The sequence below is a fragment of the Homalodisca vitripennis genome, chromosome 6 (assembly GCF_021130785.1).
Source record: "Homalodisca vitripennis isolate AUS2020 chromosome 6, UT_GWSS_2.1, whole genome shotgun sequence".
Classification (NCBI taxonomy): domain Eukaryota; kingdom Metazoa; phylum Arthropoda; class Insecta; order Hemiptera; family Cicadellidae; genus Homalodisca; species Homalodisca vitripennis.
Window position 1 is genome coordinate 138175823 of NC_060212.1, and position 72089 is coordinate 138247911.

A 72089-nucleotide genomic window follows, 5' to 3' on the forward strand; every position below is an offset into this window, starting at 1 on the left:
CCGGCAAGTGAGAGATCCGGGTTCGAACTCCCGGCGGAGCAAGTACTTTTTGCGATTCAATGTTTATTGAAATTAAATAAGGCTATTGCCATTTATACAATTTAATGCAAATAAAAGTCGTTTGACAGGTATTTGGTCTTCCGATCATATGTTAGTTTGCTTATTTAAACACATATGTGACAGATACGGCCAAATACAAAATAATTGAATCGGAAAAAGTAAGCGCTCTGTGGTGTAATGGTAGCACATTCACCCGGCCAAGTGAGAGATCCGGGTTCGACTCCCGGCGGAGCAAGTACTTTTTGCGATTCAATGTTTATTGAAATTGGTATATATATATATATATATATATATATATATATATATATATATATATATATATATATATACATATATATATATACATTTATTTATTTATATACTAACAGTACACAATTACTGACAAAAGAAACGAATTTTTTACACCGTTTCGACATTAGTGACACCTAACTACAAACCCAGATGAAGTGATGTTATCAATATCTTATCAACTAAGCACCTGATAATATATTTGCACCTGAATTCATGTGTAATTGCTTATACAGGGTGTCCCATGAAGAAAAGGAGAAACTGTCAGGACTTGTTCTTACTTCAAGTGATTCAACATATTCATCGTAGCCCGGGCACTAGTACGAGGCGAATTGCGTATCGCACTGGTTTATCGAGAAACAAAGTGTGGCGCATCTTGCGGAAAGAGAGACTTCATCCTTTTCACCTGCAAAAGGTACAACATTTGCTGCTGACAGATTACCCTTTAAGGTTAAACTTTCCTCATTGGCTTTTAGACAATGCTGATAGGGTGAATTCAATTATATTTACTGATGAAGCAACTTTCACGAGAAACAGGTCCTTCAATTGTAGAAATAGTCATTTATGGAGCAAAGAAAATCCACATGGTACCTTAGAAACCTTTTTCCAACACAGATTTCACATTAATGTTTGGTGTGCCGTTATTGATGACAAAATTCTAGGACCATTCGTTTTTGAAGGAAGCCTTACAGGAAATATGTACGAACAATTTCTAAAAAATGATTTACCGGCTCTTTTGGAAGATATCCCTTTTCAAAAAAGATTAAAAATGATTTTCCAACACGATGGTGCAACTCCTCATTTTTATTTAGTAGCTATAAATCATTTAAATGCTAATTTCTTGAACTGGATTGGGCGTGGTGGACCAATCAACTGGCCACCACGATCGCCTGACTTATCGCCTCTTGACTACTTTCTGATGGGGACATATCAAAGCGATGGTGTATAAACTTAAATTTGATACCAAGGAAGAATTACTCGTTAGAATTCGCAACGCATTTGACAGTATAAGAAACAATCCAGACATAATTCGCAGAGCCACTACAAATATTTTACGTCGAGCAGAGTGTTGTGTGCATTGTGAAGGAGGGAATTTCGAACAGTTACTAAACTAAGGTTAGTTATTTTGTTAGCATTTTTTTTTGCAATAGGAAGTGAAAATAAAAGTTTATAAAAACATGTACGTTCAGTAAGAAAAAAAGTGTAACCGATTTTGTCTATTCTTTGTACGTTATTTATTTAATTCAAAATTGATTTTCTTAACGTTTACGTACAATTTTTACTGGCTTATTTTACATAATTATCTTAAGAAAGTAATTCTTTACAAGTTTTGATAAGAATTTTACGTGTTTGTTACACATTTAAAAAAGTTAATCTACTTGAAACCTAAATGAAACTTGTTTTTGGACACCAAATTTTGCGTATTTCTTCAGATATCTTAAAAATTACTGCAGCTAGAGGTCTGGTACCAATTTTTATTCAATTTTTCAGTTCAATTTGCATAATATACATTAAATTTTACGTCCTGGGTAACGCCCAAAATAATTTAATAGGGCTCCCTTTTAACGGTGGCACTGAAATCTGGGCGAAATCTTTCACCGTGTATAGCTCGCTAACTAAGCATTTCTGGACCTATGTGTATATGAACTTTTTTTCGTTATTTTCACAGTAAGAACAAGTCCTGACAGTTTCTCCGTTTCTTAATGGGACGCCCATGTATTATACAACGCAGAAGCACGCTGATGTAGCACGGAATATTTAAGTCTATAGCTCATTTAATATATTTTAGAGATTTCAAGCGGAAAGAACCAGAATAAAGACAGGAATCATACAGAAACGAAATCCCATGGTTGGATATCCAACATCATAAAATTCATTCCGTTTTATGCAAAAGCAAAATGTCTTTCAACATATATCTTCACATTTTTTGTTCATTTTGTTGAATTTCACAGCACTGCTTAAACCTAATGATGTGGACATGCGAGCTAGGTATGCCTAAAAATAGAAGGCTACACCAAAATATAATATTGTATACAGTAGTTAGGCTATAAGAATTGTTATGTCACGTGTTAAAATTTCATACGATAGTACTCAGTTTGTATAAAAACTTATATATTTTACTATTTTCTGCTTGCCATTATTTTTACCAATACACGCACTATCATCACATTCAGTTTACATGCATAAAATTGAGGGTACATGTTAAATATAAACTTCATGGCCTGTTAATTTTCGAGACATCGTGTGGACAGACGTACAAATAAACAGAGAGACAGAAATGACATTTTACTACCCCCTCAAGTGATAGGCTTAATAAAACTGGGCCAATAACTTATGACACATAATATAAAAAATTGCAGTACATCATCGTCAATGGCATGACCTTTGAGAGAAAACCAAGGCGTGATAGGTAGCGTAACCTTAGATAAACCAGCAAGCTATATTCTTCTTGAGGCAAAATATGATGTTTATGAACCGCTGCAAACTGCATCATACTCAAATTGAATAAATGTATGATGTCTTCAAATTCTAAATCACTGCATTTAAAACTAAATTAAATCACACCTTTGACGGTGACCCATAGTATCTAAGTGATTAATATATTTCCAGTTCATGAATATAGTAAAATTAAACCTACAAAAGCCTCATGAGCAACAATAGCCCCATCTTCAGCACAATTCACGGATTTTTGAAATAAATTCAATCCTTTTGACGGAAGGCATCAAATTTTATCCTTTTTATAAGCTTGTAATAGATCTTCCTACTTTTAAAATCTTGAAAAACAATAATTTAGGCCTACATCAAACACTAGATAATATAGTTTAGCTCTAGTTCAACTTCTTCTTACGTATTTTGTAATACATGGAATTAATATAGTAAGAAACTTTGTTATAGCTTTCCACACCTATTTAGCTTTATTTTTAAACATGCGAGAATAGATATTACATTGCGACCTTTATAAATTTGCTTTAATTAGGCTAATTTCAACTGAATTACTAACTTAATTTTGTGGGTTTTTTTCATTTATTTTGAAATATTTTACTTACCTGAACTCATGAAATATAATATTTAGCAACAATTTGTTTTGATTGTGTCACTTTTACTGGGAATTTTATTGCGTCTAAAGCATAAGTAAAATGTTTTCAATGGGAATTTGTGTGCATCTAATACGCCTATTGTTACTATAAAACTAATAAGATTGGAAAAACAGCAGTAATTCACTCTCCTTCGCTCTGTATCAGTTTGATTGCGTAATTTGTGAACATTTATTCTGCATCTCATTCATGTAAATTATTTCCAAACAACAGCTGGTTATTGCTCGCCTCTTGTTTACATTTAAATATTGTCTACATCAAGGAAGCAATTATTGTTTTAGATTAGACTCGAACGTAAATAGCGATTTGTTTTTTGAATTAAAACATGCAAATTATGATATTTAACTCATGGTAACATTTTTTGTTTACCATAACTTTAACTAACAATAATAGAACAAAATTTTTAATTTCCTTATAAAAGTTGTAAATGGCAGGCCGCCTCCTGTCGATATCCATTGTAACATCCATAGGATTAGGGGGCACTACTCTCCAGTCATTCCAACATGCCAGTAGTGCTAGTCATGCTGGAAGGGAGGGCTAGCTGTCTTCCAGGAAAAGCGGGCAGGGGAGGTGCTGCTAAAACCTTTAAAATTATAGGAGCAAGTCCAATGTTATCATCCGCAGCAAAACTGACCTATCGAAATTTGCGACTAGTGTTGTTCTAGTCCTTGACATGGGTTTTTCCAGATATTAGTAACACATTGTTTCATATTTTTAACCAGTGTACGTTCAACTGGAAAATATAAACCTGGTAGATTAAACTCTTCTGAGGAAAAATATATGTTGCAGAATATAACAATCAAAATTAAAGAGTAGATATAGTGAAATAAATATATGACTTCCTATATTTGACATTAACATTTACCATTATGACTGAAATTGACTTAATTATAATTCAGTAAACAGAAACGTAGTCTACATTCTATAATATTTAAAACACTTGTCACTATTATCTTAACGCGTACGTGAACGTAACTGTTTTATTTAAGTACACTTGTTGTTGATTACTTTGAAGGATAAATGACTGACCCTTTACACCACCTCCATCAAATTGATTGCCGAAGTTTCAATGGCATTTGTTGGGAACTGCTTTGAAGAACGAAGTCCGGGATAAGTCATGATAGGGATTGTTTTAGAAGTGAGGTAATCACTTATAACTTTTATAAACATACTCAAGTTCCAAGACGTCCAGAGTTCTCGTGTATCGACGCTATTGTACTCTAATTAAAACCTAACCTTGAACTAATCTGGAGGTTACATAATTTATGCTGCGCGTATCGTTTATCTGACAGGCAGAACCTTATTAAGATACTTCTCAGAAAGTAAAAATTTCTTGCATAAATAAAATAATTTTTAAAAAACTTCGATGAGATTTCTGTAGTTCATTATAATATTACATTTATATATTATTTATACTACAGGGTGCCAATTATATCCAGGTACAACTTAATGTTTTTTTACCTATACAAATAGGACTAAAAAATGTTACATTTTGTTAGTGCATGTCAATACAATTTTAAGCCGTAATAGTGGACCACTACGCTTCCACAAGGAGAGAGGAAATTATTTAATTGGAGCAGAGATCAAGCAGTACATAAAATTAAAGTTCTATTTGAGTAAAATCAAATAACAAAAAACCGACCTCAAAAGTTCAAAGCCAAAATAGCCGGTTTATTTGAATTTGTAAACATTCTTAGTATCAGCTTATGTATTATTGTTATACTATCTGAAAGAGCAAGTAAAACGATGATACATTTGTTAAACCCAAATTAAAGCTTTTTTTACTAAAACACATTTTAGGTTTATTTTAGGATTTTATAGTAGAAAACTCAAATAGAAGTGCTATATGTGAACTACCGACGAACAGTCTGCCCTCCCTTCATTAGCCGTTATCATTACGGGCCCATTTTAATCTGTTACGATCTTGTACCTTTTTGCTTATAGACCATTCGTAAACTAATTTAAACATATAATCATTTAGACTAACACTACCAAATTGAATCCACACAAATTTTATCTCCCTAATTGTATTTTAAATTTTATAAATGTTGAGTATTCAGTTTGTTATTTATTTGACAAAAGCTACTCGAATCTACGCAAAGACATCATAGTCCAGACTCGCTCGTTTTCAAAAGATAATTATTTTAATTATGGTTTTTGTTCCTTCCTATAATTTAAAGGTAATTCCTTTAATTTAAAAATTACTTTTAATTATAAGTGTTTAATTTAAAGATTTCAATAATGTACATTTATTTTGGAATAAAAATATTCATTCATTCACTTAGTTCGTTCATCACTCCTCTACATCCGCAGTCGACATAATAAAAATATTTTTCTTTTCTCAATACCAAAAAATGTTATTATGAAAGAAAACTTAGAAGACCTCACAAGACATATGTGTACGCTATCCTAAATTCATTCAAGATAATTACGCAACCACAGCTTTATTTGCTACAAACCAAAGTGCTCAACTGGCAACGTTAACTCAGCATTTCACTGTTCCCGGATGACACTCATTTACATCTCATTAAACAGAACATTCGCATAACAACAGTTGGACTTATAACTTCCTGTGTGTTACGTCTCATTTTGCACACATCATTGCTGATTGAAACTGTCGTTATAGAAAATAAATTGATGCTAAAATATATAAACTACAACTACAATTTTATTTTTTACATACTACACACAATATTTTCACCGTTCTACAATTTTCGAAGAAGTTTGATACGTCAGTAATAGAATTTTAGTCGTTTAGGTTTTTCGTGCTTTAATTTATATTTTTATAAAAATATGTGTCAAACATATATGTTTATACCACTTTAACTCGATAAAAAATTTTATTTGTAGTTTTTAAAATGCTAAATAAAACGTGTTATAATATTTTAAATGGTTTACTCGGTTCATCATTGTTAAAATCATAAATTTGTAAGAACCTAAACTCATAATTTTCCGGATTATATTATTAAATTAGATTGAAATACTGAGTTACATCAAACTCAGACTATCCGAGCGTAGCCTATAATTCATTTTTAACTACATTTTCATTTTTATGATACTATTTTATAATAGAACACGAAAAAATTAATTTCTTCATCCACTGAAACGTTATATCTGAAATATTCAAATAGATTTCTACTCTTATAACGTAAGGGTATTATTTCTAATATTACTCCAAACACGGGGAATACTATGTATAGATTTGATGTTCAAAACTGCAGACCAACCATATATGGGTGAATACTTACACTTAATACGTCACACATTTATAGCATTTATAAGTTTTGCTTATAAAGAAAAGCAAACTTATCCAGTTCATTGTGAGTAAAAGATTTATTTCATACTGTTTCATAATATCGTTAAAATAAGTTAGATTGTTCTACTTTTAATTACATGGTAGGTTTCTTGCTGTCAGTTAATAGCTTAATAAAAATTAAAAGAACAAACTATAAAAATTCTGTATATGAAGTTGTTTAAAAGAGCCTACCAAACGTCTGAGCGACGAGTACCTCGGTAAAAATTATTATTTAGCATTTGAAATTCTGAATGAGAAATTCTCGCGCTTCCATTCACAGAATTCAACAGGTAGTTTCAGAATTGCATAATGAATAAAGTTTTCTTAAAAAAAAAGTACTCCCTGCCATATAATAAGGAAAGATTAATAACAGTTGTATTAATTGTAACGTCTGTTGCGCGGATGTCAATAAAAGACGGACAGCTTACACAGTGTTTAGTTTTAAAGATATAACATAAATATATATAGAAGAACATTAACCAAATGGATGTTATTAGTAAGCAAATCAAAATATATGTATAATAAATGTGTGCAAAGTTTCTAAATTTAAGACTAACGCTTTTGTTATTAAATTTTTTTTCTTAATAATTTGAACGTAATAATTTGTTAAATATATAACAATATCTTCAGAAGAACAAGTGAAATGTGCGATTCGCTTATTATTTGGGCTATAATAAGTCTAACAACATTTCTGTAGCGAAATATAGTTCAATTAGTCGAAAGTTCTCAAATTTCAGTGATTGCTAACTAAATTTATTAGAACTAATTTGATCTATACTACTGATCTGTACTTTATTTTCTGAAATTTTCAACAAATAACACATTTTAATGATAAGGAACAGTAAATTCAATAAAAATATACGAATAGAGACATGATTTATAGTCGCAAATAGGTCAAAATGTATTACCTTAAGTTAACGTTACAAAAAGTTATACGTCAAACGATAGTCTAAATATAGCACATTGAAACATTGAATGATGTAGGAAGCATTAACAAGGGTAACTAACTCCACCTACGCTGTACAGAGTTCCCAAGTGATTCTTGCCCTTTTGTTATCAAATGAATACAAAACCATGTTCAAGTGCCCTTAGCTAAGGACTCTTCACTACGTGCAAACTTGTTGAAGGTGACACCTAAGTGCACGGTGCACACTTGTAACGTTTAAAAAGTTCATGAAAGCCAGTTTTATTGAATAATAAAAAGTATTAAAATTACTTAGTAAAAATCATTTTGAAAATATTTATTTACACCTTTTTTTAAAGTAAAAGTTGTAACCAGCGTAATATTTCCGTGGTTAAAAGTAAGCGATTACAGTTAAAAAAAGAAATTAATCCCATTTTTTTAAGGCATAAGCTAAGCCACACATATACCTTTCAAACGTGTATTAGGTAAAGTGACACGTAATAGGTGCCATTACTTATGATTAAGAATAAATTTTCTAATCAACAGTTTTTTTATGGTCGAATTGGAACCTATTTTACAAGAATCTTGTCTTAAACTAAGGGACTTCGCCTGGAATTGTCTTGCTTTATACTAATTTTAAGATTAGAGAAGTATCTGACTAGAACATTTTCTTTCAAAGCTTTACATATTAAGAAGCGTTTAAGAGAAACAAGAAGAATGCGGAGATGCCGGAATTTTCCTATCATTACCACAAGTTACCTCAAAATAACCAGGTAACATCGATATTTGAAAATGTCGTCTATATTTAGGGACACTATATATTTACTACAGCGATGGCTAACGATTGAGTTTTAGTGAATTTTATAAATTACTATAAAATACATTGAAACTGCAGTGGTAAGATCTTTGATACACGACATGGAACAAAAAGACGGAGTAAGATGCAGATATTTAGTTTTCTTCCAATAACTAGAACTTACCAAATAGATTCTTGGCAACATTTGTTGGAAATGGACCGAGTGACGCCATTATTTGAGGCAATATTAGATATCCATCCTAAAGTAACAGGTCACGAATACAGAAAATTAGAGTTCTCTGAATCACTAAATTTTTAAGAAAAACAAAATTGCTTTTGGAAATTTAAAAAAGAAAAATTTAAAAAAATTTGTTTTCATAAAAAAAAATCCTTAATTTAAAATTAAATTTAATGCCAATTTTAATTAAATTTTCTTTAAAAGGGTTTTTTTTCCCATTAATTTTGGGAAAATAAACAAAAACCCCTTGTTTAAAAGGTAAAAAAAATTTTTATTTCCCAATTTTCCATGTTTTTTTAAAAAAATTAAAAATTTTTTTTTTTCCCAAAAATTTAATTGCATTTTAAGAATGGAACCTTTAAAAATTTTTTCCCTTGGTTTATTTAATTTTTTTAAAATTAAATTAAATTAAAAATTTTTTTGGAAATTTGGTTTTTAAAAAAAATTTTTGGAAGGTTTCAAAATTTTTTAAAAAAAAATTTTAAAAAGGGGTTTTTTTTTCAAATTTTTCTGGCAAAGGTAAAAAAAAAATTTTGGGTTTTAAAAATTTTTTTTATTTAAATTTTTAAAAATGGAAAAAAAAGGGTTTCATTTTATTTTTTCCAATAAAAAATTAAATATGATATTATTTTAAAATTTTTGGAAATTTTTGTTCCCAAAGGGGGGATTACAGGTTTAAAAAATTTTAAATTTTATTTTAGGGGGATAAAAAATTTTTTTTTAAAATTTTAGAAAAAATTCTAAATAAGGGGGGAAAAATAAAAATTTATTAATTTTAAAAAAAAATTTAATTTAATGTTAAAAAAAAATTTAAAATTTTTTTAAAAATTTTAAAAAATTTTTAATTTTTTAAAAGGTCCTTAAACACAAAAAAATTAAAGGGAAATTTAAAAACAATTTTTGACCCTTAAAAAAACAGTTAAAATTTACCGCCCTCCCCCTAAAACAAAGGAAAGAAATTAAATTTTCTGATTTTGTTTTAAAGGTCATTTTTAAAATTATTGAATTTACTTGGTAATTTTAAATTTTTTCCTTAAGAAACTTAATTGTCTTTTTTTTACTTGCGGCTAATTTATTTTTTTTTAAAAATTTTTGTTCCAAAATAAAAAAAAATTACCCTTTTTAAATTCTTTTAAATTTATTGAATACAAAATTTTTTAATTTAAGGGATTTTAAATAAAAAACTAAAAATTTTTTTAAAAGTTTTTTAAAATTTTTAAAATAAAGGTTTTTAAAAAATTTTTTAATTGAACAAAAAATGGAAAAATTCAAAAGGGAAAATGATTATTTTAAATATTTTTTTGAAATTCTTTAGGGCTTTTGCTTTAAAGGGAATTATTTTTTAAAAGGTTTTTAACTTTTTAAAAAAAATAAAAAAAAAAAATTAAAAAAAAAAATATTTATTTTATTTTTTTTTAACTTTTATTTAAAAAAGTTAAAAAATTTAAAAAAATAATTAAAATAAATTTTTTTTAAAATTTAATTTAAAGAAAATTAAAAAAATTAATTTTTTTTAAATTTAATACAATTAACGTTTAAATCAAAAACAAAAAAAAATTTTAATCTTTTTAAAATAAAAAAAATATTTCCCGAAAATTTCAAAAAAATTTTAAATAATGAATTTTAAGAAAAATTTTTCCAAAAAACAAAATTTCTGTTTAAATTAAAAATTTTTGAAAAAAATTAAAAAAATTTAATTTAAAAACTTTTAGGTTTCTTTTAAATTTGTTTTTTTCCTTTTTTTTTAAAGGGGCTTTTAAAAAAAAAGTTTTTTAAAATTTTTAAAAAATAAAAAATTTTAAAAATTAAAACCCTAAAGTATTTTAAAAGAAATTTTTTTGAAAATATTTTTTTATTTCTTTTCAATTTTTTATTTTGTGTAAAATTTTCTTTTGATTATCAGAATATTAATTAAGAATTTTTACTGAAACCTTTTCCTTTAACCAAACTAAAAATTTTTTCAATTTTTAAATTTTTTAAAATAAAATTTAAAATCAAAATATATTTTTAAAATTTTTTAAAATGATATAAAAAAAAAATTTTTTTTCCGAAAAAAACAAAATTTCAAAACAAAAAAATTTTTAATAAATTTTTAAAAATTTAAACAATTTTAATTTTTAAAAAATTTATATTTAAAATAAAAAATTTTTAATATTGGTTTGATCCGTTGATACCAGTGCATTTTTTCAAGTTTATTAGGAAAAAGTTTTAATTTATAAATTAACGCAAATTTTTTTTCTATATTTTAAATTTTTTAAAATTTTCACACTTTTAAAATATTGAAAATAAAACCCCCGTTCAAAAAATGAACCTTTTTTTGAAAACGTGGTTAATAATTAAAGGCATTTTTAAAGAAAATATTATGTTTTTTTTTAAAATATTTTTTAATCATTTATAAAGTTTGCCGTTTAAAGGGTTTCCCCTGCAATACCATTAAATTTTTTATTTTTTTTTATTTTTTTGTCCCTTTAATTCACAAACTATTATTTTAACCTTTTAAAATTTTAAAAAAATCTAAAATTGAATTTTACTTATTTTTTTTCTAATCCAACCTTTTAAAATTTTTAAAAAATTAATTGTGACTTTTTAAATTTTTAAATAAGATTTCCAAATTATTTAATATTGAAATTTGAATTAATAATAAATCAGGTTTTATGTTGCCTGTTAAATTTTTTTTGGGTACATTTTTTTTAACTAAAAATATTTAATTTTTTTTTAAAATTTATTTAAAAAAACCTTTTTGTATAAAGAAAGAAAAATTTTTTGGTCAATTATTATTTTTTTTTTTTTTATTTAAAATTTTAAAAATAAAAAACTTTCTTTTTTGAAATTCTTCTGTTTAAAAACGGGGCTTTTTACTAAGATAATAAAAAAAAAAGAGATTTTTTGGTTTCTCAAAAATTAACTTTTTGTTAAAAATAGTTTTTGTAAAACCGGAAAGGGTAAGTAAAAAAATTTTTTTTATTTTAAAATAACTTGATTAAAATTTTTTGGGCCCATTTTATATAAGTTTAAACCCCTTTTTGGGGGTTTTTTTTGAGGTTTTGCTTTTTTTAAGGGAGGTATTTTTAATCCCCAACATTTATTAATTGAAAACCATTTTTAAAACCCTAAATTAACTTTTTTTTTAAAATTGAAGGGCTTAATGACTTAAATTTAAGAGTGGTTTTCTAAAAAAATTTTTTGGGATTTGAAAATCAATTTTCACATAAAATTTATTTTAATAAAAAAATCTCATTTACACTTTTAAAGTAGATTTGATCTCATTAAAAATTACTTAGTAGGAATTGATTCCAATGATCATAATTTTTTAAATTTACCTATTTTTTTTTTTTTACCCAAAAACCCCCCTAGAGGCAAAACCGTTACTGTTTCTTCTTAATGACAGGTAAAGAATCACCGAACCTTTTTTGGATCTTTTTTTAATTACGAGAATTTCCAAACCATAGTAATTTTGAAATTTTTATTTATTGCAGCAAAATTTTAGTCCCCCGGCTGATAGTTTACCATGTAAAATTGTTTTATCTTAGGTTTTAAAATTTTATGAACCCGTTACCATCCTTTCTGAAGGGGCCGCACACTAATTTTTTATGAAAAAGGTTATTGTTTCTTTTAAGTAAGGAAATCCACTATTCCTTCTAAAAAAAAATATTTGTATTTATTTATGGGGGGCTGCACTTTAAAATGTCAAAACCCTTCACCCTCCTAAGTTTAACCCCCCGTGTTTGAAAATAAATTGATTTTTATAAACCATTCCTTTTGTTTGCATTTACAAAAATTTGAATAAACGGGGTCTAATTGCTTTGAGGGACTTATTGGGTTTGTTAAAAACCCATTTTGTAACTTTTTCCCCCTTCCCTTTTCCAAAAATAAAAAAAAAAATTTTATTTTAAAAACCACTAGGTTTTTTACCAAAATAATGGAAAAAAGAAAACAAAAAAAATATTTTTTAAAAAACAATATTTGGCCCATTTTAAACTAAAAAATCAACTACAAAAAAAAATTTCCCTTTTTAAAAAAACAAGAGTAAGTCAATTAGAAAAAAAATTTTCCTTCTGGGCGCTTGAAAAAAAAAATTTTTTAAAGAAAAAATCAAAAACTTTTTAATTTATATACTTTACCCAATACCATTAATAAAATGTTATAGCAAATTTTTAAAATATTTTTATAATAATAAAGTATTTTTTTATAGTAAAAAATTTTATTTTTAAATAAAAAAAAAACCCTTTACCTTTTATATTAATTTAAAATATATATTTATTAAATTATTTTAAAATATTTAGCTTTTCTGAAAAAAAATTTTTTTAAAAAAAGACATGAACAATTAAAAAATAGAAATAATTTAAATCTACACCAAAACAAGGTTAAAAAGTTAATTTAAATTGAAAAATAATGTTAAAAAATATTTGTACTTTTAAAAAATTGAAATATCTTTAAAAATTTAAGTTTTTTTTAGTCCGTTTCTAAACAAAAAAAACCCAATTTTATTTTTTTTTTAAAATTTTAAATTTTTTAAAATTTTTAATCTCAAAAGGAATCAGTTGAAAAATTTTTTTGGCCCCTTATTGAAGAAAAAAATAAATTTTTACTTTAGGATTTAAAAACTCTTTAAGAACTTCGTTTTTTAGAAAAGTTTTGTAAAAAACCCCGTAATAATTTTGTTGAACCTTTTATGGGCTAAAAAATTATAAAAAACTTTGCCAATTAAAGGGGTTTGCCCTAAACCCTTTAAAATTCCCCGTTATGTTTTTTACGGTTTTATTAACCCAAAGAAAAATTTTTTGGTTTTAAAACTTTTTTTAAAATGATATTAAATTTGGGGGGGGAATTTTCATATTTTTAAAAAAAATTTTTTTTGCCGTTTCCCTTGTAAGCAAGGAACATAGGCTAACGCACATTAATATCATAAATATAAGAAATTTTTTCTTAACTGTCTTCATAAAGCAAACCACAAAAGTGAAATTTTTTTTGATTTCCTTTTAGGGGGGGCCCTGGTATTTTTGGGGATCAACGCACCTTCAAGGCAAATTTGCAATTTTTCCTTTTTGTAAAATCTAATAATTAAAATATTTTTAAAAGATCAAATTTTATAATTATATCAGTTTAGGTTAGTTTTATAAAATTTTTTAACCTTTCTTTTTTTTATCCCTATTAGTATTGTGCTAGGGATTTAAGAATAATTGGTAAGCTGGGTTCGGTGTTACCATTTAATTTGATCTTGGTTAAAAATTAATATGAGATTATTTTCATTAAAAATTTATTTTTTTAAATTTTAATGTATTTTAAATTAGTTAAAAATCATTGTCAACAAAATACATCTTTAAAAATTTATTAAAAAATAAACATTCCTTTCTTTAAAATTAAACCTTTCAAAAGCGTTTTGGGAAACAATAAAAAAAAAAAAAAATGTCTTCCAATGTAAAACCCCTATTTTATATTATAAATAACGGGGTTTAAAAGAATAATTTTGGTTTTAACCCCGGAAATTATTTTAAGGTATTGGGAAATTAAAAACAAAAGCCCCCAAAACCCTGTTTTTAAAAATTTTCATGGTTCAAAAATAAATTTTAAAGTAATTAAAAAAAATCAAAAAAAACGATTTTTTTTAAGGGGATCCCCAACCGTTCTCTTTTGTTCCATTTTGTTCAGTGTTGAAAAATATTTTTTGGGGCCAGGCGTAAGACAAAAATTTCCTTAATTTTCACTCAAAAATGGGCCATCCCTTTGAACCTTTTGAGGGGGGGTTGGGGAAAACGTTCTAATTAAAGGACATTTAAGAAGAAATGTAAAAAAAATTTTAAAAAACAATATTTTAAATAAAGAAAACCCTTTAAGATAATATGGTCACCCGTTTTAAAAAGTCATAAGTAGGGGGGGAAGATTAATGACAAGGTGCCCGTTAAAAAATTTTCAATTGATAATTTTCCCTTTATTTGGTTTGGTTTCAGTCAATTCAAAAAAATTTCTTTCTTCATGTACTGAAATTTTAAATAGTAAGGATTGGTATTTTGGCATGGCCCGGAGAATGAATTTAATTTTGTTTACAGGTTTTAAAAAATAAACAAATTAATATAAATTTTGCCCAAAAAAATTATAAAAATTTAGTTTAAATAAAATCCCTTTTTATTTGGAAAAAAAAAAAAAGTTATTTACGAAAATACTTAACGGGCAAAAATGAATAAATAAAAAAATGTTATTAGGTGCCCTTTAAAATTAAACCCAAAACAGTTAAAAATTTTTATTTAACTTGTAAAATCTTATTAAAAAATTGTATTTTTTTATCAAACTGAATTTAAAAAAAATTTTTTTTAAACATTTTTTATTTTTAAAATTGTCCTTATGAAAAAATTGAAATGACGCATAAAAATTTTTTATTCCTGTAAAATTGTCCAATGTATTAGTTTTTTATTTTAAAAACTACTAAGCAATATTAGAAAAAACATTATTAAATAAAAAATGTATCAGTTTATGGATTTAAAAACAAATTTCATTCTTTCAAAATTTTTAAATTTTTAGCGTTTTCATTTAGCCGACGGGGATTTTTAAAACAACAATTTTAAAAAAGTTTTTGGGGGAAAAAAAATTGGGAAAAAAAAGGCTTGGGGGTTGCCAAAAAAAAAAAAAAAAAAAAAAAAAAAAGGGGAAAAATTTTCCCTGATACCAAAAATTTGTCCCCTTTTTTCCCGAAAAATTTTTTAACCCTTTAGAAAAAAAGTATTTGACTATAAAAACTAACAATAAACAAAATTTTTTATTTTTTTTAACGTTTTTGTGGGGTAATATTTTTTTGTTTTTTTTTAAAATTTTTATCAATATTCTTTTATTTTTAGAATTAATAATCAAAATACTCGGGTGAAATTTAGTTCAAAATAGTTTACTTTTTTTACAAATTAAAATATAATAGAATGGAAAGGAGCCTACTAAAAACTTTCCTTTTACTAACAAGAAATTTGAATTTATTCCTTTATTTATTAAAAATTATAGTGTCTAAACTGAAATTTATATATATATATATATATTAATTATATATATATATATATTATATATATTTTTTTGGGGGGGGGGGAAATATATAAAAAAAATAATATATTTTTTTTCTTATATTAGGTATATAAATTTTTTTTATATTAATGCATATAAACTAAAAAAGCAAACTCTTGATTATGTACTTAATCATTTTTTTCTTTATCATATTCATTAGTGGGGGGTTTTGGGAATTTTTTAAAAAATTTTTTTATGAAAAAGAATCTTTATTTTTTAGCTATTTATTTTGGGATTTACGTTTTTTTATTGCATTAATTTCGTTCTTGAACTTTTTTCTTAAATAAAAACTTTTTAAGGGGTTTAAAAAAAACTCTTTAAAATTAGCAAACGTCTCTTGTATTGAAGCGAAAAATTTTCTCCGGATTAGAACAATAAAAAAAAGGTTGGAAATGGTTACTACGAAAGAAATGGTGCTGATGATGTAATTTCGGTGTATGAAAGGGGAGGTGTAAAGTGGATCTGCCCACCTGTTGACTTCTAAAATAAAAAAACCCCTTTGATACAAAAAATATTTGAAAAAAAAATTTTTTAACGGTTTAAAATTTTTGGAGGATATGATTTTTATTTTCAACAAAAAAATTTGGGGGGGTTTTTTTAAATCTTTTTTTAAAAAATTAATTCCTGCCCCATTCCAAAATAATTTAAAAATGAATTCAACATTTCCTTGGATTTCTTTAATTTTTAAGTTTTTTACGGATGTGTCTTAAAGAAGTGTTTGTCAATATTTCAGGGTTTAAAATTTTCCTCAGAAAAGGTAATAAAATGCCTAAATATTCGAACGTTTATTAAATTTTTTAAATAATTTTACGATTTAAAAAACATACCAAATATAGTTACGTGTAAAATAAAACAAAAAAACAAATTTATTTTAATTTTCAACCGGATTTTATCCCTTTATTTTTTAAAACCGTTTTAGGAGAACAAAAAGGGGAAGAAAAGTTTTAACGTTTGTAGTTACAAAAATACTATTTTTAAAGGAAATTTTTAAAGATTTATTTTTGTATTACTTTAAAATATGATCTGGGTTTCAAATTGGTTACTTTTCTCCGAGTTACACTTGTCAGTAATGATTTTATTGTTTTTAAAGGTATCATTAAACGAAATTATTGCCCAAATTAAACACTTTGTTTTTAAAGTTTTTACGGGGTAAAGTGTGCATTATAAATTCCACTTTTTTATTATAGAAAAAAATTTAGATTGCAATAAACAGTGGATTTGAAAAAAACCCAACGTGGGAAATCAAAATTTTTTTTACAATTATTCTTTTTTAAAATTTTATAAAAAGAAATTTGGGATTTCACCAACAATTTGTGGTTGTCTTTACTCACTATATCGGGTATACACTTTTTACTGAACAATTTCATTAGTTGAGATTTTTGTTATTCTTAAAACCCCGGGAAAGTTTACATAAACTAATCCTGTTTTTATGCTCTCTTTTTTCATTTGGTTATTTTTTTCTAGAGTTTTTACATATTTATGAAAGGGGAAACATTTTTGAATTCCCTTTTTTCTATAAATTGTTTCCCAGGAATGTGTTTGTTTTTTAAAAAAATGACGTTTCTGTTTTATGGCGGCTTTTTATACTCTTTTACACGTTTGCGATGTATGCTGAGTAAAGCTTTTTCAAAGTCATTTTTCTTTGTTTTTACTGGGGATATGATCTTTAAAAAAATAACTACAATTTTTATTTTCATGTTTTATCATCGTTTTTTTCCCCCATGGTAAGGGTTGTTTTAAATATAAATGTTAGTTTAGCCCAAGTTCACCTTCCTTTTAATGCAATATCTGGAATAAGATGCTGTTCAGACTTAAATCTTGAAATGGGAACCTTGTTCGTCCGAAGTACCGAAAAATTAGAACAAAGAATCACAAAACGAACAATTACTTGTTTCGCCCATCAGACACAAAATTTTACGAAATTTAAAAAAAGTAACACCGGGTGAAAAGCATTTCATTTGCCACAGGTGCACAATTGTTGCTACTATTTTACAAAATCTCTAAACACGATGGAGAAAACCGATTTTCCCCAAAACCGTGTTTGGGGGAAGGGTTGTTTTAAATATAAATTTTTTTGTTAAAGTTTCCCCAATGACAAGACTCTTAAAAACCTAAGCCTTTTTGTTCAAAAAGCTTTCCCGGGTTTTTTTTTGGGGGGAATTTTTTAACAACTAGTTTCCCAGTGATGCATTAAGGATTGTGTACGGGAAAAGTTAAAATTTTTTTTACCATTCATTTTTAATCTTTTTTGGTTGATTTACTTTTTTACTGATAGTAAGTTTATTTTTTTTCGATGTATTTTGCTGATAAATACCCTTTTTACATTTACGGTATTTAAAAATCACTAAAATCAAATAAGACTCCTTATTTCCCGATCGCTTATTGCTCTTTCCTTTGTATTTTTTAAAACCTCTGTTGATTTGTTTTCCCCTGTTTTTTTTACAGAGTCTATTTCCCCTTTTCCCCGAAAATGTTTTACTTTAAAATATAATTCCTTTTTTTATAAAGGTTTCATTTTAAATCGATTTTTTACCCCCTTTGAAAATACAACTACTTTCTGATTACAAGTCACAATTTACGTGTATTTCCTGATAAAATATGACTCCTATTTTCTGACGTTGTTACTGTCTTTGATATGCTCTCCCCTATAATAATTCAATTTTTCTTCCTAAAATGCTATTTTTTTTTGTTACTCGGTTTTTTTTGGGTTTAAAAAAACATAACATATGGGCGCTTTTTTACCATTCATATCTTTGTCTCGTTATAAATTTTTTCCAATTAAATTTAAAATTTCTTTTTTTTGTTGGTTGCTTGGTTTTTTGCTTTTCGGTATGTGATCTGGTTTACTTTTCTGTTTCTACCATTAATTTTACAATTTATTAGATTCTATTTGAATATAACTTTTTTTTTCCCTGTTTATTGAATGAGAAATAGATCGATTAAAAAATACTTCCTTTTTTTCTTTTTGTTATATCGTGTTACCGGTATGTGAATGGTATATAAACTAAAAACCCCCTTCTAATTGGTATTTGGTAATTACAGAAAAATTTATAAATGTTACCAAAAAAATTATAAATTGCTGTTGTCGTATACCCCGCTTAATATCTGTATTGATGTTAAAATATGTTTAAGACAAATACGAACAAATATGAAAGGATTGGCCCCTGTAGCAGCGTGGTTTTCTTTCTTGGGAAAAAACCTTATGTTGTATATTTTTTATGGTTTTTTTGTAATCTTGTTTTCTTATACAGGATTGGCTTTTAATTTAAAATAAAAATATCTAATAATTACTATGGTAAAAACAAGAATATCAGAATGAACTTAAATTTTTTTTTTTCTTCAATATTTTTTTTGGTTGTTAGCTAAATTCTCATATGTGATATGTTTACTTTTTTATCATAATCAAAGTCCAAAAATATAAAATTATTTTTTTTGGTAATCATAAAAAACTCAGAGAAAGTTCCAAAAATTTTTTTTTTAAAAACAAAGTTTGTGTCTTTAGGATGGGAGTATTTATTTGTTTTAAATTTTATATCCGCTTAGGCAACTTTAGGGAAAAGAGTTTTCCGGGGGAAACTTTAATTTTATTTAAGTACATGAGTTAATTAAGTTTCATTTTAAAATGATTATAATCATAAGAACTAACCCCTAGACTTAAAATATTCAACCATAGATTTAAAAAAAAGAACGGATAGAAATATCATGGTATAATTTTTAAAGAAAAAGTAAAATTTAACAAAGTTTCTTATTTTAAGGGGAAGAAAAGAAAAAAAGGAGAAATCAGTTAGTTTTGGTGCTTTAAAATAGAATTAATGTGATTAAAAAAACCCAAACAATGAATCCATTTTAAAAACTTTAGTTTTGGGGAAATTTCTGGGGTTTTTTTTCCCCCCCTCTTGTGGGATGAATTGGGCCCCCAAAGTGTATTGTAAATTTTTTGTTAAAAAAGGGGAAAAAAATTTTTTTAATGTTTTTATGGAAATTGAATAAAAAAAAATTTTTTAAAAATTATTTTCACGTTTCAGTTCACCAAATTGTTGCATTCTTTGTGGTTGTAAAATTTCCTCTCCCCAATGTTTTAAAAAAAAATTTTTTTTTTTTTAAAAGAAGTATCCCCAAAGTTTTGGGCGGACTAAAAGAGACTTTTATTTTAAAACCTATAATTTAAATAAATCTTTAAAAAAGTAAAATTTTTTTGTGTTAAAGTTATTTTTTTTAAATTTTAAAAATCTTTTTTTTAAAAAAAATTTTTTTATTAGGAAAAAAAAATTTTTTTAATTAAAAAGTAATTTTAAAAAACTAATAAATTTTTCCCAAAATTTTAAATTTTTGGCAAAATTTGTATTAAAATTTATTCCAATTTTAATAATTTTTTTTTTTGAAAAGGAAAATTTGTGATTTTAAAGCCTGAAATTTTTTTAAAAAACTTTTTAAAAAAATTAAATTTGTTAATTTGGAAAAAATTAAATGGGGTTTCAATAATTCATATTTTATTTCTTAAAAATTTTTTGATTTTTTTAAAATTTTTTTAAAATTTCAGTTGCAAAAAAAACGGGGAAAAACGTGTTGGTTTTTAAAAATTTTTAAAAAAAGTTAAAAGGGGGAAATTAAAAAAAAATTATTAAAAATTTTAATTTAAAAAAAAAATATTTTTCCTATTAATATTGAACTTTGTTTTTTCCCCCAAAAATTTTTAAATTTTTAATTAAAACCCCCCCCCTTTTCCAAAATTAAAATCACCCAATATTATTTTTAAATTTTGGGGGGGTTTTCCTATTTTGGGGTTTAATTTTTTAAAAATTAAACCAAAAAAAATTTAAAAAACTTAAAAATAAGTTCAAATTCCCTTTAAAAGGGTTTAAAATTTTTTTAATACATGTTTTTTTAAAAACCTTTTTAATAAACCCAAAATGACGTTAAAGTATTTGCTGAAAATGGATTTTGGTTTTTTTTTTTGTTTTTTAAATTTAGATGTTAGGGGAAAAAGGGAAATTTTCCCCCCCCCCCCGGGGATCAACCGGGGTGGGGTATTTAAATTTTAAATTTTATTTGAAAAAAATTTTGGGTTGGGGGAGCGGGTTTTTTAAGGGGATTTCCTTTTACGCGGGGGTTTCGATCCTATATCCCAAATTTTACCCGAGATCAGTTTTAAACCCCAAATTTTTCGAAAAAAATTTAAAAGTGGTTTGGGATGAGATTGTTTTTTCGGGGATTTACCTAGGGTAGGTTAACAAAAATTTTGTTTTTTAAGGAAAAAAGCCCGAATTTAGAAAATTTTTTTTTTAAGTTTGAAAAAAAAAAATTTTTAAAAAAAACTTTTTTTAAAAAAAAACGGTTACGACAAAACCGGTTTATAACTGAAAATTTTTCCCAATTTTTTAAAAAAAAAAAATTTTTCTTTAAAATTTTGGGGTTTAAAATCAAACGAAAAAATTAGGGATTTTCCATGGAAAAAAAACCCTTTCCCCGGGAAAAATTAAAAAGGGGGCCCCTTTTTTCCCCCAACTGAGAAATTTTTAATTTTAAAAAGGGTTTTGGGAAAAAAAAACCCTTTTTTTTAACCGCTATCTTAAAATTATTAAAATGAAAAAAAAATTTTAATTTTTAAAAAGGGGGAAAAAAATAATTTTTTTTTAAAAACTAAATTTTTAATTTGGCGGGAGGGTTTAAAAAATTAAAAATTTTTAAAAATTTTTTTTACAAAAAGTTTTTATAACCCCTTTTTTTGGAATATTAAATAAAAAAAATTTAATCAAATTTTTAGGGTTTTTAAAAAAATTTTTTTTGGTTTTCCTTAAAAACCTTTTAAAAGAATTTTTAACCCCCCTTATTGGGGGGAAAAAAAAAAAATGAATTACACCAATCAAAAATTCAATCATCAAAAACCAAAATTTTTTCCAAATGTTTTTAAAAAAGGGTTTTTTTGTTTACGGAAAAAAATTTAATTACCTATTAAAACACAATTAGTTTTTTTAAAAAAAACCCATAAAAATTAACCTCTTCTTTAAATTCTAAAAGTTTATACCCTATTTTAAATAAAACGCAATTATATTGTGGGGTTTTAAACCAAAAAATTTTTTGGGGGCTTTTATCAAATTTTTTATTATCTAGGGGAAAATCAAATTAAAGCCTTTTCCGTTAGATTTGCATTTTACCCCCTTTTGGGGGGAAAAAAGCTACCTTAAAAGTACCCTTTAAAATTCAAAGCCAAAAAATATTGAAAAATGTTTTTTTAAAGAATTTATAAATCCAAACGAAACTTTGGGGGGAATTTTTCGAAGGTTTTTTTTAACTAAATTTTAATTTTTTTTTCCCTTTTTCAGAAAACTTTTCCCCCCATTTTTTAAACCCCTTTTTTTTTTTTTTAAAAAAACCAAAAAAGGTGAAAAAAAGTGTGTTTTTTTTTAAAAAAAAATTTTTTTTGATCTAAAATTTTTTTTTGATTTTTCTAATGTTTATGTTTAAATTAAAATTTTAAAAAATTTTATAATATTTTTTTTTGGTTTTCTATACATTAATAAAAATAATTTTTAGAAGATTTAAATTTTTAAAATTTTTGGGTTGTATCAAAAAAAATTTTGAAAAAAACCCCTTTTTTTTTTTTTTTTAATGGTATTAAAAAAAATTTTGTTTACAGTTTAAAACGTTTTAGATACGGTTTTTTTTGCTGCAAAAATTTTTCCCAAAATTCTTAAAGGAAAAAACAAAAATTTTTTATATAAGTAAAAAACGCTGTCTACGGGAAAAAACGTACCCGGGTTTCCCTTTCAAAAAAAAAAATTTTCGGAAATGGGGAATTGTTCTTTCCCCCAAGTCGACTTTTAATTTTTTAAAGAGAAAAAAAATTTTTTGGTTTTTTCGAAAAAAAATTTTCTTTTAAATATGTTTATTTTATATCCATTTTTTCATAAATTAAAATTTTTTTAACAAATTTTAAATTTTTTTATTTATTATAAAGGGAACCTTGTTTAAAAAATTGTTTTTTTAAAAAATTTTTTTTAAAAAACTTGGTTAAAAAATAATATTTTAATTTTTCTATTTTTTGGGCCTTTGGTTTTTGAACCCCGTGTTGGACTTTTAAGAAAAAATTTTTTTTTTCACATCAAAAAATTGTTTTTTTTAAAAACACAAGTTTTTTTAAATGGCTAACCTCAAGGGTTTTTGTTTTCCCCTTTACTTCAAGGGGAAAATTCAATAAATTAATTCAAAATGTTTTTTAAAATTGTAATGGGTTTAAGCATTTATAATTACCCTTTAAAAAAATTTTCAAAGCCCCTGGAGGGGCCTTAAATTTCAATTTTGATTTCGTAAAAATAATTTTAAAAAATTTTTTTAAAGGTAAATAGGTTTTTAAAAAAAAGGAAAAAAATTTTTAAAAAAATTTTTTTAAATTTTTTTTAAAATTTAAAATAAAACCCCAAAAAGCTAAATTTTTGTTTTATTTAAAAAAAAAACTTTTTTTTAATTATAATTTTTAAAAATTTTTTTTAAAAATTAAAACAATTTCGTAAATTGGGGGTTGGGGGAAAATGTTTTTCGGGGGTTTAACCAAAAAATTTCGAAAAAAATTTTTAGACACAAATTTTTTTTTTTTTTTCTTTTAAAAAAAATTTTGGGAAATTTTTTTGGGGGCTTAGTTTTTTTTGCTTTTGGTTAAAAATTTTTTTTCCTTAAATTTTTAAATTTTTCCATAAAAAAATTTTTTTTTAAAAATTTTTAATTGTAAAAAGGGGCACATCTCTGTTAAACCCAAATTCCCCTAAAAGTTTTTCAAAAACTAAAAAAAAGGGGTTAAATTTTTTTCCGTAAATTTTTAATTTTGGGTTTTCCCCAAAATTTTAAAGACACTTTTAACCCAATACCTTTTCCAGCATTTAATTGTAATTTTTTGTTATAATTTGAAAAAAAAATTGGGGGGGCTTTTTAATCACAGTTTTTCTTCCTTTTTTTTCCCTTAAACACTTTCCCTTAAAATAATTTGGTTTTAAAAGGTTTTGGAATTTTTCCGTGCAAGAAAAATTTTTGGGTTTACTTGTTTTTTCCGAAAAAAATGATTTTTTTTTCAGTTTTTTAATTTAAAATTTTTTTTCCCAAATTTTGGAAAAATTTTAAACCCAAATTTTGGCCTGGTTGAATCAGTTTTTTTTATTTTTAAAATTCGTTTTGTTTTAGGTAGTTCCTGTTTCGAAGGGGCAGTTTGAACCCAAACCCTTTTTCAAGGCCCCAAAAAATAATTATACACCTCAAGTTTAAAAAAAGTTTCATTTTAAAAATTGGATTTTCTTTTTTTTAAATTCGGAATTTTTTTATTTTACACTCTTAAAATTTTTTCAAAAATCCCCAAAAACCTTTGGGGTTTAAACTTTTTTTGTGTTAAGAAAAAAAATTATTTAAAAAATTTCCGTAAATTTTTTTTCCCCAAAATCAAAGTAAAATTTTAAGCCCCAGTTTAAAATTCTTGATTTTTGGTTCAAAAATTTAATTTTAAACAACAAAAAATTTTTGGGTTTTTTTTACAAAAATTAAAATGTTTGGATTTTTAAAAAAATTTTTGTAAAAAAAATTTATTTTTTCTTTTGTTTAAGTTTTTGACGGCTGGGAAATTTTTCAAATTTAAAAAAGGGGTTGTTTTTTTTTTCCAATTTTTCAAGATTTTTTTAAATTTAACATCCCCTTGCAAAATAAAAAAAAATTTTTTTTTTTAAAAGATTTTTTTTTTTTTTTTTAATTGACTAAAAAGGAATTTTAAAACCCCCCAAAAATTTTATTTTTTTTTTTTAAAAAAAAAAAAAATTTTTCGGGTTTTTTTTTTTTTTTTGGTTTGGGAAATTTTTAAACCTTTTTTTTAAAAAAAAAAAATTTTTCCCTTTCTTTTTTTAAAAAAAAATTTTTTTAAAACCCTTTTTTCCCCTTTTTTTCGGTTTTTAAACTTAATTTTTTTTAAAAATTTGGGGGTTTTTTTTTTTTTTTAATTTTTTTTTTGGGGAAACCATTTTAAAAAAAATTTTTTTTTTAAATTTTTTTTAAAAAAAAAAAATTTAATTTTTTTTGGGGGGGGTTTTTTTCCCCCTTTCTTTTTCAAAAAATTTTTTTTTCCCTTTAAAAAAAAATTTACTTTTTCCCAAATTTTAAAAATTTTTTTTTTTTGGGAAATTTTTGGGGTTTAAATTTTGGGTAAAATTTTTTTTTTTTTTAAAGAAAATTTTGGAAAATTTTTTCTCCCCTTTTTCGGGGAAAAAAAATTGGGGGGGTTTTAGGTTTTTTTTGGGAAAAAAAAAAAAAATTTTTTTTTAATTTTTTTTAAAAACCCTTTTCTTTTTTTTTTTTTTAAAACCCCCTTAAAAAGGGGTTTTTTTTTAATTTCTTTTATTTTGGATTTTAAATTTTAAGGGGTTTTTTTTTTGGAAATTAATTCGGACAGTTTGGAAAAAAATCAGCTAATTTTCCAGAAATCCCCGGAAATTTTCCCCAAAAAAAAAAATTTTTTTTAATTGGCGTTTTAATTTTATCCCAAAGGGGGCCTCCCGATATTTTTAAAATAAAATTTTATTTTTTCAAATTTGAAAATTTTTCAAAAAATTTTTGGGTAATTTTAAAATTCTATAATAATTTCCCCATGAGAAAAAAAGGCCTAAATTTTTTGTTTTTGGAAAAAAAAATTGAGCTTTTTTAAAAAAAGGTTGGGGTTTTTTTCTCCCGGGAAGTTTAGGTTTTTATTTAAGGTTTTATTAAAAATGGGTTTTTTTTTTAAATTTTTAAAAAAAAATTAAAAAGGGTTTTGCCCTGAAAATCTTAAAAAAATTTTTTTTGGGTTTGAAAAATTTTTAAAAAATAAAAAATTTTTTTTAAAAAAAAAAAAAGTAATAATAAATTAATAAAGGGCTCTTTGAAGTTCTTTGATATCAGTCAAAAACAAAGAGAAGGGGGAAGTTAAAAAGGGTTTTTTTGTTAAAAATTAAAAAGTATTCTTCATTCCGGCCTTTGGAAAAATTGTTTCTTTTTTTTAAAAAAATTTTCTTTAAACTTCAAGCTTGTAGCAAAAAAATGTCAAAAAAAAATTTTTAAATTTTTGGGAAAAAAAAAGATTTTCCAGTTACCGGGGGCTTTTCAAACTTTGGTGTTTTTAACTCTAGCTCTTTAAAACATTGCTAAATGGGGTTTTTCCACATTTTAAAAAGGCTTTTTTTTTTTTTTTGGGTTGGTTTTAAATTTTTTTAAATTTTGGATTTGATTCAAAAAATTAAAAACTTTTAAAAAAATTGGTCTACTTCAAAAAAAAAAAAAATTAAATTGGAAAAAATAGACAAAATTTAAAAATTAATTTTGTCAAAAAATTTAAAATTTGGGGAAAAAATTAAAAAATTTTAAAATTTTTTAATGGGAAAGTTTTTTAACGAATGGGGTTTGGGAATTTTCTGATAACCCAAAAAGGGTAGAAATTTTTTTTTTTCGAAAAACGTTAATTTTAAATCCAAAAGTTTTGGGGGGGGGTTTTTTTATTTTTTTTGCTTATACGTTTGTTTTTCCAATTTTACCAGGGTTAGTCCTAAATTTCAGATAAAAAAAAAAGGGTTTTTAATTTTATTTGAAAATTTTTTAATTGGGTTTATATTTGGTTATATTTTTTAATTCAGTTTTTCTGGGGGTTTGGGTTAAAGGCCACAATTGTTTTTTTTAAAAAATTTTTTGGGTTGGGGGAAGAAAATGTTTTTAACTCACCTTTTGAGTTTTAAAAAATTCTTTCAAACGAAAAAATTTAAATTTTTAAAGGTTTATTTGATTTTTATAAAAGTTTAAATCCCGAAAATTTTTTTCTATTTTTATAAGTTAATTTCAAAAAAACTATTAAAGGGGATTGTAAGTTATTTTTTTTATAATTTTATTTCAAAATTTTTAAAAATTTTTAAATTTTAAAAAAAAAATTTTTTTACTAGGTTTTTTTTTTTAATTAAATTTAAAAAATTTTTTTTAAAAACATTTTATAAAAAAATTTTTCAAAAAAAAATTTTTTTTTGTTTTTTAAAAAACCCAAATTTTGGTTTTTTTAAAAAAAAAACAATTCAGTTTTTAAAATTTTTTTTAAAAAATCAAAAACTTTTAAAAATTTCCGTATTTCTTAAAAATTCTTTTAAATTTAAAAAATTAAACCCCAAAAAAAAAAGTTTAAAAACTTTTAAAACTTTAAATTTTTTTTTTTTAAAATTTTCTTTAACTTTTTAAAAAAACCTTTAAACCCTTTTAAAAAGAAAAGGAAAAAAAATTTTTAAAAAAATTAAAAACCAGATTTGGGAAATTTAATTCTTTTTTTTTTCAATTTCTCTTTGAAAAAAAAAATATAATTTTTGGAAAAATTTAGAAAAATTGGGAAAAATTTTACTTTAATTTCTTTAAAAAAAAAATTTTTCAGAAAAAAATGGACAAAATTTTTAAATTAAACTTAGAGGGGAAAATTTTATAAAAAAGGGGGAAAATATTTAAAAAAAAGGAAATTATAAAAATTTAAAAAAAATACGAAAATAGATTTCCCCAACCGTTAACAATTTTTATTTTCACGAGAAAAAACTTTTTTTAAAAATTTTTTAAAAATTTTTTAAAATAAAAAAATTTTTTTTTTTCCCCTTTAAAAGTTTTAAAATTATTTTAAATTAAAAAAAAGGGGGGTTAAAAAAAAAAAAACCCCCCCAAAAAACCCTTTTTTTTAAAAAATTTCCAAATTTTAAGTCCCATTAAAAAATTTTTTTTTCAAAATTTAATTTTAAAATTTTAAAAAAAAAAAATTTTCCCCTTTAAAAAAACCTCAAAATTTTTTTTTTGGGGTACCCTTTGGGAATTAAATACCAGAAACCTTTGAAAAAAATGTAAATTTTTATTTAAAATTTTAAATTGAGTTTTGGGGAAAAATACCTTTTTTTTTAAAAAAAATAAAATTTTAAAATTTTTTGTTTCTTAATTTAAACAAAATTGGGGGTTTTGGTTTAAAAAGGTAAATTTTGAAAAATTCCCCAAAAAATTTTTTTTAAAAAAAAAATAAAATTTTAAATTTAAAAGTTTTTAAATTTTTGGCAAATTTAAAATTGATTTAAAAACCTAATGGGGTTTTATTTTTTTTAATTAAACCCGGTTTTTTTTTCCTGGAAGGGGAAAAGACCAAAACGGATTTTTAAAAAGTTTTTTTTTCGAAAATTTTATTTAAAATTTTTTAAATTTTAAAAATTTTTTTGCTTTTATTTTTTTTTTAAATAATTATTTGTTTTAATGTTATTTTTAAAATTTTAATCGTTTTTTTTTTTGAAAATTTTAAGGAAAAAAAGATTTTGATCGGAATTTTCCCCCCCAAACTTTTAAAGTTGAGGGCTTTCAAAAAAACGTTCTTGTTTTGTTTATTGTCAAAAGCAAACCCCCGGGAAAGAAGGTTTTGGGGTTTGTTTCCATTTTTTCTTTTTTTAACCCTTTTAAAATTTATTTAAAGTTTACTTACATAATTATTTAAAAAATTTTTTTTTTAAAATTTTTAAAAAAAATTTTAAAAAATAATTTTATAAAAAATTTTATTTTTGGGTTTTTGTCTTTTTTTTTTTGGTTTTTTTTTTTGTTTTTTTTGGGGTTTAAATTAATGTTTTAAAAAAATTTTTCTAAAAAAAAAAACTATAATTCTTTTTAAGGGGTTTTTCCCCTTTTAAATTTCCCCCCTTTTTATTTTATTTTAACTCTTCCCCCCATTTTTTAAACCCATATTTTTTTTAAAAATTTTTTGATTTTTTTTATTGATTTATAAAAATAAAATTTTTCTAGAAGGGTATAAATAAAAATTTTTAACCAATTTTAAAATTTTTTTTTAAAAGTTTTAGGTTTAAATTTTTTTTTATTTAAAATATTTTTTTTTATTATTTTCTTAAAAATTTTCCCCTTTTTTATGTTTAAAATAAAAAAAAGGGCCAAAAAATTTTAAACCTTTTTCCCTGGTTCCAAAACTTATCCGGTTATTTTCCCATGGGGTTTTAAAAAGTTAAAAGGGGAACAAATTAAAAATTTTTTATTTAAAAAAATTTAAATTTGAGATTAAAATTTTTAAGCAGTTTAAAAATAAAATATATTTTAAAATTTCTTTCTTTTATTTTTTTTTATTTTTTTAAATTTTTAAAAAAATTTTTAATAAAATTTTTTTATTAAAAAAAAAAAATTTTAAAAATTTTGTTTAATTTTAAAAAATTTAAACCCCCTTTTAAAATAAAAGTAATTTTAAAAAATTAATTAATTTAAAAATAAAGACTTTATTGTATTTTGGACCCTTTAAATTAAAAATTTTATTTTTTAAAAAATTTTTATTTTTTTTTAAATTTTTTTTTTTTTCCCAAATAAAATTTAAAATAAAAACTTTTAAACCCCCCCATTGAAATTTTAAAAAACCTTTTTAATAATAAAATTTTTTGGTCCCGAATAGAAATTAAAAAACAAAGGAAAATTTATGTTTTAATTTCGACAAATTTTTGTTCTTTGCCTTAAACCCCTTTACTAAAAAATTTTTTTTTTCGTTTATTTCCAAAAAAAAAGAAAAATTTTTTAAATTTTTTAATTCTTTTTTTTCAAATTTTTTAAAAGTTTTAACCCAAAAAAAAAAGGAAAACTACACATATTTTTAAATTTTAAATAAATTAAAAAATTTTTACAATGTTAAAAAAAAAAAATACTTTTTAATAAACTTGTTTTTGGGAAAAATGGAAAATTTAATGGGGTGGAAGAGGATTGTTCCCTAGGGTTTTAAAAAAATTTAAAAAAAAACATTCATTTTTCGTTAAATAATTAATAAATTTTTTCTTATTTTTTTAAAATAAAAAAATTTTTTTAAAAAAAAAATTTCAAAAAAATTTCCCCCCCAAAAAAAAAAATTTTTGGAATCCCAAAAAAAATAGTTTTAAAATTTTAAATTTTTCCAAGTTTTGTCTTTTTTTTCCGTTATCCTGGAAAATTTATTTAATTTTGCTTATATTTTTCCAAAATTTTTTTTGGCCCATTTCCCATTTTATGAAAGTAGGGAATTAAAAAAAAAATTCCCCCAATGTTTATCCAACATAACAAATTATGAACTTCGATTTAAATTGTAAAAATTTTTTTTTTTTATGGGTTTTAAAAAAAAAATAAAAAATTTTTTAAAGCAAATACAATATAAATATTTTAACATGTGCTGGGAAAAATTTTATTAAAAAAAATTTTAAATCTATTCCCTTAGGTTAAAATGGGGGTATAGATTAAAAAAAAAATACTTTTTTAAAAAAATTTAAATTTTTTTCTTGTTTTTAATGTTGAAATAAACGGTAAAAAAATTAAAAAAATTATTTTTATTAAAAATCAAAATTGTTTTTTATTTGTAAAAAAAATTTTTAAATAATTTTTTTTTTAAAAAAGTTTTTTTACTTTCGGCACAGTTTTCCTTGAAATCCCGGTCAAATTATTTAAAGAATCTAAAAAAAAAAAAGTATTAAAAATTTTGGTTTTAAAAAAAAATTTTTTTAAATTTTAAAAGTTTTATTGGGTTTTTAAAACCGGAAACCTTACCAAAAAAAGAATTTTTATTAACTAAAAAAAATTTATTTTTTTGGTTTTTAATTTTTAATTTTGAAAAATTTTTTTTTTATTTTAAAAATTTTAATTTGAAAAAAGGATTTTAAAAAATTTTTTTTTTATAATTTGTTTTTTAAAAATTTGTTTTTTTTTATTTTTTTTTTAATATTTTTTTTCTTTTTTTTAAACTTTGGGAAAAATGACTTTATTTTTTTTCCCCTTTTCAAATTTAAAAAAAAAATTTTAGTATTAATTTTAGCTTTTCATCAAACTAATTTTGATTAAAAAAAAATTTTTTAAAAAACTTTTTGGCCTAACAATAAAAAAGTTTTATTTCTTTTTATCCCCAAAATTTTTATTATTTAAAAATTTTTATTTTATAACGTTTTGGACATTTTGCAAATAAATTTCATTCAAATTCAAAATTTTTGATTTCGGTTTCCCCAAAGAAAAAAATGGATCAAAAGGTATTTCCATTTTTTGTCACAAAATTTTTTCCCATTTAAATTTTGTTTGCTAAAAAATGATTTGGGCTAAAATTTAAAAAATAAAAAATTTTGGAAAATAGGGGAAATTTTTAAATTGCAACTTTTTTTTTCCTTAAAAGGAAAAGGGGACAAATTTTTTTTTTTAAAAATTTTTAAGTTGTTTTTTTTTTTTTAATATTTAATTTTCCGACTTGTTTTAAAAATTTTCAAGGGAAAAAATTTTTAATTTTCTGGGGATTCTATAAGTTTGATTTTACTATTTAAAAAAAATTTATTTTGATCATGTAAAGTTTATGGTTTTTAAAAATTTTTAATTTTAAAATTTACCTTATTACTGAGTAAACAAATTTAAAAAAACCGCAAAGCTCAATTTAAACCCCTTTTTTTTTAAAAGGAAAAATTTAAAAATTTTTGTAAAAATTTTTTTCTCTAATTTCGAAGCAAAAAATTAAAAAAAATTTTTTTAATTCTTTAAAAAAATTTATTTAAAATTTTTTTTATGAAAGGGGTTTTTTAAAAAAGATTCCCTCCCCCTTTCAACGATTTCCCAAATTTTCCCTTTATGGGGTTTTTGGGAAACTTTAAAGAAAATGGGGGTTTATTTAAAATATTTTCGAAGGATTTTTTATTTAAATTTTAAAAATTGCTCAAAAAAATTTTTTCAACTAGTATTTAAATTAAAACCTCATAAAATTTTTAAAGTAATTATTTTGGGAACCAGTTAATATTTTTCAATTATTTATTTAAGGTTAATTTTTTTTTAAATAGTGTTTACAATTTTAAAAAAAGGTTTTTTTTTACAAGGGGGTTTTTAAAAAATTTTTAAAAAAATGGGCCCCCAAAAAAAAATTTTTTTTAAAAATTTTTTTTAATTTTTAAAAAAAGTATTTTAAAATAATTATTTTTTTAAAAAAAAATTTTTTTTATTTTTAAAAAAAATTTTTTTTAAAAAAAAAAATTTTTTTAAAATTTTTTTTTTTTTTTTTTTTTTTTTTTAAAAAAAAAATTTTTTTTATTTTTATAAAATTTAAAAAAAAAAATTTTATTTTTAAAAAAAAAAAAAAAAAAAAAATTTTTTTTCCCCTTTTTTTAAAAAATTTTTTTAAAAATTTTTAAAAAAAGGGGTTTTTTTTTTTTTGAAAAAAAATTTTTTTTAAAATTTAATGTTTTTTTTAAATAAAATTAGGTTAAAATTTAAAATTTTTTTTAAAACCCAAAAAGGGTTAAAAAGTTTTTTTTTTTTAAAAATTTTTAAAAAATAAAAAATTTTTTTAAAAAAAAATTTTTTTAAAAAAAAAATTTTAAAAATTAATTTTTTTAAAAAGGGGGTTTTTTTTCAAAAAAATTCCCAAAAAGGGGGGTTTTTTTTTGGTTTTTTTTTACGATTTTTGAATTAAGGTTAATGGCCTTTTTTTTTTTGCAAATATTAAAAATTAAAATTTTTTGTTTTAAATTTTAAAGAAAAAAAACGAAAAATTTTTTTTACCCCTTTTAAAGGGTTTTTAAAAAATGGTGGGATCCCTTTTTTTCAAAATCTAAAAAATTTTAAAAATTTGAAAATTTTACATTTTTTTTTACTTTTAAAACCAAAATTTTTTTTAAAATGTAAATTTTTCCTTTATTTTCGAATTTATTTTTTTGTTTTTTTGAATAAAATAAAAAAAATTTTTTTGTTTTTTCAAAAAAAAAAAATTGGTTGGGTTTAAAAATTATAAAATGTTTAAAAATTTTTTGCAGATAAATTATAATTTTATTATTTTTTTTTTTTTTTTTCTTTCTAATTAAAAAATTTTTCTTTCTAAATTTTTTAATTTTTTTCTTTTTTAATTTTAAAAAAAAAATAAAACTTTTTTTTTTAATGTGATCAATAAATAAATTTTAAATATTTTTAAAAAATTTTTTATTTTTTGATAAACCCCATTTTTTTTAGATTTACAAAAATAACTTCGGGAAAATAAGCCAAGGATTTGTCATTTATTTTTTAATCAAAAAATGTAATATAAAATGGTTTTTTTTTTAATTTTTTGCGCCTTTTGGTTTAAAATTACCAAAAAAAACAAATTTGAAAAAAAAAGGATTTAAAAAAAACAAGAGGTTTTTTTTTTTAAATTACTTTTAAAAAGGGGCAGAAATTTAAAATTTCCCTTTAAAATTTATTCCCCCACCGATTTAAAAAAAAATTTTTGGGTTTTAACTTTTTAAAAAATTGCGGAAAAGTATTGATTTAAAAATGTTTTTAAAAAAAAAAAAAATCCAAATTTTTTAAACCCCCTTTAAAATTTTTTTTTTCCATGAATTTTTAAAATTTTGAATAATTTTGGAAAAGTCTTTTAAAAAAATTTAAATTAAAATTAAAAAAAAGTTTAAAAGGGTATTAAGGGAATTTAAAATTAAGTTAAAAATTTTTAAATTTTTTATTTTTTTTAAATTAAATTTTTGGGGTTTTAAATTTTTTTTTTTTAATTTAAAATAATAAATTTTTTTAAAAAAACGAATTTTTTAAAAAAAATTTTAAAAACAAAAATTTAAAAACAATATTATATTTATTTTTAAAAAATAAAAAATTTTTTGATTTTTTAAGGTTTTTGTCGAAAAAAAAAAGTGATTTATATGTCTACTACATTTTTTAAATGGATTCTAATGAAACCTTGTCATAATCATAATTTGTAAAAGTTTTTCATCGGATAAAGTCCTTATATATTCTTATCGTAATATCTACTCTAATAGGCCTACATATAAATAACACCCACAGGAATTAAAAACTATGGAGTAATAAATTATTATACCGAGTAGTTTTCAATTTGATCATAAAGTAATTGTTTCGTTTTGAGTTTTTGTTTTAACTTTATACAAATCACAATAAAATTTAATTTTGGGTTATATTGATAATATTTTTAAGTTAAGATGATCAATACAATAAATAACCAAATAATTATTATTATGTAATAAGACGACCATATTTTTAACTATTCTATACTTTTCAGCTATGATATATTTATTGTTATTTACAGAATATAATAAAATTAATTGTGTAAGTTTTATTCTGATTTTTATCTGGATTCATTTCCTTTAATATTTGAATACTGGTTGGATAATACTTTGATTACTATTATCTGACATATTGTACTTGTTCCTAAATGTGTATTAATCTTGTACATTTCTTACGAGAAAAATACTTTCATCTTTGATTTAATTTTTTTACAGTAAAGTAAAATTTTTCATGTATACATACATATATATATATATATATATATATATACATAAAAATTATAAATATATATAATATATAAATTAGAATAATATTATATATATATACATTATATATACATATATATATATAATGTAAAACTCTCTTCGTCTCTTTACCCCCATTGCCCATTTTAGATTATTGAGGAATCAGATGTTGTCAATTAAAGCCCACATATGACAATTTCCCATCACATATACGAGTGTAACCCCCTAGCAGGAATCTGTCATTTTTCATTTCTTTATATTATATGTTTTTTCTTATCATATACTTTAATATGATATAATTTAATACATATTCATACATATGTTATTTACAACATAAGCTATGTGGTTGTTCGAAAGAAATATGATAGAGAGCACTTTTTTGAATTTAGGATCTATAATCAAAGTTGGTTGAATACATTAATCTCTATATTAACTATTAATCTATGTTTTCCCTTCACATCCAGTAATGAAATATTTTGCTAATTCTTCAATTGTATTATGTTTGAAAGTTAGTCTTTTCTAGATCTGCTAACATCTAAAACGACATTTTATTTAATAGTAGACTCATATAAAGTAAATAAGTAGTTTATGGAAAATAATTTATTTTTATTGTATGAACTCACTATTTTTGAATTCTAGCACTTTATAAAATAAAAATTGTCATTGTAATATTTTTGTGTTCTCTTAACCTCTTGTGAATAGCCTTGTATATTCGTATACATAGTTAAAATAAATTACCAGCCCTTAATATATAAATAAGTTTTAAGTGTGTTAGCCTATCTTTATATCACAATTAAGTGATATATTATGGTATATATAAAGAGTTTATTAATTTTCTACTAAAAATTTTGCCAACCAGATAAGCTATACTTGAATTACAAATAATGTGACTTCCATATAAGTTCACGTCAGGTTATAATTAAAGTACGATGCAGTTGATGTATGGGGGCCCAGATATCTTGAAACTTGAGCAAGTTTATGTAAGTTATAAGTGATTACCTCTCTCTCAAAACTATCCCTATCATGAATTATCGTCGACTCCGTTCCTTTAAAGCAGTTTCTTAACAAACGCCATTGACACTTCGGCAAATCAATTTTGGTGGTGGCGGTGTAAGGAGATGCGGATCTATTGCTTAACATATATTACTGTTAGTTTAGCCTAACCTGCATCATTTTCCTATTTAAAGTTTTGTATTTTACCACTTTACATATAATAAAAACACTTTCTGGCAAATTATAGCAATACTTATATGTAAACTGTTATATTTTTATACCATTCATACGATACGCCATATATTTATACTTAGTAGTTATCCGTTGCTCGCAAGTATGTTGTATGTGCACTTCTTGTTTGAGTGAATTATATATTGGCCTTTTCAATCTGGTGCACCAATTGAGTTTGCTTTTCTTGCCTTGATCATTGCTTTTGTTGACAGATCTGAGAAGTATACTTCTGCAAAAAGGCAAATAATATGAGTTTTATAACTGTCTTAAAATTTTTTGTAAACAGTTTAATATTTATTTTGTCTTTGATATTTGCATTACAGTAGACCTACTAACCAAGCACTACATTTTTAATATTTCCTAAATTGTTTAATTCAAAGTATAATCTAAATTATATCTAAAATCTAAAGTATTACAATTATTACCAAACTTACTCTTTGCTTTCAAGACTATACATATACATAAATTTTACCAATAGGGCGTAGCACAGGGGGGTTTTATAAATAGGATTAGGCATATATGTTAACAAAGGACCATAAGAGTGTCCTGGTGAAATTTTAGTAGTGTTTACGCGATTAAATAACACACACGGAGAGGCACCATTATATTTTTCTTTAATAACTTAGACTGATATTAGAAAATTAAAAAGTTGCTACTATTCGAATATATTTTATATCAGTTTCAATTATGAAAAAAGTTTGGATAATAAAACTGCCTGAGCGTTAGCAAAGCTTATCACGTGAGGGGATGTAAAAATGTTATTCCTATTTGTCTGTCTGAATTTATATCTCATTAACAAACTGATCTACAGACATAAGATTGTGCATGAAGCCTTATTTCTACGTAGGAAAATCTATATTGGACTAAAGCTATATTGAAATTAGTGTTTCATATATATGATATTAAATGTCATTCCAAGTGATTTGGCTGAGTGGACTCATGAGTAACCATGGTGAGAACGAAAATAGCAGTAGAAATGAATTTATGAACAAATTGACTACAATTTTACTAGATTATAACATTATGATATTTTTAACATATACACTGAATTACAAAGGTCCATTATAGAGTGATAAGTCAATGTTACACGTAAGTTAAGAGATTTCTTTTAAATGCACCCTTGCGTTGTAGTAACTTTCCAAACTCACATAAACTTTTTAATGTAAAAACACGTTTATGAAACCTAACATATCGTTTAAGTGCATTTAAAAATAAGTTGTAGAAATCATAGTGATAACACTTACAAAATAATAGTTTTTTCTATTATAAGTACAGTTGTTTAAGGTAAAAATATTATTGAACATGGGTCTTATTACAGTTAAGGGCATGAAGAAGCATTTCAGATTCGAATGAATTGCAATTTTTAGGCCATAGTAGCTTATACCTTGGTACTAATAATTTATATAATATATATTTTTTTCTAAAAAAATTACTGTACAAATATAATGTAGTTATATCACTCTATTTTAGCACTGGTTTTCTTTACATAAATAATACTTAAAAACTACCTAACGCACAGTTCTAGGACCTGTTTTATTTAATATTGTAGGGTGAAAAACCATGAGAAATAATGGAATTCGTCCTTTTATCTACCTTACAAGAATTGCAGGTAGACTTCATTTTGCTAGGTGAGACGAAATCCAGGAGAAATCTCTTGCTGGCCGTAACTCACTAACGAAGCATTTCCGGACCTATGTTTATATATATACTTTTTCATTAATTTTACACTAATTAGCTCCAACAGTTTCTGCATATACTCGGGAGTTATCCTCTCTATAGAGTCATATATTATAGTTTTATTCATTTTATAATTTTCAAATATGAATGCGTTTATCATATTATTGTAAATTTTTATCATTAAAATTAATTATGAACAGTCAAAAAATATTCAAGTTATCCCAAATAAAGAGCAAATATTGAGGTTAAAGGCACCAAACAATTTTTTTACGCCGTTTTTACTTATTCTTAAGGTACTGTATAGAACATTTACTTAGTACTCAGTTATAAAGCTAATTAGTTAAAAAAGTACATAGTTATTACAAATACTTAGCTATGAAGTTTTAATGGAATACAAGAGGGTAAATATATAAAAGTATATAAATTACACTCGTGGATCAATAAACTTTGTTGAACTTAAAAATTTCTAAGCATAAATATTTCTCATTTAAAAATTTATGCTTTTATTTATTAATAATTTACGTTTACAATGCTTATATAATAATGATTACTAAACAAAATCGTAAAATTTTAATCCTAAGTAAATTTCAGTGTAACTTCTCAAAATTGAAATGATGTACGAACCATTAACATGGGTAACAAAACTCTGCCAACATTGTACAGTATTCCCAAGAAAATTTTGCCCTTTTGTTATCATTTGAATACAAAAGAAGCCCAAGTACCCTCAAATATGGACTCTTCATTATGTGTAAAACTGGATGAAGGTTACACTTACTTGCCCGATGAATATCATAAAACTATTTATTTCTGCTTATATAATATTAGCAATAATAGCAACACTTTTTTAATATTTTATAGAAGGTTATATAAACTCTTATTATACATTTTTTTTTAAATTTCAAAATATAATGCAAGCAAAACCCGATATTATTTAATGTATAATATAAAATTTGTAATTATATGGAATTGACATTTGTGCCATATATTGAAGACTTTTTTCCAAGCAAGATATAGAATATAGAACTGACTAACTGACTTTGTAATGCAAAGACATAATTTGCGATTTTGTAATTTTACTTGCTTAAGTTAGTACTAACATAGTTTAAAGACACTAGTGGTTATTCTTCGAACCAGACCAAATTAATTTGTTAAAGCCTATAATTAAGAGGGTTGTTTTATTAAAAACATTATCCAAATTAGAATTATATAGTTTTAAATATTTCCAAAGTTGTGCCGTTTTAAGACATATATCATCATAACTATTCATGTATCATCAAGATAATGTTTTAATAAAATAGAAAATTAATAATTACGTAAAGTGGCAAACAAATAAAAAAAACATATGTGTTGACCAAATGAGGTAAACTGCATCCCTTTTCAAATATATTTGAAGCAAAATTTTGGGCATTGACATCCTAATGTTCAAAATAATAATAACCTTAGATGTTATGCGTAAAAACTCACAATTAACTATACGTTTAGTTAACTGAAAGTAGTACATTTGAGACATTCATATGAGTAGAATTTTTTTCCAATTTGAAAGTGTATTTAGTATCCAACTAAATATCGTATGCACTGCAGTTAGCCCTATCTTAAAACAGAAGGGCGGTGATGGTCGATGTGTCGAACAGTCTTGGGATACGACGGGTAGATCAGCTGATCATATTGTCTTCGTAATCGGTAGACCACAATGTAGCTCCTTCTTTAGATGCTGGTTTTAAACCTACCTTCCCCTAAAACCTTATGCGATATTTAATTAAAACTTCTCACACTCCTTACCTTTTATCTTTTGAATATAGATATGTTTTGTTTTCCTTTTATTGCGATGTAACTCAATGAATAGGAAATTAAATTTCACAGAAGATTTTTTTATTTGTATTACACAGTAAGTTTTTTGAATTTTCTAAAGATTTTTAAGTAACTATTTGAATGCATAAGTAATAATTGAAACATGTAAAGGATTGATGTTGGTTGTAAGCCATTTAAAACATTTATTTATAGTTTTCTACTGACGTTAAAGAAATATATATATACATTTCCAACGGGTTTTTTACATATATATTTATATATATAAAGCCTTAGAAATAATCTTTTTTATATATTATATATATATCAAGCAACTTTAGATTTAGTAGTTTTCTGTATTTGAAGTTCAAGTTATTTTTATTATGAAAGACATTCCATTTATGGTGCTTTTAATACGGATTTTGCGGAAATAAAATTTCATTACCCATTAATAGTTGCAGTGTGCATCATGGAAAAATCTTTTATTCATTCAATTTACGAATTACAAAAATATTTCGCTACATGAAACTGATGTGAAGACTAACCAATAAATTATATTATATATTTTTTATTATGTCATTTAATTTAATTATTTTATATTGATGGTAGAAAATGGTTCATGAGGGATTCATAACAAGCCTTGAAAATCAAATTGAAAGTATTTAAATGTCTAAAAAGTTTCTTCATGTCACAGCATACATTTTGTTAATTATCTATGTTTTCAGGTAGGATCGAAGGAACTTCTATTAATTATGTGAAAGGTGTAAACAAAATTTATCTTGTATGGGTAGAGCTCATTAAAAGCGTAGTCGAACCCATCAAGCTCCTTGTCACCCTGACTGGTAAATTTAATAACTAAATTAAGCACCACTGAGTGAATGATTTAAAAACAGTTTTATGTACTTTGGCAATTTGTTACACAGTACCACAACACCAATCATAACATTCATGTCCCGTTTAAGAATATTAGTGATATATTTTGTGTTATTATGCTATGCTTGAGAAAGTAGCTCGATTTATATGTATTCAGAAGCACATATGTGAAACCAAGCATGACACTAGGGTACACAAGAACGTTTAAAATATTTACGGAAAGGGTTCCAATCCCTAATAGCCATCTGATACCAAACATATTGGTAGGTTTACGACTTATTACTAGTAGAATAATATGGTAGCTTACCACCTTCGGTAACTGATGTATACATTTTTGTCACATATGCCACGATACCTTTGAACTGAACCAATACCAAACGTGTGTGATGGACATGAGACATATCTTAGATGTTTATAAGATTAGTTATAACTCTTAGATTATACTTAATTATTGCATGTGTAGGAAATAATGCTGATTAATACAATAAAAACGAAATACTTCATGAACACTTCCGTTTATTAAAAGATTTTCTAAAAATTAAGAATAATTCTAGCCTGAAATAACACATGCCAAAAGAATGAAAAGGAAACTGACCCTGCCATTTATAACAAGTTTCGTGCCTTTTCTTCTCAATTTTTACATAGGTTTGTATAGACTTAAGTTAGTTTAATCTTGAGATCTTTGGGTTGTTATTATAAATTGACTGTGAAAAATTTCTTCTTCAGTCAACTGTAGGAAGCGTAAATAAGAAATTTGTAATATTCCATAAATAGCATCCAATATATTATGATTTGAGAGACTCCAATATATGTTAACTTGATCTGTGAAGCTCTAAATGTTAACAGCCCAGTGCACGATTCCCTGACTACCACCTGTCGGTCATTAATAGAAAACTTTATGTTATGAATATTCAAGTGTAATCAAGTGGATTGTGACTAACCCGATTTCCAATAATAATGCATTGGTCAAGAATATACATTACTACTTATTGATATCCTTATATCTCTCAAATAGAGTTCTAGAAGAGTAAACCTAAACTGCAGTATGAATAGAATACTGTTAGAAATCAATTCCATTTCTAGATATAAATATATTTTCGTATTGGCGTACAATTTTGGTTTATTATCAGTTAATTATAAGACTTAAGGAAAGGATTAAGGTTTAAATCTAAGGTTGATCATGAAATCCAGTGAAGAAAAATTGGCCATCCAGTCATTTGTTAGCACCAATCAGGAACATTAATTCCCACGATCGTTTATGCAATTTAAAAATTTAACGCTTAAAGTGGGTTAGGATGAGACCTAAAATAATAATACGAATTTCTTACTAGATTGTCAGACCAAACGTCTCGCCACCTTCCGTGGTATAGTTATGTACAGTTAACAATTTAGTTTTCAAGCAATAAATGTAAATAGGCGAAACAAAATTTTTTCTTTATTGACGTTATGATACAACAGTTGCCCCAAATTACTCTTCTCACCTGATAATTTTCAAACATATTTAAGTAATATGTAATAGTATAACTTTAACACTTTTATAGGTTTAAAGTTACGCCCCACATTCTCCAAATTGGACAATAAGATGATAACACAAAAATGTTAAATAGGCATTAGTGATAACTTAATTTTAATGTTTTTTTAAGAAAAAACCAGCGACACCGTAAAGAAAACTTTCTAAATGCTCTCTTAATAATTGGTACCAGTAAAGAAAAATTTAACGTTCTAATCAATACTATTATAACAAGGGAACCATTACTTGAAATAAACACTGTCTTAGATCAATACATCAGTGCATGTACGTATGTTATTAATAAACGAGGTATATCTGAACTTACACATTACACAAAATACTAGTAAAGAGTAGCTTTACTCTAGCGTTATATCTGGAGCAAACACTAGTTTACTGTATATAATTCACATGTATAAATCTTTCTTTAAACTATTCAGCTCCTGCATATCAAGAAATATAGATCCAACAACGACTACATTTTCTTTAGAAACCTTATCGCATTCTTTACCTTAGATATTACTAAGTTTATGCATAAAATTGAGTTTGATACAATAAAACCGATATATTTCATTACTTTTGGTTTACGAGCCTTTGCCAACTACTCTTTATATTAAAATTTAGGTATAATACGAAAATAAAATCTCATGCAATGTTAAAATACGATAATTACAGAATTACAGTAAGGAGTTTCGGTCACCCGTTTTGAAGAGAACCTGAATATATAATGTTTAATTCTAGTAGTAAATAAAACCCAACATCAAGTGGGGTGGAGCTTTAAAAGTAAAATTCTTATGAAAAATAACTTTTATGCGAAACAAATGGTCTGACATATTAATATTCAATAATGACATAATATATTGACATCTATTATTTGTTATAACATTATGTATAACGAATGCTATGTATCATAAGATTAAGACCAAAACCAAGACAAAGGGAAGCTATCTGTTATTTCTGGAGCTTAAGGTACAATTAATGTGATTTTATCAAACACAAACAATGACATCCATTGTTACCGTTTTATCTGGGAATTACTCGCAAGCTTTATAAGGCTTTACCGTCTGTCTCTTGCTTTGAGATAGCAACTTGTAAGCTTCTCTGACAGGTATTATTAATGTTATTTTAAGAAAGTTTTGAAGTACAATCTTACATGTTGCTATGCTAATGCTCTAGTTGTGCAGAATCTTTTGAAAATTAGTTAAAAATTGCTAAGCTCTCTGAAGAAAAGTTTAATGATGATTCATTAGAGTTTATTAAAGTTATTTAATTTACAAAAAAAATTTCGCCTGGAGAATTTTTATGGTAATTAATAAAAAGAAATTTGGGAACTGTAAAAAAATATAAATAAACTTCCTAAGTTTTGTAGTTACTCTTTTATTTTTATTTTATTTCCAACGGTAGCAGCCAATTTACAAAGACAAGCATAGATGGTAAAGAAGACAGCGGAAAAATAAAAATTAATACAATCAGATGAAAAATGTAACATAAAGTAAACAAAATAGGTATACAAAAATTTGTATAATAAATAATAAGTATCCCAAAGAATATAGAGTTAAAGTTATAAAATTATCCAAAAACATAACAAAACAAAAAAATAAATAAATAAAGATTAACAAACAACAATAATTAACTCAAGTATGGAAACAACTCAGAAAATTGATTTTAAAATAAATTGGTACTTTACATAAGAAATAATAAAAAAAACAACTAAAGTATAGGTATAATATCAACAAATGTAGAATAATAAATAATTTTACGTAAAGGAAAAAAAAAATCATTTATAAAAAACTTTTTGTGCAACAGGAACAAGCAATCAACTAGCTAACGAAAGTATAAGATTGATCAAGAGGTCGAACATAAATAAAATTAAATTAGTGCTAGTAAATTAAGACATATTAACTATATAATATTTAACACGAAAAATTTCAACATTTACTTCTAAAATTTCAACTATTCAAACTAATTACACCTATCCCTGTACACTGGTTAAATGGCGCTCAGCGAATTTCCATGGATCAAAATGTCCGCATTATATAAAAGCATCGTTTCTTATGACAGACATAAAATGTCATGTGAAATTGAAATACACAGAAGAAAATATTTACTTGATAATATCTTTCCACATAAATTAGCATTTCATATTTAATGGACATTAACGTTTTGCTTTCTAAAAGTGTTTCTATAAATAAATACATTTTCATTTATCCGCTACATGGTTACATACACTATTAATAGTAGCATGTGTTGGGGTTAGTTAGGCAACAATTTTTTTTATATGTTCACATGTCATAACATTTTTGATGTTACTTTTACTCATTTTGCTTACCAAATTCTAATGTTACACTCGGTATGTTTATTCCTTTCCTTTTATCAATGGTTACAACGCATCCAGACTACATTTATAATATACTTTTCCTTGCTTTCATTTAAATCCCAGATTGAGTGACAATGACATGCATCATCCCATCAAACTCAGTTTCTTCCTCCATACGATCGTTCTAGCTGACAGAAGCAATAGATAAAATATGCTAAGTTTTTCAGTTAATACGTTTTACCTTTGATATTTTATTAGTTAAAAAAAAATATAGACGTAACTGTTTTTTAGGGATTTGTATTTTATCACACTTAATTTTCTAAATTGGCGATTATCTTTTCGTATAACCCTTTCATTAGACCAAATTAATATTAGAAAACCAATAAGTATTAGATTTTCATTCGGGACCTTTACAAGTAACTGCGTTGGTCTTGTAAGGATACTCTTTAATAGAGATTTACTTTGTTTTTTTTACTTTATTTTTTTTTTACGAACCTGTAAGTGCCATACGTATATGTATTACATCCAAAGCAAACCTCAAAAACCGGAAGGCCAACCTTCGGTATTAAGTTACACAGTAAGATTATAATTTATGAGGGATAATTTAATTTATGATTTTGTAAGCTACTTTATCTTAATCAGTTCCACTCATAATAAAATAGAATTAAGCAAGCCAAGTAAAAAACTGATAATTTTCACGCTTAGAGTAGGTTCATGCCGCTGATAAAAGGGGAGGAGAACTCCACCTCATAAATAGAATAGTTTACACACTTAGTACCTAAAATTAGAAACTAAAAATAACAGTTTTTATCAAAAAACAGTCCACTCTCACGTACCGATTAGAAGTAGAATGTCTTATTTGAAACCCCAACATTTAACGTAATTACTTTACTTATGGAAGATATCATGGATGTTTTTTAACAAAATTAAGAAGGAGCAACTTTCGGTGTTTGCTCCCTCAAAAATGTAACTACAGGGAGTACCTACTATGCCCTGATGAGAAACTACTATGAAATGTTGAAATCTTAATCATGTAGAGAATATCTTAATATTAATATTTTTTTCATCTGTAGGAATTGCCTAGTGTATAAATATCTTCTCAAGGTACATTCGTTTCCAGTGGGCCCGTAATAAATTTATATTGGGGAAGTAACGTTTATTTTAGCACATACATGTTCAAGGATCAACCAGAAATCACATTGTTCAGGGGAAGTGTATATACGAGGGGACAATGTTTATGCTATTGTCGTTTATCTAAGTAAGGGTAGCCATTGTAACATTAGAGGAATGTCTGGTACACCTAAACTTCGTTTCGCAAATTACATCCATCAAAAAACAATGTACAAGCTGCAGATACCGACATGAATGTGGTCGGTAACTAGGTTAGTGGTGGGATGAAAACTATGTAGCCTATATTCAGCTAATCCTCTGGATTACTCCGTTCAAAGAAATATTCCAAGCAATAATGTTAGCACGAGATTAAAATTGCATCCTTCTTTATATATTTATATTTTTCGAATTATTAATCCTCTTCGTAACATTTATTAAGTACAAATCTGGCTTGGATAACAACTTCGCAAAGGTTCGGACTAATTCAAGTTGTATACATTTAAAGAAAAGGCAATATTGAGATGGATATCAAATGTAAATAATATTATCGCGCAAATATACTTAGCTTCAAAGTATTAAAAAAAAAACTACTAAAATACTTATAATGTTTAAGTTTTTAAGGTTATTGTTTATTTAAGCACGTAACCAAGTACACCCGTGTTATAAAAATTTTCGTCCCTAATGTCAGTTACGCAAAATATAAATTGAATTTGTGGATCTCAGAATATGGTCTGAAAATTAAAAAAACCATAATTTAGTAAGATCCTCATGAGACCTTTAAGAATGTAATGGTCTTATTCATTTCAAAGTACGTAAGGATAAAACCGATCACAGCAAAATTTCTTCGATAAGAGGGACAATTCTCATTTGTTATTAAAATTCTGTTTAATTATAGTCGAATTTTTATACTTCAATATATTTTTTCCTTAAATGAGATTGGCATAAACGGGAGAAAGTTTATTTGGGGCATCCCATTCAAAATGCTAAAAAAGTAAACAAATTAAAGTTATATATATTATGGATCCTCTAAGTATCGTTTGAAAACTATACACATAAATCAACAAACCTTTTTCATACAATTTTAAATCTTTACTGTAGGATAAAACAATTAAAAATATTTATCTAAGTCTTTAAGTATCAAAGGTTAAAATTAATACTGAAAAATAATTGATCACTTGCTTCACCGTATGTAAATGCAATGTTATACGTTTCAACAGAAATTATCTTTCAATTAATTTCTTACTGTACTTCGTAATAAAATCAACATTCGAACGCCTGGACTTCTAATGTAAACCCAGTTCACGCACACTTCCGCCAACTCGGAGAGGAAAATTAACGGCCTCTTGTGGTGTAGTTCCAGGTAAACACGAAAGACAGCGTTTAATGTTCCCCCGTAGAGACGGTTGCGCTGATCCTTACGTTTATTAGGTGTTCAGTGACATCATCTATCCATTTCCAATATATTTACGGAGGAACCTCGTTCTGGTGCATAAACTTTTTATGAAACAAAATTTATTATATAAAGAGTAAACTAAATAGATCACATTCTATTTTTAATTGGGAAACTAGTTTTAATTATTATCTTAATGAATTTTAAAATTTTAAAAAGGAGTTTAAAACCCCAAAAAAGTTGATTTACTAAAAATATTATGTCTGCCTGTAAAGTCGGTTTTTACGGGCGAAGATTTTACGTGATCGTCTTTTTCTCGGTAAGAATATTTTATTGATATGAATATTATTAAATTGCACAATAGGAACAAGGAATTGAATGAAAATAAGAATTGCACAAATTTTTAACTATAGAAATATATTTTGTTTATCTAAAACATTGTACCATAATATTGGAAATTTAATTAAAATTTGTTATTGTAAATGGTAAAGTTGAATAAAAAACATTTACTAAAAGTTGGAATTTGAAATTCTTGCTAAACACAGTTAAATTCTAACTCCGGCGGACGTGGTGAATTGGTCGGTTTAGTTTTTCCGTTTGTTTTGGTCGCACTGTTATGACAGGTTAGAGGTTATAATTTGTTATTTTAAATGTTTGAGACTAGCTAAATATACGCGCTGTTTCTTCTCAATCGACTGAAGTACGATTGATTGCAGAGTGATTTAAACTAATAATTTACCTTTAACACTATCAACATTTGTCAATAGTTAATGACATAACACCCTATATAACTCAGTTTCTCAACTTGTTGTGTCAATCTTAACAAATTAATCAATCAAATCATAGTTTTACGATAATGAAATATCAGTGTACCAATTATTTACCTTTATTGTTGTTAGTTTGTTGTAAATGACCGAATCTAAGCAACTCCAACATTTTCACGAATAAACATAGTTATCTGCTTTATACCGTGCGGCGGAATCCCACAGTTTTAATCTTTGACTTTATCCCTGGTCGTGATCCCGTGGCGGCGGACCCACGGGACGGGCATCGTAAACGTTATCCGGGCGTTTACCACTATTTTCATGAGTGACTTCCGATGCCGCAACCTAATTTAAGACAGTTTGTCCACGTCAATAAAACATTAATTTACGTATACAATTTCTCCTTAACATTTCAAAAGATTTTAAAAGTAGTATTTCGGTTTTATAGATACCTGTTTACAGTCATTATAAAACGGGTACTAAAAAACGTTCAAATATTTTTATATTTCAATATTGGAAAAAATCAGTTTTATGTGTTTCTTGTAACAAATTTGGTAAGTTCGGTTTTAATATATAATGTATGTTTATCAATTGGCCCACTAAAATATTATACTACTTCCTCTTGTTTAACATTGTTTATATTATTTTACATAATTATTCGTTTTGTAATTTACAAGGTTCGAAATATTATTGGCAACAAAACCATAAATGTTGGTTAATCTGAAGGTTATTAAATAATTGTTGGTTCAATCTTCTAAGAACGTTTAAAGAAACTAGATACCAGTGTGTTAATATCAATTACCATTATACTATTTAAACAACTTTCCATAAAACACTGTTTTTAATATCATTCAATCACAAATGATATAATATATTGTAGAGAAACAAGAACTATATTTTAATCTTGTATATGATTTCAAAACCATATAAACAGTAATAATAATTAAAACCAAATAAAATACGTTGAATACTTCCTTAATAATCGCATATGTCTTCATTGTTTTGCTTTGTAATTATTTTTTAATGTGCTTTATATAATTGTTTTAATATCAATCCAGAACTTGGAAGGTTTATAAGAGAATCAGAGTTGCATAAGTATTTGTTGAGCATCTGGATCGCTCTAAGGCTGCTTATGTTACTGCAGCTGTAAGCTATGTAGTTAAGATGTACAAAGGAAACAAACATTGCTTAAACGCAATATGTTTTTTATTTTGCCTTTTCGCTCACTCTTTGTATTTGGCTTAATACTGAGCCCAACTCATCACTAAATTAAACAGTTTAATAAAACTGTGGGTCGATGTGTTCATTGAGGCACGACAGGCCTTCACAAAAATAAAACATTTGTCATTTATTGGAGTGTTTGATCCATACATTTAAGCAAGCAGTTTAATAAGAGATTCTAAAGGAGTAATAGGATATCGGGGTATTTTCATCGTTATATTACTCCAAAAATTGGATTTGCAAAATTGCGAAGGCGCCGAAATTTCCACAAGACAAAAGCTAAAGGTCAAGAGAGGAAATAATTTTCCTAATTTTTTTTAAGGAGAGGTCGGACCCCCTTTTATGTCTTATTCAGTCTTACACTCATTGCGACTGGCCTGCGCAAGGACCTTATGAAATAAATAAAGGGGCATACACGCTATTTAACCCCGGAAATTACTAATAGAGAATCGATAACAAGGGCAGAAGCATAAAAAGATTTCGTCCATATAGAAGTAAAAACTCAGTTGAGTTATTAAAGTGTGCAAAGAGTAAGAATCACATCTCGTATTTTTACCCTTCAAAATTAAAACCTACTTCTTGAAATTTTAACATAAATTGTAGAGGACTACTAATTATAAAAACAATCGTGCTTGAGAAAATAAATTAGGTTATACTTCCGATCTCTTCAGTACAACTGGTAAGGACTAGACACTGATATATGGTTTTCCTAAATAGCTACCTAGTAGTCTTAATTGTGTTTTCTACGTAATATCACAGGTATAAACCGCGCCAAATATACTAGTGATAGGCTAACTGTAGATTCTTCTAGCAGATTGATACCGAGTAACTGCGGATATAGCAATCAAGCCAAAGAGGGAGTCTTACTATAATCATTACTCATCCAGTAGCAATCTGTTATAAGAAGGAGTTGTACTTATTTAATCAAGATATCACATAAATAGTAACATTTTCATAGATATGACCAAAATACCAGAACACATCGGTATGCTGTAGTGGACCACTATTCGGTAATAGCAGTGACAAAACAATCACCGAATTATTGAAAGCAGATGTTATACGGTGTACAATGTGGATATAACCCTGAGTTAAATGGTGGATCATATTTCATGAGGGTCACATAAACCAGTAAAAGTAATATGAGCAGTCAGGAAAATTATGGCGTTATTGGGAGGAGTATATACTATGTAACAAACATGGCGTATCAGTAAATTTATATGTAATCAGGATACTTATATACCAAATAACTGTAACATAGCAAAAAGAAATATATGTTAATATTTTAATATATTGAACAAAGGGTGACCTACTTTTCAAAAAATTTATTAATATTATTTTTAAAGCAAATGAACCAAAGGGTGGCCATCGCAATAGCACTCACGAAAACAGGGAATGTTATTTCAATAGGAGGTAATATACAAAGGAACAACATAGCGATAAATGAAAGAGGGAGTATTATTTAATGATGTGATTAAATACCAATAACTGTGACTTAACGATCAAAAAATCATTACAAACTTATTTGTATACATCATGTTACGTATTAACAACTATATCAAGCAGTAATAGCGGTATGAAATCAGCAAAAGTGATATGCGTATTTTACCACATTATACCATATACTGAGTAAAAGCGACGTTACAATTAGCAGGAATAGAGTATTAATTTAACACCAGATCATACACCAAATAATACGTGTAGTAACTGTCATCAAAATAGAGCGTCAAATTTAACAAAAGAGCACATACCGAGTAACGTGTGTATAGGATTGAAGGAAATACGAAAAATGTCACCATTTTTTACATATGTAAATTATTTTGTAGAAAGAACTTCAATAAAAAATGGTATCACAGGATGTACGTTGCTGATAACCTTCGAGGTCCCCCCCCCACCCCCCCCCCCCCCCACCCCCCCCCCCCCCCACCCCCCCCCCCCCCCACCCCCCCCCCCCCCCACCCCCCCCCCCCCCCACCCCCCCCCACACGTTGCTTATCAGTGGGTTTTAAATTAGTTCAGTTATGAACTATTTCCTATATTACGTTTAAAAACTTGGTATTTTCATGATTGGTTATGAAATGTTACATATTAGCTTTTTAAAAACTGCTCTCGATTTAACCCCTTACTCCTAACGTTGAAATCCTTACTCTTATGGTTAATTCGTATGTGAATCTCTTAGGGTAAAACCTTTTTAACTAATTGAAATTTATTATAATTTAAAACCCATATTTAAAAATTTCTATTTACTCCTGATTCGGTGTGAAGTAAGAGTAAATATTAAGGTGATTCGTTTTGAAATTTGTACCTTTCGTTAGTGATTAGTAATTTGTAGATTTACTCTCAATTATTGAAAATTTTCTGATTTTTTTGCTGGTCCGTCAAAGATGTAATATGGCCACGGTAAAATATGAAAAATCAAACATCTTGTAAAGAATCCTTTAGAAAAAATGTCCGGTGTGGTTAGATTAACATTATTGAGGACTATATACTACAGATTTAAATTATATGTATGTTTAGACTAAAAATCCATATACGTTTGTGCACCCGTCGTGCCAATGAAACCTCTCTTTATCTAGATTATACTGGATGGCTGCTGAGTAATCTGACAGAGTTCTTTATAGTCTGGTTATCTCTGATATCGAAACGATGCTAAGGTTTCGCTTTAAACCTCATAGTCGTCGACGTTTTTGGAATTGTTTAGACAAACACCAAATCTGGTTTCAAAAAACAAAATAAAACAAAATTAAAGATAATTCAGGAAAAAACATCTTCTGCATCTAGTTTTTTTCAATTAAAACGAATTATAAAAAGGAGTAGATTAAATTCAACTGTGAGTTACAAAAAAAAAAAAAAAAAAAAACAGCTATCATAAGCAAAATTATTAACTCAGTAGTGTGTATTTTAAATGGTGGTCGGTAAAAACTTTACTCTTCCGTTAATATCTCAGTAAGCTCCGAAAGCTCAGTAATTCGGCTCCTCCAGTGCAATCTAGAGAGATCCAGGACAGCTGATAGTCTGCTTGACCAGCTGGCCCAAGAACATGGTGCCGACGCGCTCTTAGTAAGTGGAGCAGTATCGAGTTAGGGACCCTTCGGTGTGGTTTCCGACACACTCCATACTGCTGCTTTCTGGTTGCAGAATCCACAAGAAGTTTTGATGCGGAGCAATGGGACAAGGCCGAGGATTCGTCTGGGCAAGGTGCAGGGACGTTACAATTTTTGTTGCTACCTCACCCCAACGAGGCCATCCAGGACTTCCGCGATAAGATCGACTGCTTGGAAGAGAGCGTGATTGGCACAGTGGACATGTCATCGTTGGCGGGGACTTCAACGCAAGGGCTGTCGAGTGGGGAATGTGTCTCACCAATTCCCGGGGGAAGTACATCCTGGACTTTGCTGCCAGGGCTGGACTCGTTGTTATCAATGAGGGCAATATGCCTACTTTCCAGCGCCCCGGGCAAAGAGGCACGATCCCTACATAACCTTGTGTCTGAGTCACTCTTGCCGCGGATCTCACAGTGGATGGTGCTTGTGATTACACTGCCAGTGATATCTTGTTTGATGTAACGGACGGCCTGCGAAGAACCTCTGCACCTCGAGAAGTACCGCTCCAGTGGAATACTAAGAAGCTGGACGCGGGAAAGTTCACCTATGTCATCTTACGGGCAACAACGCGGGATCCTGCGGTGCACGGTGGGGCTTGCACCGAGACATTGGTTTCGTTCAAAGATGGGACTAATAACCTGCCTGCGATAAGTCCATGCCGCGCAGGAGAATATGGTGCAACAACAACCGTTTATTGGTGGACAGACGAGATTGCGGATCTCCGCAGAGCCTGTTTAAGAACCAGAAGAGTTGCCATGAGAGCTAGAAATCCCACAGACCGAGGTCGTAAGACGGAGGCCTATAAGGCTGTAGAAAGACTCCCGTCGGCTATCAAACGGAGCAAGCATGACTGCTGGCGGAAACTCAGGGAGGACGTCGATTCCGATCCATGGGGTCTGGGGTACAAGATTGTAACCCGAAAGATTGGCGAACGATCACTTCCATCTGTCATGGACGGCGCCACCATGGAGAAGGTCGTACAGTCCCTGTTTCCAACCCATCCGACGAGGCATATTCGAAAGGGTTTAGGACATCCCGCTTTTCAGTAATGAGGAGCTGGAGAAGCTGTCCCCCTCCCTGAAGAACAACAAGGCTCCTGGTCCGTGGGATTCCGAGTGAAGCTCTTAAACAAGTTTTCCAAGTAAAACCCAGGGATTCTTTAAATATGTATAATGCCTCCCTTTTTCTGAAGGGGTTTTTTCCGCCCCGGTGGAAAAACCCCGGCTTGTACAAATTTAAAGAAAGGGGGAAAAGGTGACCCTGACCTGCCTTCGTCTACGGGCCCAAATTATGTAGTGAAATTCCCTTAGTAGGCAAAGGGCCCAAACGTGGGGTGGCCCCGGGGTCTAGCGAAGAGGGCTCCTCATGTCTGCAGCCCCAGCCCCGTCCTCCTGTAGGGAAATTTTTGAGGTGTGGGCAGATGCATTAAATAAGGAGGTAAAATTCGGATGCGGCTTGCTCGGGTGCAGCGACAAGCAGCTCTCAGAGTCGCATAGCATATCGCACATTTTCTAAAGCCTCCCCGTCCTGGTGATTGCTGGAGTCACCCCGGGTCAAACTTCTGGCTGAGAAGAGGAAAAGAATTTACCAGCTAAAAGGCGAGATTGGAAAGGGAACGTCCCAAACTTTCGAAGAGCGCACCCGCACCTCCCAGCAATGGCAGGGTTGTGGGTTCAAGAGCCCGGGAGGACGTTGGACAGCACGGTGATACCGATGGCCCAGCTTTGGGTGAAAGGGCCCGACATGGTGAGGTGGACTTTACCTCACCCAGTTTCTCACGGTCATGGATATTTTCATTCCTCCCTTTTCTTGATGCGAAAAAACCGGTTCACACTGGGAAAGACCCCCCTTGAGGAAAACACCCCTCATGATTTTTTTTTCCGGTTTGGATTTCTGTCTGCCAAGTGATGCTGGAGGGTCAGAAAACGGGAAAATGTGTGTCTCTTTTTTGCCCAGGGTATTCTCCGCGCTAAAAAGATTGATTAGACCAAAAATGCGGTTTAGACCTTAGACTTTCTGATGGCTGGATAGGCGCGACCCCTGAGGGCTTAGATCAAATTCAGACCTAACCTGAAGAAATGAGACAAACTTTTTCCCGGGGGTTGGGATCCTGAAGTATAGAGGGGGGTTTTTTAGTGGGTAGTTTACCCCCTTTGGGTGAGGCCCCACACTGCAGGTGGCCACCTGTGTGCATAAATGCTTTTTCCCTTTCCCTTCCCTAAAAAAAAAAAATTTCCGTTAATATCCCTTTTTGCATCGTAATAAGTCAAAAAATCCCCAAAATTTAAATAACCCCTATTTCACTATGATAAATTTAAAGGTTTCATAAAATATCTTGTTTTTGGGCTTATAACCCGTATGAAAATTTTGTATGGAAGCCATTTTGAAATCTGAAAATATATTTTTTTTGACACTTAAAAACAGGTCTTAGGGAAAAATTTGAAAGTTTACATTGTAAATCTTTATTTATTTTAAAAAGTACAATATAAAAAAAAAAAACAAACAGACAAACGGTAAACTAAGACAAGTAAAAACAGCAATTTCTATTAAATATCTTACAAATTTTGATTTTTAAAAACAAATGGTGAGGTTGTATAAAATTTAATTTTTACGCCCCCCAGTGTACTAAATATATTTCTAAGGTTTAAATACTGCCCGTTTGCCTCGGATATCACGCTAAAAAGTTTGAAAATAATAATTTTATTTTTTTAAAAAAAACTTCAGTTTTTTACGGTTTATAAAATGCTGTTAAAAGTACCGGTAGTGATTTAAAAATTAGAAATTTCCGAAAATTTTTTAAAGGACAATTTCTTTCAAGCTATTGGGAAATACTGAGGTCTTCTTAAAAAGGGAAAAATTTTTAGCTGTGCAATATTATTGAGATAATTGTTATAAAAATGTTGGAATTTTTTCATGAAAATAGAAACAGGGCTACTTCTGGGGAGTGTTAAAATTTTTTAAATTTTAAATGGAATCTAAAAAATGGTTTTTAAAAATAAAAATAGAAAAATTTTAAAAACCCTTTGCATGTATTTTCAAATTAGTTGTTAGTTGCTGTAGAGAAAAAGGACCCATGTTTTTCTAAGAGATCAATTTTACAACTTTTTCGATCCCTATCAAATTTGTGATCTTAAAATTTCGAGTATGGGCTCCTTTTAAATGTCCGATGAATACAAAACTCAAAATTATTTTTTTACGTAAATTGTATAAAATTTTGGGAGTGTTTTTAAAAAAGTAAATACAAAGAAATTTGAGGTTTTGTTTTTTTACCATTGTAACATATTAAAAAACTAAATTTTCCATTTATTTTGGGAAAATTTAAACACATATTTGAAAAAAAATACATCCTGAAAATTCTAAGATTAAATATAAAAATGGGGTTTGGGTTGAAATTTGAATATAGTTTAAATTTTTAAAGGGAAAATTACGTTTAGAATTAAAATAGTTTTTATATATGGCTTTCTTACCATAAAATTTTTTTCCCAAAACTTTTATAACAACAATGAAAATCCCTTTTTTAAAATAAAATTAATTATGTTTTCGGGTGAAACGGAGAATTAAAAAAATTTTCTTTTTTTATAAATGTATACTTTTTTTAAAAATGATGTAATTTGGGAGCTTTTTCTGAACTAACAGAGAATTTAAATAATAATTTCTTTTATTACTGTCTGTTTATAATTAGGTTCAAATGAACTTTTTACACTCTTTAATCGTTGGAGCGGATAAAATTTCTTGTTGATTCTTACAATAATGGATATAGGTAGGAAAAAGCTGGGCAGAAAGTTTAAACTGGCAATAAAATTAGCTACCGTTAATTTCCTAGCTATAATTATATTTTATTATTTCCTTACTACATCGTCGTACAGATATTTAAATTCCAGTGGTTATCGGTTCCAATTTGTAAGTAGCTCCAGTTCCATTTACAACATCACTATATTGTTGATTGCTAGTGGAAAACATTGAACAGTGTATATGTAACCTTTTCATATAGGCAGGTTTTTAAACAAAATATGTAGTTCGTATTATTAAATCTCCTTTAAAATGAGTATGGCGGAGGGTAGCTATTTTCTATGACAACCCGCTTTCTTCTTAGTATTTGTACTGTACAACCCTATTGCCAATATTTTCTTTCGTTTGAAATCGTTGTGATAGCTCAATTTTCCTTACAATTTCTTTTGTAAATGCAGGTTTTCATCTTTCCCCCTTGCCATTTAAAAATTTCGGGGTTTAAAAACGCTTTTAAGGGGAATAGAATACTCTGAAATTTTTACCCATACAGCTTTAAATTTAAATAAGGGTTTATGAAAATTTTAAATAAATATTTGGGGTTTAAAAAATATTTTGGAAATTTTTTCCTCCCTACAAAAAGGTTATACCAATAATAATTTGGGGTACGCGTACCCCTTTTTTTCCATTTATACCATTTTCAAAAAGGGGGCTTTTGGAAACCCTCCCAAAAATTTAAAATTTAATTAACCCCTTTTTGTTTTTGAAACTAAGTTAAAAAACATGGATTTCATTTATTCAGTTTTATGTTAGGAAAATTTGGGAAATCAATATTTAAATATTTAGCTTATTTTTCATCCTTTAAATTAATTTTAAAAAAACCTTCAAAAATAAAGTTACCAAAAAATTTTGTTTATCCCGCATTTAAAAAAGGGTTGATTTTCTGTCTTTTTTGCTAGGATTTTTTCGATTTTTTGGAAAAAAAAACATGGTTTAGAGAGCAATACCCCCCCCTTTTAACTTTTAGACTTTTTTTTTCCCCACTGCAGTTACTTCCTTAGTATTTTTGAAGTTTTTTTAATGAACCCCCAGTAACAAAGGGGTTAATTATTCATTTAAAAACTTTACAAAAGGGATTTAAACGAGAAAATGTCATAAACAAAAAGTTTATTTTCCCTTGGGAAAAATTATTTACACGGGAAAAAAAACCCAAATATTGCAGTCAAGCGGTGAGGGGAAACCACACCGTTCGTTGGGACAGCCCGGGTTAAAAATGCCAGTGAAAAAGGTTGTATTTAACTTGTATTACGGGGTTTTTAAAGAAGAAAAATTCAGTGAATACAGTCTTTTGAAAAACACGTGGGAAAAGGGTTTAATAAATAAGCGGCATTTTTGTAGCAGGGAAGCGGTGAGAAGACTTGAAAAGCAAAAATTTTTTTTATTTTTTAAAAAAGGCTTTTTTTTATTTGTACGAAAAATAACGTCCTACAAACTTTTCTTTTTTTTTTTCCCGAAAAATTTACGTAAAAAATTTCTTATTAGTTTTCTCCTTTTTTTTGCAGTTTAAAATTGGTTTAACTTTTACCTTTTGTAATTGTTTGTTTTTTTTTAAAAGTAAAAAAAAAAAAAAAAAAAAAAAGGGGGGGGGGGGGGGGGGGGGGGGGGTTTGGGATTTTAAATTATTTTTTAAAAAATTATTTAAAAATTAATATTTTAAATAAAAAATTAAAAAACTAACATATTCACAAATATGAGGGTAAAGTTTTTGTGCTTTAAAATTTCAAAAATTTAATAATTTAATAAGATTATAAAACAAAAATTTTAAAAAGAGCGAAAACTTTTTGGGGGGCCCTAAAACAAGAATTAAATAAAAATTGTTCGAAAAAAAAGGCATTAATTTTTTTTAGTTTGCCAAAAAAAACATCTAACTTTTTTTTTTTAATTAAAATTTCATATTTTATAAAATAAATTTAAAATTTTTTTAATTTCAATTTTAAAAAATTGTATATAAAAAAAATATAAATAGGAGGGTTAGAAAAATTACAATAAATATTTTGGGTATTTTTTTTAACCCCAATTTTACTGTTACACCGGGGAAATTACATAGAACTACATGAAACTTTTCGGGAAAACCGAGTGCAAATTGAAAAGGGTTTCAGAAAGCTCACTTAAGCTGATTCTTTCCAATTATTTTAGGGGAATTAAAAACAAAGCGAGTCCAAGTCCTCTTTAAAGGCCTGGCGTGTTGAGTTTCCCTTACAATTGTTTTGGACCGGGTTCATTTCAAAAAAATAGGTTTGTTCCTTAGGGCCCAAAAAAACCCTTGCCATTATTTTATTTGGGGAAATGGGGAATTTTTTAAGGGTTTTATTTTTACACAAAGAAATGTTAAAATAATGAATTTTCAGTGGAAAAGTTTATTTTAATAGCGAAAAAAAACCGTTTTTGGGATATATTTTTAAGCTTTTCTTTTTTTTCCTTTTTTAGGTTTTGTAACCCTAAAAATTTATAGGAAATATAAATCTAACCCCTGTAAAAATTTTTTAATTTTTTCGGGAAAAATATTTTTGGGGGAAAAAACTTGAAAGCATAAAAAATTCCCATGAGTGTCACCGGCGACTTTAAAATTGAAATTGCGTTAACTTTTTGTAAGGAATCTTTTTTTTAAGTGAGGCATTCTTAGCCTTCCGGGGGTGTTTAAATCCCTGTTTTAAAATGATTGGATAGTTTGGGAAAGGTTTACTTTAAAAATAATTTACATAAATTGTGCTTATAAGTATCACCTTTTTAAAAATTGAAGCCCAGTTTAGTTTAGCTGTTTCATAAACATAATAAAAGTTTTTAAATTTTTCCTGATTTATTTATTAAAAATATAAGGAAAAGGAAAATTTTAAAAAACTTTGTATTTATAAATTTTTGTTAATGATTTAAAATAGCCTTTGCAGATGAAGGAGGGGGGTTCTGCCCTTTCCATATGTTTTAAAGGAAAAAACTTTTGGCCAAAATAATGTTTTTATTTTTTTGAAGAAAATTAAATGATAAACATGAAATACTTTTGGGAGAGAAATTCCCGGGAGTTCGAGGGACGGTTATGAACCTACGGAGATTTCTACAAAAACCCGTGGGAAATTTTGGGGTTTTTCAAAATTAAAACTTTCCCAAATAAAACCAATTTCCCAACTAAAAATTGACCAGAGAAAGACAAAATTTTTATTTCCATTGTCAAAACGGGAATGATTTGTCTATTGCGATTTTTTGTATTTGGTTTTATTATTTTGGGGACTGTCGCGAAAAAGCAATTGAGATTTTTTTGAGGGGGAAATTAAAATGTTTGCCCCTTTGTTTTTCCCTTTTTTAAAAATTTTCTCTATCAATTAAATTAAATTTTTAAAATTTTTCTTTTACATTTCTTTTTTAAATTACGTATTTTTAAAGAAAAATTTCATTTAAAAAAACAAAATGTCATAAAACCCCAACAATAGCCAACTTTAAAGGGTCTTTATTTTGAAATTGAGTATACAGAATTTACACCCGGAAAATTTGTGTACAATTTTTAATGTTTTCCCCTTATAAAATTAATGCCCAAAACAAACAATTTTTTTTTAGTCATCAATTTTCAAAATAAAAATTTTCGGGACATTTTATTAAAATTGCTATTGTTTTGAATTTAAAAAACGTACTTTTTTAAAACCAAATGTGGAAAATGAAAAAGGAAACTGGTTGGGATGTAAAAAAAAATTTTTAGTGAAAAAAAAAATTTTTTTTTTCCTCAAAATCTTTTCAGAAGCAAACAAACCCAAAAAAAATTTTTAAGGGATAAAAATTACAAAGGTAAAAAATAGGAATACTAAGAATAAACAAACAAATTGAAAAAAAAAAAGTATAAAACCCAATTTCCAAACAGCAGACCCGATTTTGGGGGAGTTTTTTATTTTTGGCCCTACTTATTTTTACAAGCCTTTTTTAAATAATGAATATTTTATGAGAAATTGATGATATCCCAAGGGAAAAATTAAAAGCCTCAAAAAGGGGGGAAAGGGAATAATGAAAAACCATCAATGTCTCCACTCTCCCCTGTAACCGCCGGTTTTGGAAGGGAAAATTTTGTTTCAAAAAAAATCTTAAAAAATAACCCAAACATGAGTGTTTTTGACGAGAAAAAAAGATCATTTTGAAGTGAAAAAAGGATCAGGTCCCAAAAGTTACCCACTTAGATATCCAAGGAAAAAATATTGATGGGGACAAAATATTTATAAGTGAGAATTTGGAAATTTTCAAAACCCTTTCAGGGAAAAATGTTTAAAAGGTTTTAAAAATCTTTTGCAACCTAAAATTTAATTTTGAATTTTTCCCAATACTTTTTACAATACACCAGGGAATATTTGATTACTTTCTTTTTAAAAATCTTATAAATAAACAAGTATAAACAAAAAAAATATTTTTTAAAAGCGCCCCTTTCATGTTTTAAAGGGTTTTAAAATTTTTCAACCAAATAGTGATGTTTTTTAAACAGTTTTATTAAGTTTTAAAAAATTTTTAAACATAAGCAAAAAAAAGGATTTAATAATTTTAAAAAAGTATAGGAGATTAAAAAATTTTTACATAAAAAACACCACCCCGGTTTTCTCCCCTGAAATTTAAATTTTTTGGGTATCTTAAGGACAAAAGAAAAGAAATTTCAAAATTCCCCCCGGCCAAAAAAGATAAATGGACCAGGTTACGGGTAAAAGGTTTTTTATTGCGCTCACCCTAATCCATGGGATGGACTTGCGCTATCACAGAATTCATTCTGTCTTTTAAAAAAAATGAAGTTTCATACAAAATTTAAAAGTAAAAATAAAATTTCATACAAAATTTTAATGTTTAAGGCCTATATGTGTATAGTTTTTAAAATGGTAATTCTTTATCAGTTTTTTTGAAATTAATTTATTTTGTGATTTTTCTTTTGCCTCTTTTTACTCATACCCTAATGAAAAAAGGGTTCGCTCCCTTAGAAAAACCCCTTTGGATTTTTACATATAAAAAACATCAAAATCTTTTTTGCCTAATCCCAAATGAAGCTTAGGGAAAAATTTCATGTCTTTTCTAGAATACCATGGGGGCAGACACACCGAAAAAAATATTTTTTAGATTTTTTGTTTTGTAAATTAAATTTTAATTAACATTTTTTCAGCTGTCTAGTAATTACGTTATTCATTTCATGATTGGGGAAATTTTAAAGAACATAAAAAATATTATACTTTTTTTAGGGCATTTTTTAAATTGAGCATGATTTTGAAACCGAAATAGGGAAATTTTTTTCACCAAAAAAAAAAACCAAAACCTTTTTGGGGGTGACGATGTTTGCATATTTTTAGAAATTGTGAAAACCTGTAGATACTGCACTTTTTTGGGGCCCGAATGGGCCTTAAAAATTTTAAATTTTGGGACACCCTTTTTAAAACAAATTATAGCCCTTTTTAGACTAACAAATCCCTTTGTATCAACCCAAAATTTCCCAAAAATAAATTTTCCCAAATAAAATTTTTTCCCCTTTGATTGGGTTCCACTGCAAATTGTAAACCAAAAGGGGTTTGCCAAAAAACTTTAAAACCCAGAAATTCACCCTAAAACCCCAAATTAATTCGTTTTAAAGTCAAAAAAATTACTTATAAAAAAAAAAGGGGAATTAAAAAAACATTTTTATACTTAGTTTAGGGGTTTTATTTGTCAAGAACGAAAAGGTAAGAACAAAATTTTTTTGAAATTTTACTGTATTATCCATTAGTTTTAAAAATGAAACAATAATTTTTAGCTTAATAAAAAATTATATAAAAAAAAGTTAATACTACGTCACAGTTAGGGGGGAAATTTTTTTTTTTTTCCGTGGTTGAGACGGGCCCAATTAAATAACGGATATCCCCCCAACTTATTCCGGGAAAAATGTGTTTTTAAAACTCAGCCAGTTTCAAGGAGTGTTAAAAATTTAAATTAAATTTTTCATATACCCTACATTTTATAAAAAAACATTTAAAAATTTTAAAAGGTACTTTCCGGGTGTGATCTTTCCCGGATTGTGTGAAAAGTTTTCGCCAAGAATAAAAAGTATTTAAACTTTAAAGGCTCGCCTTGCAAAAAATGATTAAGCATGTGCGGGGAAGAGTAAAAAAAATATTGGGGGCAAGGAAAATGTTTTATCTTCAAGTTAAAAAAATAAAAAATTTCCATATATAAAATAAATTCTTTCTATTTCTAATTTAATAATTTTTGAATTTTAGGATAAATATTTTAAACCATGGAAAAAATTAAAATCGTAATAAAAATCTGAAAAAGGGGCCCCAATTTACAATAAGTTTTTAAAAAAGGGTCGGATTTTAAAAGGAAAACATACTTCCGTTTCTCCTCCTTTTCAATGACGAAATTTTCCGGGCCCTCATTTCCTTTTTTTTCCCACCTTGGGTTTGGGAATGCTCCACAGGAAAAAAACGTCAAAAAGGGGAAAATTATGTCTACCCTTAGTAGACTATATTTTTAAAACTTGTTTAAGGGGGAATTTTTTTAAAAAATTTTCAGTTTTTTAAACAAGTAAAAAATTACTTGTTGATATTTAATTTTTAATAAAATTACGTTTTTAAATTAAAAAAATTTTTTTATTAAATAAAAACTTTTTAGAAATTTGTATGAAAAAAAACAAATATTCAAAACCTTACCCTAAACAAATTTAATCTAGTTATGTATTTCAAATTTTTTAAATTTTTTTTTAAATTTTAAAATTACTTAATATTTTTCCTAATAAAATTATTACAGAAAAAATATCATAAAACGGGTCTTTTGTTTACTTATAAATTGTTAATTTTAAAGGTTTGTTTCCCGAAACATTTAAAAAAAAATTGGGTAAATTGGGAGTCCAATTTCCCTTTTGTTTTTAAAAGGTGGCTAATAAAAGGAAAAAATATAACCGTCTTGGGGGGATCAATAAAAACCGAAATACCCCAAATATGAGCAAATTATTAAAGAGTAAATAAAAAGGGTTAAAATTATACAGTGGGGGTTTAAAAAGTTTTAAAAAAAAACCGGGGTTTAGGTTTTTGTGGAAAAAGATGGAACTTCAAAAATTTTCTGGAAAAATAGAAGAAAAACATTTTAGTAATTTTTTCAAAGTTTCCCCACTTTTTAAAATGGGATGTTTTGAGAAAATTTTTTAAAATTAAAAAAACCCCTTAAGTAAAATTCATTTTTAAAGGTCTTGAAAAAAGAAAAAAGAACAGTGGAAAAGATTTTTCTTTCTCAATCCAACCCCGGATGGCGCTAATTAAAAATTTGTTAAGTTAGAGCTCGACCCTGCCCCACCTTAAAAGGGGAAAAAATAGAAAAATAAAATTAAAGGTACCTCTTTTAAAAAAAAAAAAAACATTTCCCCCCAAAATAGGTTTTTTGGGGAGGCAATTTAAAAGTTTTAATTGTAAAGTTAAAGCAGCATAGTAATTTAAAAATTTAAATGATAAGCAATAAAAAGCAAAACCCAAACCTGTTTTTTTTTAATTTAAGATGTTCAAACTGCCGTTTTTGGACGACCCAAGGGTTTTTGTTTAAAAATTTTAAAATGTTCCCAAAATTTGACAGCCCCAACCCCTTTTAGGAAGAAATTGATTTTCGGGCAAAACGCTTTAAAAAACCAAAGGGCTTTTCCCCGAATTTCCCAAAAATTTTAAACTTTGTTCCCCCTGAATTTTCCCCAAGAAGGGGGGTTTTTAAAAAGGAACCCCCGGATTTTCTAATGACCCCCACAAAAAGTTCAAGTGGGAAAATTTGGGGGAAACTTTTTGGCCAAACCCCTCCTTTCCTTCTTCTGCATTACCCCTATTTGGGAAAAGGGGAATTTTTTAAATTGGGGCCTGTAGGCCATATTAAAGGGGGTTGGGCTTACCATTGGGGGAAAACCCCCTTTAAACATTTCCTTTGTTGGGGTAAATAAAACCCCTTTGGGGGTTACCTTTTTACCCTTTTCAGCCTTTGGGGGATTAATTTAAGGAAATATTAAAAGGGTTAAAAGTCTTCACTCCGGTTTTTTATCCCCGGGGCTGAGATGGGTTTTCTCCATCTTGTTTTCACCAGGCCCGGTAAACCCCCAAACATTGGGGTTGTTTAAAACCTTTAAATGAAATAAAGGGCCCTGGAAAAAGCAAGTTTTAAACTAATTGGTTTTAGAATTAAGCGGAAAAATTTGGGTTCCCTTTTTTCCAAAACAATATTTGGGGGTGGGTTTTTCCTTAAAACCCACCCAAATGCCCCCAAATTTAAAAACCTGGGGTTTTTGGGTAGGGGGTTTTTGTTTGGGTAATCCCAAATTACATTCCGTGGCCCCCAAAATCATTCCCCCCAAATAAAAAAAAAAAAATTTAAAAAAAAAAATTCCCCCACTTAAAAGTTTAATTTATGAAGGGGAAATTTTTTTTTAAAGATTAACATAGAAAGTAAATAAACATTTGTTTTAAATTCCGTTTTTCAAGAAAATTTAAAAAATTCCTGGTTTAAATTTAAAAATTTTCAATTTCCTTATATTTCCAAATTTTTAAAGCGGGGGTTTTCCAAACTATTTGACTTTTTGGCTTTTTTTGGTTTTTTAAAAAAAAAATTTGGTTTTAAATTTTTTAATGAAAAATAAAAAAATTTTTTTAAAAAATTTAAATTTAAAAGGTTTTTGAAAATTTAAAAATTAAAAAATTTATTAAAAACTTTAAAGTTTTGGAAGTTTTTGCCTTTGGATTTTTTTAATTTTATGGGGTTTAAAATAAAAATTCTTTTGTTTTTTTTAAATTTTTAAAAACAAAAATTTAAAATTTTTTTGGAAACAAAATTTTTCCCCTTAAAAAAAAAACTATTTAACCAAAAAACCCTTAACAGTTGGTTTGTTTATTTTTTATATTTTTTTTTTTTGTTTTTTTTTTTTTTTTATCATTGGTGTTCGTTCTTGGAAAGTATCTTTTAAAAAAACCCCAACGTATCTTTTCCCCTTTTTCCAGGTAAAATAAAGTGGGCCTCCCGAAAAAAATTTCCCCCCTTTTTAAATTTTAAATTTTGTTTAAAAATTTTTAAAAAGACCCCCGGGAAAACCTTTTTTTTACTAAATTTTAGAAAAAGGGGGAAAGGTTCTTTTAAAAAATTTTTGGGGGCCCCGCCCCCTCATTTTTTTAATTTTAAAAAAAAACTATTCTTTTTGGGGAATCCCCCCAAAATTAAATTTAGAAACCCAAATTTAAAAACCCTGAAAACGGGGGAAAGGTCATTAAAAGTCCCCCGGGGGACGTTTGAAAAAGTGGCCATTGCGCGCGCGCGGAAAAAAAAACCAAAAACCCTGGGGTTTTTTTTTGAATGGCTAGTCTTTTTCCCTTTTAAAGTTTTATGTTTCCCTGTTAAAGGGGGGTTAGATTCAACCCCGTAAAATGGGGTTTTTTTTAATATTTTACAATTTTTAAAAATGTAAAAAAAGTTTGAAATCCTGTTTAGTACTTTTTTTCCTATTTTTAAAATATTAGCCAAAAATTTTAAAAATGGGGCTTATTAGCATTTATATAAAAATTTCCCTCAAAAAAAAAACAAAAAAATTTTTTAAAAAAAAAAAAAAAAAAAAAAAAAAAAAAAAAAAAAAAAAAAAAAAAAAAAAAAAAAAAAAAAAAACAAAAAAAAAAAAAAAAAAAAAAAAAATTAAAAAAAAAAAAAAAAAGGTTTTTTAAAAATTTAAAAAATTTTTTTAAAAATTTAAATTTTTTTATTTTTTTCAAATTTTTTTTAGGGGGGGATTACTTTTCCTTTTAAAGGGGGTTTTTAAGTAAAACCCCAAAAACCCTTTTTAAATTTGGACTTTTTTAAAAACAAATTTTTCCGAGGTATAAAAATACTGTAAAAAATTTTAAAATGGGGCCCCCGGTATTACTTTTTTATAAATTTTAAAAAAAGGGGTTTTTAAATCATATAAAATTTGGAAATTTTTTAAAATTTTAAAAATTAATTTTCCCCCAAAATTTTGGGTTTAAAATTTTTAAAAAGGTTTTAAAAATTTGGGAATTTTTTTTTAAAAAAAAATTTTTTAAAAATTTTTTAAAAAGGGGGCCTTTTTAAAGGGGAAACCATATTGGGGTAATAACCCAAAAAATTAAAAAAGGTTTTTTATTCAATTTCTAGAGGGGGAAAAAAAAATAAAAAATTTAAACCCTTTTCCCTTTACTTTTTAAAAGGGGGGGGGGGAATTAAATTTATTTTTTTTATTTTTTTTAAAAGGGGGTTTTAAAAAAACCCCAATTTCAAAAAACATAATTTTTTTTTTATGTACAGGGTTTACTATTTGGGGTTTAAACATAGGGGGGGCAACCCCAAAAAAAGGGGAAAAGGGCCGGGGAAAACCCCCAAATTTTAAAAGTAAGGGAAAAAACCAAAAATTTTAAAACGGGGGCCCTTTAATTTCAAATTTTCCCAAAAAACTTTAAAAAATTTAAAAAATAAAATAAATTTACAAAAACAAAAAAAATAGTAACAACAAAAAAAAATAATTTAAAATTTTTTTAAAAAATTTAAAAAAATTTTAAAAAAAAAATTAAAAATTTTAAAAAAAAATATTAAAAAAAAAAAAAATATAAAAATTTTTTATATTTTACTTTTTTTGTTTTGGAAAAAATTTTTTTTGGGGTTCCCCACACTTTAAAAAATTAAATTTAAAAATTTTTAAAAAAAAGTGCTTTAAATGGAAATTCTTTTGTTTTTGTCATTTGGTCTATTCTAAAAATATAGTTTTAAATTTTAAGTTTTATATGTTCAAAGCCAAAAATTTCAGATGTCTTTCGCTCGGCAGCTAAATACTAGCGTGCCAATTTATATGAACATTTAAAAGTCAAGTCATATGGGTAAAAGTGTCAGAAGTTGTGTTTATAAATTGGTGTGTGTGACCCGTGTAGTCTTGTTACTTTTCTAATGCCCAAGTGATTTTCTTAAAGATAGGGCAAAACTAATTCCTTAGCCTTCTTCTTTACTTGTATATCAGTTTTTGTAGGATGGGGTTTGGTGGTCATTTTTTTCTAGTCAATTATATATCTTAGTCAGATCTGATTCTGGAAATTCAATCGTATTATCTTTCTACGTTGCATCTATAGTATCATCATAGGATGCCATTATTTATTCGTTTGTTATTTTTTTATTTCATATAAATCCAAAGTTAGCATTAGATTATATAAATTTGCTATCTGTTCTTGTTAATTATTCATATTTAATTATGTATTATGGTTTGTTGTTCTTATTATGTATGTTATCTTACGATTTTAACCTTTTAAATTGATATTTTTAAACACCCCCAACTTTTTTTATTTATATCTATAATATCACTGCAAATGTTATTTTATATACGCAGTGTCTTTGCGCATTTGCCATGTGCCTTTAATTTCTTCTTTAATGACTTGTGTAAAGATGGTTATTACCTTTGAATATAATAAATGAAAATATATTCCCTATTGGCTACAATTACGTATAATTTACCGTAGGTAGTATCGTCATAATTAACGATGGCGCGTGTGTGCTGCTAGTACTCCGCCATGAGATCGTTAATTTGGAATTTGGTAATATTACAATCAGATTACTCTTGGCATTAGTCTGCATACTATTTATAATCGATAGTCTGTTAAAATATGATATTTATCAGATTTTGAAGTAGTAGTAGAATTCCTTTAGAAATCGATTGTTGATTTACAGATTTATCTGTTAATTGTTTGGTTTTGATTAACTTGCCATCTCTGAAAATGGGCCGTCGCGGGCAAGTTCGCAGTTCTTTTCTGAAGAGTTTTAGTAAACTTTGTGGAGAATCACACTCTATGAAAGTGATAATTAGCTTAGAGTGGGTAACTTTGTTGAATATTTTGAGTAAAAGTAGTCTTGAATGATTAGGCAAACGAAAATAAAATGTAAAGCAAAGGCTTAACCGTGACGCCAGGTTAAGAGGTGGACATAGCAAAAACAAATGATCGACCAATAATTTTGAAATTTCTCTGGTGAGGATCCACAATTGTTGCTCTGGGGCAATTAAATACTTATCTGGTATATAAGGCAAGTTAGATTTAGATTTAAACATATTTACATGGTAGGTTTATTAGTTTTTACATTGATCCTAAGAACCCCCACACAACATTTTACGTTTGAAGAAGATAAAATAATTTAATCCGGTACTGAGGTTTACAAGATTTTAATTTTAAAAAGGTAGTCAATGGGTCAAATAGCTCTGATGACATAAGAAACTGATTGAGATACGACGTTCTAATCATAGGTTCCAAAGACAACTCCCAGGTACTAGGCAAAAAATACAAGGCACTAGATGCACGTATTACTAAACTAGCTACAATTTATACTGGCCTCAATAGTCAAGGCGCTGCAATATTAATGTCTCATTACAATAGGGCTGGGGGAGGTTCTATTTGATGTTTCCCTAATCAAGTCTAGGAATACCAGATTTCTTTGAAAATTTCATGTGCCCATGAGAATGGACAAGCGAAAAAAGTATGATGACAGTGATAGTAATCGACAGTTAAAAATTTTTTGCCCGACATCTTTTAAAATATCCACTCATCATTATGTCTCCCTAAAAGTAATTCGATTGCAAGGCTCGTTATGGCACTCGAGTGTAGTCTGATGTAGTGTTATAAATATGCCATTACTTAAATAAGTGTTATAGAGCGAACCCTATACGTTTGATATATACACTTTTATTTTAAAAAAGCTATTAAAACTGAAAAGTAGTATTTACTCATTAATGGGGGAGAATTAAAAGAAACCCTAATGAGTTCAAAGACCTACTAACCCATTTGCTATGCCGTTTAAGAATATCAGATGAAACACCCAATTATTGTTTTCATATATATATATTTCTATTTTCTTCTCAACTATGTAAATCATATACTTTAAATATCTAAGGGTTAAATAAATATATTAAATTATACACCTTGTTGCTGTACAATCATGTGCGCGCTAAGGTGTAAATTGAAAATCTGCTTTAAGCGTGCGTGGCTTTTGTGGAAAAATATCGGTGGTAATTTGTTCTTTGTAGAAAATATTGGCTCCTTACAGGCCTGGAAAGGGGGACTATTGAACAGTTAATGATGATTCAATATAAACACATCTAATTACATTTGAATTGAAACTATTTGCATATTTTCCATTGTAGATATTTATTCATATATTTGAAGGCCAAATTTCATCGAGAAACACGATGATACTGAAAGGTATTCTAGTTGAAACTTAGAAATCAAAACTCAGAAGGTGGAAAGAAACTAGCGAAAAATTTAAGCTTCGGATTCAAACTCGCATACAAAATACAAGAATTTCAATAGGATTGGCCATTTGTATCACCGTGATACTTTACATACAGATTTAATGACAATTGTGAATCCCGTCCTGATAGGACACCAATACATGTGTTTAATAACATTAAAAAGCTGACTAATGAACAACTCGGACACAGGTATGAGATTATTAGACTTTGCCCATCGCCCTCATAACTTGACTTTTACATCGTATATACAGTTAAAAGTAGCAGCCAATCTCAGACATTTAAAGGGCCACATTTATGGCATAATATAAATTTTACGGACAAACGCTACGGATAGGGTATTCTCGTGTCGATACTGTGCTAAACAAAAAAATCAATGGACTAGGAAGTCGCATATAGAGCCAAAGCTTACACATTAAACGACCGACTCTTTTTTATGCTTTCTATCTACTTTATGTAGTGCGCCCTTTACTTGCTAAAAATTCTATAGGTACGTGCTTCTTCGTAATGGTATTAATTTTAGACTGAAATATTTGAGTTGATTTCTGACATGCGAACGTGTTTCATTGTCTGATTCGTTTGTCGTTGGTACGAGTTTCGTAATAGATTAGTTTGTATTTCCAATCCTCGAACATTGTAGTGTTCTTTTCTTAGTGTATAAAACGTTTAACCGATGACTAATGTAATACGTTCTTTTTTCTCCTTTCCCCAAATCTTCTGCCGTCAAATAATAAAATAATCCCAAAATGTAAGAGATTGATACAAGAAAGTTAAGTAATAAAAGTTAAACCATTCTAACATATAATGATTCAAATTTCAAATCAAATATGCATTTTCAAAATACAAATAGATAAACAAATGACGTTCAAAAATAAGCAAATATTACTATTGCTTAAAATTCGTATTTATGAAGATAAATTTAATTTAAAGCCCTTTGGATAAAAACCCTTATAACAAATTTACCTACAAATGGGATGTTTCTACGATATTTTTTATATAAAATTAGTAATTTAGTCAAAGCTTTCTAATACGAAAGACTATGGACGAATATTCTAGTTTTTCTTATCACACATAAAATTAATTAAAAGTGTTTATGTAACAGTTCATGTACCTAATTTATTAATTTTTCCATAAAATATATGTGTGCTGAGGTATTTTTGTGATATATCTTAAATTTACGAAGTAGTTTTTGTGTATGCAGCCTATGTTCGTTCAAAAACGTACAAAGTAAGTATTTCTTTAATGGTTTTCATAGTCATGCGTAGGGATATACATATATATTTATTAGAAAAAACTCTAGAAAGCTTATTTCCAGCTACTATTGTAGAAAGTGTTGGAGAAATAAATTGTTACGTATAAAAAACGATCTTGAGTGATCCTATGAACGCTATAAAAACGATCTGAGTGATAATTATGATGATGCACATAATAAACTGAACTACATGGAAATAACACGTCTGACTTTAAAATATATCTTGGAAAATATCGTATTTTTTAATACTCTCATTAATACGTTCATCCTGTAATTTTAAAACAGTTGACCCCCCGACTCGGTCAACGAGAGAAGCTTTGGCATCTTTGGATTAAATTTTATGTCTGTCAAATGATGGGAATTAACGCCAGTGGAAAAAGGGCATTTGACTCAGATGTAAGCTGCTTTGTTATTGTCCGACTGGCAAAGTCAGGGACACCTGGCCACGAATCTTCCAGCTTTGTAAATGTGATGTATTGGTTCTTATGAAAAAATGTATTTGCACATAACCGTACATTGTCACACCACATTTCAAATTTATTCGGTTGTATTTTTTTCATGAAGTTTATATTTGTATCTTTTTTTGTTTAAGTACTTTATAATTCAAACCGAAAAGGATTTTGATGTTTTACTGATAAGCTACTTATCTCGCATGGGTATTTTTGCGTTCGACGCTGGATGACTAATGATGCAATTAATCTCAAAGTTATGTTTAAATTGTGTGTGCGCTCAGTGAATAAGAATTACCTTTTTCTTTTTATTTTTTAAATATAATGATTACGTTACAACATTAATCATTAAATAATTTAACTAAAACAATTTTTAAATTTTCATAATATTAGATTAGTGCTAAAATTTACAAAAAATATACGGTAAATACTTAGACGAACAAAACTTTAAATAATGAACGTTCAAAAACGTCTGTCAAAAATACAGTAAATTGTTAACATTTACGAATGAAAAACAAAAGTAATCAGTACTCATCAGTATATAATATCTTGTATCTAAAAGGGTTTGTGGATCGTCACCTTCAATGTCCACGTTCGAAACTATTGGTTATAAGATAGTTAAAATACCAATATTGTACTAAAATAAATATAAAATACTAAGTACTTTACTTTTGGCTTACAAATGAACATCGGCCACAGTGCTCGAGATAATTAGATTTACCATCGCACAATACTACTTTGGTGGGGACTTTGTATAATTACATTGTGAAGTATGCAGTCTCGCACTGGAAAAAAGATACATTATTGTAAATAAAATAAATTTAAATAGGAATAAATACACAATGATGTTTTATTGTCTTATAATCTTTTTATCCCGTTTATATTTCATAGCTTTAAAGCTTTTTTTATTCATTTATCCACAATTTAAAAAAGATATGTTTCAATATGAAAGCTAGCCAATAAAATATTTCTACTTTGAGTTACTATCATTAACGTTGCCTATGAGGGGAAGATTGATTAAATTTGGGAAGATATTGATCTTTAGTTCCAGTTAAAGAATAACTTCTATTGCCCTTTTAAAAGAGGACGTCGGAAAATATGTCACCTTAGAATTCCACGAAATTTCGAAGTTAGGTGTCTCTAATTGTTCCTAAAATAATGTTAAGAGTCTATTTTGAGCTTCATTCATTGCCGAGTTTCTTATATGTGATCACCTCTCAGACGAACGGTAAAACTACAAGATTCAGGGATGTAATTATGCATGTGGACTGATTTTAGACGCTAACACTGAGCATACTCATCGTGTTTTATAGCTAATACCTCAACATTCACATGCTAGTACTTCCATGAACAACTCAAACTGTTTCGCGAGGAATGTTTCCCTGGTAGATTTTGTGGTCTGTAAAAGGCATACATCCAGGTAAAAGTTTGATATTACCTAGTTTATTTTATACTGATAATTTCCCCATATTTCTTCAAGTATTAAACTTCAATGTTTCTCCACTAGAGATGAATGGAGAATGAACACTTCTGGTTATTATTCTAAGGTGTTTTGATATTAGAGAAAAGGATAGCCAAAACATGTTTAAAGGACCCTCAACACTCCATCCTTTGGCATTATGGTGGTTATGAGGCATAATATGGTGGTTTGAAGGGAAAAACAGGATTTTTCCGGAAATTTTAGCCATAGTTCAGGTTGTGATTACCTGTACCTTAGGCGTGCCCACATACCCCCCCCCACTTGAGTAAGATTTGTTTATTTTTAAGCCTATTTTAGACATTGTGATTCCTGTAAATCTATTGAGTATCATAGGTTAGTTATTTACTGAAGATGAGATTAGATTGCGAGTATCTCGATAATAAACGTATTGTGTACTGATTTCTTGTTTCACATGAACGATAGGAATTCGTCCAGGAAAAATCTCAATGTTTCACCTATCACAATCCTTCCATCCGTCAAATAAATAACCTGTCAAACAAAGAATGGTGGTTATCCTTTATCCGTCTAGTAAAACGTTCAATATGTATACCTCGGAGAATTCTAATGTTACTCATATGTGGTTTAGGGTTCTATAAAGAACATTGTGGTTCGAGTGTTCCTTGTCCCGTCTAGTATACGTTCTCATGCTAGTTTTACCTCGAGAATTCTCTAATGATACTCCATATGTGGTATTGGGGATCTATAGACAAAAACTGAACCGTGCAACCCAGCACCCTAAGCAGAACAATTCATCATTCTTTGACTATATGATGAGATTTAATTGTCCTCTCCCATTGTACTCGTGGCCATGGCCATTTATGATACCTTGGCCACACCTGTCAGCAAGCTTTATGTAGTGCATACCACTTAACACAGGCTCCCGCTTACCTAGCCTATTCACATATTAACCACAGCAAAAACACCCCGGGGTAA